This window comes from Hakea prostrata, chromosome 1, assembly GCF_041222555.1.
Source record: "Hakea prostrata isolate BN-2017 chromosome 1, UWA_Hpros_2, whole genome shotgun sequence".
NCBI lineage: Eukaryota > Viridiplantae > Streptophyta > Magnoliopsida > Proteales > Proteaceae > Hakea > Hakea prostrata.
Genome location: NC_142600.1, coordinates 57,099,302 through 57,170,789, shown reverse-complemented (window position 1 = coordinate 57,170,789; position 71,488 = coordinate 57,099,302). Strand labels below are relative to the sequence as shown.

The window sequence follows — 71,488 nt, the reverse complement described above, 5'->3', positions numbered from 1 at the left end:
GCGGGAAGTCAAACGAACCAGGTTTGTTCCTGTCCATGATGTGCCTTAAGTGTTTGGCTTTATATTTCCTTTAACTGTGATGCATACCATTCTCCCTAGAAAATTATTACTTCTTCTCTTGCGTTTGTCTTTATTTTATATTGCATATCGAGATATCTCATAAATAATTTCAAAGATCTCACTCTCTTAATCCTTCATATATGGTCACGTGCATTTGCACGTGTGTAAGTTTGCTAGTATATATATATATATATATATATTTTTTTTTTTTTATATTTTTTTTATTATTTTATTATAAAAAAAAAGGGGGGGGGCGCACCCCCCACCAACCCCCCCCCCCCCCCCAAACAAACAAACATTTAAACCAAAAAAAAAAATATATTATTTTTTTTTTTTTTTAAATACCCCCCCCAACAAAAAAAAAAAACCCCCCCTCCCCAGGGGGGGGGGCCCCATCCCCCCCCCCCAACACCCCCCCCTTTTCAAACAATTAAACCTTTAAGTCATCAAAATAATATCCAAAAGTGTAATTTGCCAAATAACCTTCTGCATTACATGAATTAAGTTAATAAAGTGGCAATTAATACAAACAGTTAACTAAATCGTATGCTAACAAAACCCCAAATCGTGGTTTATCATAAATTAATTAAAAAAATCCAATGATTATGATTAGAAATAATAATATTAATGGCAGAAACTTAAACATATTTAAACATCCAACTAATAAAACTTAAAATTAAATTAAAATTGCTATTAATAGGAATGGAAACTTTATGAGAAAGTTTGGAGATTCAAAAATAAAATAAAATGATTATGATTAGATATAATAAAATTGATGGTTGAAATTCTAAACGAGATTTAAATTTCCATTGATAATTGAAACCGTCTAAGAACAGAACCTTCAGTTTCACACTACTCCTTCCCTTGCTTCACAAATCTATAAGTTTCTCTTGAAAAATAGAAAAATGCAGTGTATACAACCAAACAGTTATCATCTGCCCGTTAGCATGTAGTAATAAAAACCTAAACAATCAAAATAAACTAAATGAAGAAACACAAAACCTGAAAATTAAGGGTCAAATGAATTCCGATTAGCCAGGGAAATAATCTTACAGACTCCAAATTACACAGTTACCACCTAAAAACAGAGAAAGAAAGATCCAAAAAGATAAAGCAGAAAGATGAAATAGAACCACCGAATGCAAAAGTTCCTTCAAGAACTAAAACTCAAAATCTAACTTTGAACGAACACACGAGGAAATATGCTTGATCCTCTTAATGATTTCTCCTTTGCCATTTTTGCTCAATAAACACTGCAGGTATTTCGCCAAAATAAGAGGGAAAGAATACAATCGGTAAATACAGGTGGAACTATGCAAGAACAAAGAGGACTATAGACTCAAAGTCTTCACCCAAGACGCCAAGTCCACAACTCCATTATCCGTTCAAATCTACAGCAATAATGAAATAGAAAAGATTTAGAGATACTATTTAAACCGTAATCTCTTACTTATTATATGTTTCCATTGATAGGAACCACTTGGAACGTCTCAGAATCTGCTGGAAATTGATTGTTTCTACTCAACAAGCTAAAAAAAATCGCCATTTCTGTCCAATACAATGGTACAATAAACTTGATTGAACGAAGCACTCAGAAATTTTACAATACAATGGTACAATAAACTCGATCTCCAGCAAAAAATGTCTTAAAGTGATGAAGACTTGAGAATCTTAAGTGATGAAGACTTGAGAATTCCTGCAAACTCGCTTGTTTGCTGTCACTCTCTTTTTCAATTCAGTTTTTCCACACAAACCGAGATTTTTTCCCTTTTATCCTGTTTTATTAATGTTTATCTGAATTGTTTTTTAGAACTATTTTATTTAAATTGCTATTAATAAGAATAGAAACTTTATGAGAAAGTTTAGGGATTAAAAAATATAATTAAATGATTATGATTAGATATAATAAATTTGATGGCTGAAATTCTAAACAAGAATTAAATTTCCATTAATAGGAATGAAATTGTAGGAAAAAGTTTAAGGATTAAAAAAAAATCAATGACTATGATTAGATCTGATAAAATCAATGGCTGAATTCTAACGAGATTTAAATTGCTATTAGTAGAGTCAAATTTTAGGAGAAAGAAAGAACAACTAAATAAAAAAAAAATTATGCTTTATGAAAATAATACTAAGAAAATCGTGAGTGTGAGAGAGAGGGGAATAATTTGAGAAAGAGAGTTGTTGCGTCTAGAACTTCTTCGAGGGCCGGATGTTGAGATGACCTCCTTAAGAGCTCTCCAGCCAAGTGGAATAACTGGGATGCCTGCACACACAAAGAAAGCAAGAACGGTCCGGCCGAGTTTTGGCCGGGGAACCGTCTCCGACGCCCAAGTCAGCCTAGGCAACAATAAGAGTTCTTGAGAGAGTTCTCAAGAACGTAATGAGTAATTACTCAGATGAAGTTCTCGTACCTTTCTCCATGTAGGAGGTGGGTTTATATAGAGGTTGCCTGGAGGCGGCGCTTCCTTGAGTTTTGGATCGATAGTTTGGTGAGTGAGTGGAGTATCCTTGGAATAACGGCTCCTTCTTTGTCGCACCAGATAGAGCCGTTATATGTTGACTCATCTCCCCAATTCTCAGAACGGATATGCTGAGTAGTTATCCGTAACTAACTCTCGTTGACATAGTCAAGAAGGCCTTCTGGGACTTGCCTCTAGCGTGGCTTGCCAAGGAAGACATACACCAACTTAAGTCGGGTATGTATTTGTCCCGAGTGAGGCACTCAGGACCTTTTTTGAAGGAAGAGATGCACTAGCCTGAGGGGGGTGTATCTCTCCCGAGGTGGGTCACTCAGGACCTTTATGGAGGAAGAGATACACCAGCCTAGGAGGGGTGTGTATCTCTCCCAAGGGGGGGGTGTATCTCTCCCGAGGTGTGTCACTCGGGACCTTTATGGAGGAAGAGATACACCAGCCCAGGAGGGGTGTGTATCTCTCTCGAGTGGGGGTGTACGTTCGTCTCGGGGGGGCCCTCAGGCTATATTTTCTCCACAACAGAGCCCCCCATTCCGTGCGATCGGTCTCCCGAGTGTATGGAACGCTTTTCTCACACCTCTTTGAAGGTTTTTTCTTTTGAAGAAATTCCAATGCGTCATCTTGAATGATAGCCATCATTACTCTAAAGTCCGTCGAGTCGAGAAGCCCCCAGCCGGGTTCTCCGAGAGATGCCATTGCCTCTATTAAGGGTGTCATGCTCTTCAAGCCGTTCCACCCACTTGACCCTTGACTGTACCGAGCCTCTTGAAGAAGAAGAAACTAGAGATAGCTTCGAGAAGAATACTTCAATAGTTCGGGAAACTCCAAAAATTGAGCAAGAAGCAAACATGGTTGAGATGATCCTTCGTCCTCCCGAGAAACAAGATCGATCTCTTTTATTGTCTCTTGAAGAAAAACTTGTTTTGCTTCCTTGCTTTCTATAATATTTTGCAGAAAATTAGCTTGTAATATTTTGCAAAAAATTATGCTTCTTGGGTTCTTCATTGATTTGAAGGGCGCTCCTGGGTTCTTAAACTTGTTAAGAACTCTCCTAGGCTCTTCTTAAGAGCCCAAGAGAGTTCTTGACAAGTTCAAGAACCCGAGAGCGTTCTTAAGAAGAGCCCAGGAGAGTTCTTAACAAATTTAAGAACCCAGGAGCGCCCTTCAAATCAACAAAGAACCCAAGAGAGTTCTTGGCAAGTTCAAGAACCCGAGAGCGTTCTTAAGCAGAGCCCAGGAGAGTTCTTAACAAGTTTAAGAACCCAGGAGCGCTCTTCAAATCAACGAAGAACCCAAGAGAGTTCTTGACAAGTTCAAGAACCCGAGAGCGTTCTTAAGAAGAGCCCAGGAGAGTTCTTAACAAGTTTAGGAACCCAAGAGCTCTTCAAATCAACGAAGAACCCAAGAGAGTTCTTGACAAGTTCAAGAACCCGAGAGCGTTCTTAAGAAGAGCCCAGGAGAGTTCTTAACAAGTTTAAGAACCCAAGAGTGCTCTTCAAATCAACGAAGAACCCAAGAGAGTTCTTGACAAGTTCAAGAACCTGAGAGCGTTCTTAAGAAGAGCCCAGGAGAGCTCTTAACAAGTTTAAGAACCCAGGAGCGCCCTTCAAATCAACGAAGAACCCAAGAGAGTTCTTGGCAAGTTCAAGAACCAGAGAGCGTTCTTAAGCAGAGCCCAGGAGAGTTCTTAACAAGTTTAAGAACCCAGGAGCACCCTTCAAATCAACGAAGAACCCAAGAGAGTTCAAAGGAGTCACACTCGGGACCTCACTCGGGTAGCCACTCGGGAGAATTTCTCCACTTCCCATGAAAGTCTAAGAAAGGCTCTCATAAGATGGAACTTCTCAAAAGCGTCACACTCGGGACCTCACTCGGGAGAATTTCTCCACTTCTCATGAAAGTCTAAGTAAGGCTCTCATGAGATGGAATTTCTCAAAGGCGTCACACTTGGGACCTCACTAGGGTAGCCGCTCGGGAGAATTTCCCCGCCTCTTATGAAAGCCCAAGGAAGGCTCTCATGAGATGGAATTTCTTAAAGGCGTTACACTCGGGACCTCACTCGGGTAGCCGCTCGGGAGAATTTCCCCACCTCTTATGAAAGCCCAAGGAAGGCTCTCATGAGATGGAATTTCTCAAAGGCATTACACTCGAGACCTCACTCGGGTAGCCACTCAGGAGAATTTCTCCACTTCTCATGAAAGTCTAGGAAAGACTCTCATAAGATGGAATTTCTCAAAGGCGTCACACTCGGGACCTCACTCGGGTAGCCACTCGGGATAATTTCCCGACCTCTTATGAAAGCCCAAGGAAGGCTCTCATGAGATGGAATTTCTCAAAGGCGTTACACTCAGGACCTCACTCGGGTAGCCACTCGGGAGAATTTCTCCACTTCTCATGAAAGTCTAAGAAAGGCTCTCATCAGACGGAATTTCTCAAAGGCGTCACACTCGGGTAGCCAAATCGGGAGAATTTCCCCACCTCTTATAAAAGCCCAAGGAAGGCTCTCATGAGATGGAATTTCTCAAAGGCGTTACACTCGGGACCTCACTCGGGTAGCCACTCGGGAGAATTTCTCCACTTCTCATGAAAGTCTAGGAAAGGCTCTCATAAGATGGAATTTCTCAAAGGCGTTACACTCGGGACCTCACTCAAGTAGCCACTCAGGAGAATTTCCTTACCTCTTATGAAAGCCCAAGGAAGGCTCTCATGAGATGGAATTTCTCAAAGGCATTACACTCGGGACCTCACTCGGGTAGCCACTTGGGAGAATTTCTCCACTTCTCATGAAAGCCTAAGAAAGGCTCTCATAAGACGGAATTTCTCAAAGGCATCACACTCGGGTAGCCAAATCGGGAGAATTTCCCCACCTCTTATAAAAACCCAAGGAAGGCTCTCATGAGATGGAATTTCTCAAAGGCGTCACACTCGGGACCTCACTCGGGTAGCCACTCAAGAGAATTTCTCCACTTCTCATGAAAGTCTAAGAAAGGCTCTCATAAGATGGAATTTCTCAAAGGCGTCACACTCGGGACTTCACTTGGGTAGCCACTCGGGAGAATTTCTCCACTTTTCATGAAAGTCTAAGTAAGGCTCTCATAAGATGGAATTCCTCAAAGGCGTCACACTCGAGACCTCACTCGGGTAGCCATTCGGGAGAATTTCCCCACCTCTTATGAAAGCCCAAGGAAGCCTCTCATGAGATGGAATTTCTTAAAGGCGTCACACTCGGGTAGCCACTCGGGAGAATTTCCCCACTTCTTATGAAAGCCCAAGGAAGGCTCTCATGAGATGGAATTTCTCAAAGGCGTCACACTCGGGACCTCACTCGGGTAGCCACTCGGGAGAATTTCCCCACCTCTTATGAAAGCCCAAGGAAGGCTCTCATGAGTTGGAATTTCTCAAAGGCGTCACACTCGGGACCTCACTCGGGTAGCCAATCGGGAGAATTTCCAGGCATTTCCTTCTAAGAGAAGACTCAAAGGACTATTCGAAGGCCTCACATTTGGGACCCTATTCGGGCAGACCATCTGGAATAAAGAGCCAGGAGTACTCAACGCATCATAACCTCTAAGGCATTCCGCTAGGGGAGTGACTCGGGTAGATACTCGAGACAAGTCAAAGAAGGCCTTCTGGGACTTGCCTCGAGCGTGGCTTGCCAAGGAAGACATACACCAACTTAAGTCAGGTATGTATCTGTCCCGAGTGAGGCACTCGGGACCTTTTTTGAAGGAAGAGATGCACTAGCCCGAGGGGGGTGTATCTCTCCCGAGGTGGGTCACTCGGGACCTTTATGGAGGAAGAGATACACCAGCCCAGGAGGGGTGTGTATCTCTCCCGAGGGGGGGTGTATCTCTCCCGAGGTGGGTCACTCGGGACCTTTATGGAGGAAGAGATACACCAGCCCAAGAGGGGTGTGTATGTAACAACCCCCGTTTTTCTAACCTTGAATCCATATTGTAGGTTCGAGAACCTGAAGGTCTAGTCGGATTAATTTTGGGGAGTGTCCAGATAGGAGTCCATGATCCATATCCAGAACCCATGGATTTGGATTCTCTTGTTGAAGAATCTGCCACACTGGGAAGTTGGATCTCCGGTAGAAGGCATGTGGTGTTTGGAGATGTCCGGAATGAAGGTAAGACATCCCCCATGTGTTGTTTAGGGCTAGGTTGTGTTTGGGTTTCAACCCCCTGAGCAAAGCACCCTTGTATAGCAATATACTTGGGGGCGGTTGCTAGTGGCGGTTGATTAAACCAAGCGACCGCCCGATTCTGCTTGCAGGAAAATGCCCTATTTTGCCCCCTGTTCGTTATAAATAGCATCCCTCGCCCTATTAACGCATTATATGTTCGGGATTGCTATTTTGGGCGATTAGGCGGCAGTGGAAACGTGCTAGAAGGTGGGCGAAGTGCTGTTAATGATATGGAACCTTTCCTCTTCTATTCTTGGTGATTCTGATTAAGGTAATGAATCTCCATCTGCTATTCTCTTCTTTTTTAACCTCTGATTGATATGAACCCATCCCCATTTTGTTAATGGTTACCCAATTGATTAGTTGTATCTCCCTTTTCAATGTTCTTGATGAGATCTTGTCCAGAAACGAATCCCCGCATTTGTTTAATGGATGGATCCCATCAAGGGGAATGATTTGGGTAATAAATCTTGGTTAATTTTAGGGTTTCTTGTTACCCCTTTGTTCTAGACCTATTAAGCTTGAAATTCGGACTAAGATCATCCCAAAACGGATTGAAATCGGATGGTCAAAAGTCCAATTTTCGGAGTTGGAAACTGTCTGAAACAGGGGCGGTCGCTTGTGGAGGTTGCTTAACTTAAGCAACCGCCACAAGCAACCGGCTGGTTTCCAGTGACAGTGTAGGTTTGATTTTGGATTTGTTTTGACTCTTGACTCTTATACATTCTTGTAACCCTATGCCTAGGTGTTCTCTGTTTCAAATAAAAGTCTTATAATAGTTTTTGGATTGCAAGTTAGAGGACTTCTACTAAATTACAGGTAAGGACATGCATTCTTATGCAATTACATATACATGATGATTCAGTTGTTCTATTTACTATTCTTTGATCATGTAACTTGCTGTAATTGTATAAAGCATGTGAATCTTATTGTATACTTATTGTTAGTGGTGTTCTTTGATGTACTTTATCTTTTATGATATTGCACAACTGTTCATGGTATGATAAAGAGTGATGTAGTGTAGTTGTGTTGGAAGAGGTATTCCATTGGGATATCTTGGCTGGAGATATCAGAGGGCTGTGGTATGGGACACATGCTCACTGATGTCTCTAGCACTATCATGATTACTTGATGACATACCTAGGAGAGTCTAGAATTGCATGGCTATGTACCCCACATGCTATTACCCTTTCGGCAGGGGAATTGAAGCCGGGTGACCCATGACAATGGTGACGTGACTATGTTTCATCCTACAGCGGTAACCAGTCCGTGCGGAGACTCAGTGGTCCACTGTTGGTCATGCAATGGTAGGGTTGCATATGTTAGGGTTGGGCTCATGGACGTCCAAGGAACGGACCGGGTGTCGTGAGGAGTCATGAGAGCATCCGCCCCAACAATATGTGGATGACCATAGGGTTAAGGAGTGGAGTCCAACAGCGGTAGCCAGTCCGTGAGGGTTCTCACTCCTAGGTTGCGAAGGATACTGAACCGAGTTGGTTGGTGCCATAGGGGAAGTATCTGGACTCCATATAGTATGTTACCATTATGACTTGCATTGGATTAGAAACCCCGACATGCGCCAGTACTCATTGCCAATGGTCGTGGTGAGAGAGTGTTGACTTAATCCCCAGCCATGGTTTGAGAGCCAGGTGTGGACTTACCCCTTTGCCCAAGATCCCTACAGAGGTAACCAGTCATTGCCGGATCAGAGAGACTAGACCTACCCAAAGGAGGGCTGGTGTATATCTTAAAGCATGTCAGCTATTAGAGACTTGCATAGTTAGATCTTAGTAGCATTCATATTTCTGCATATCATCCATATCATTTCATATATGCATTCGTAGATTGTATTGACATATATATGAGAATTGTCTGTTCCTTATTGAGTTGGTTAGAACTCACTCCTTTCATTGTATATATTATATGAGTTGTACAGATGGTGGCTCAACGTCGGAAGTTGGAGATGATTCATATTAAAGAGCCTTCTCGTATGAAGCTGATGTGAGACAGACAGTGGTACATGGACTTGAAGAGCATGGAGCCTCCTGAAGATGCTTGTGTGCACTTTTAGCAACCCATTGACGGCCGAAGGAGGCAGATTGGCAGGATATTTGAGGAGTGTATAGATGAAGATTGGAGGACCCCCTTTCCTTATTATTCATGAGAAATATTATTTAGATCAATGAAAAGAAACTAAAAAGAAAATTATTTAGTTTATTTATTTTGCTTTCTCTGAACTCGATATTACATTTGATTCTTGATTCTTTCCTTTGGCTATTTCTTGGATATTTATTGGTGTATTTGGACTCCTGTAACCTTTTTATTAATTATTGCTCTATTCTTGCTCTTGATTACATGTATTTGTATTTATTATTATTGATAGACTAAAACCGTGGATCCTATGACGGATCGCACCCATAGGTTGTCGGGCAGGTAACCGAGGCCGGCGGGCGGGGTGTGACAGTGTATCTCTCCCGAGGGGGGGTGTATCTCTCCCGAGGTCGGTCACTCAGGACCTTTATGGAGGAAGAGATATACTAGCCCAGGAGGGGTGTGTATCTCTCCCGAGGGGGGTGTATCTCTCCCGAGGTGGGTCACTCGGGACCTTTATGGAGGAAGAGATACACCAGCCCAGGAGGGGTGTGTATCTCTCTCGAGTGGGGGTGTACGTTCGTCTCAGGGGGGCCCTCAGGCTATATTTTCTCCACAACAAGAGTGAATACTGATAAGTGTAGAGAAGATTTCAATTCATGAGAGAATAAATAGGAATGAAAATATGAGAGAGAATATAGGGCGAAATTTATGGATCGTGAGTTAGTTTTAAATTAGAATTTAACCTTTTATTCCTTAAAATTAAAACTAGGGGTTTAATGATAACTGTTAATGACTAAAATAGTCATTCTACCCTGACCGGTCCGACCAATGGGTTCAATACAAGTGTCTCGACCATAGTGTTAATGGACGGTCCGACCATCGTGTCAAGAGTACTCGATCAGGATAAACTTCTATCATCTGCCAACTTCCTAGAAAGGATAAGTCAGGTAAAAGACTCTTTCAAGAGTTACTTTCCTAACACAACTCTTCTTAGAGTTATATTCGGAGTCTAACTCTGATATCTAAAGCTATATAAACACCTCAGGTAGGCTTTATGTAGTAAGTATTCATATTCTGTGTGATCAATTACTTGAATTCTCTATTGAGTAGTTGAGGTCATATCATTGGTACTAACTTGCTCGTCGGAGACGTACCTCGACCACACATGGTCGAGCACGTATTTTGCAGGTTCGTGACAAGGAAGGACGAGCGAGATTCTGTATCAACAATAACCATTAGATTATGATTAAGAATGACATTTGTACCCATAAAGTGAGAAAAATTAGAAAAATTGTAGGAGTTTTTAAAATTTAAAAAATCTGGGGATAAACACTCAATTTATCGTAAATTAATTAATTAATTAAAAAAATCAATGATTATGATTATAAATAATAATATTAATTGCAAAAATTTAAACATCCAACTAATAAAACTTAAAATTAAAATTGCTATTAATAGGAATGGAAACTTGATGAGAAAGTTTAAGGATTCAAAAATAAAATTAAATGATTATGATTAAATTTAATAAAATTGATAGTTGAAATTCTAAACGAGATTTAAACTTCCATCAATATGAATGAAATTGTAAGAAAAAAGTTTAATGATTAAAAAAAAATCAATGATTATGATTAGATCTGATAAAATCAATGGCTGAATTCTAACGAGATTTTTAAATTGCTATTAGTAGAGTCAAAGGAGAAAGAAAGAACAACTAAATAAAATAAAATAAAAATTATGTTGGAATTAAAAAGCAACAGAAAGTGGATCGTGAGTTAGTTTTTAATTAGAATTTAACATTTTATTCCTTAAAATTAAAACTATTGGTTTAATGATAACCATTATTAGATTATGATTAAGAATGACATTTGTACCTATAAAGTGATAAAAATTAGGAAAATATGTAGGAATTTTTAAAATTTCAAAAAATATGGGGATAAACACTCAATTTATCATAAATTAATTAATTAATTAATTAGTTAAAACAATCAATAATTATGATTAGAAATAATAATATTAATTACAAAAATTTAAACATCCAACTAATAAAACTTAAAATTAAAATTGCTATTAATAGAAATGGAAGGGTAAGTAAGAAAGGAAGAAGAGTGGTTGTAGTGATTGGGAAAAGCCGGATCGAGTCTCTCTGATGCTCCGCGAGGGTTTTGTCGCTGAAAGGTTTCAGCGGAACCCGATGATAGAGATGGAAAGATTGGCTGCGGGAGATGCGATTGCTGAAACAAATTTGAATGGAGCATCGAAAGAGGAAATTGACCGGATGCAACGAAGCAATAAGAAAGTTAAGCGAGGTCGTGGAGCAGATGTAAATATTCCACCGGTGGAGTTGCAACGATCTTATGCAGAGATGGTAACTAGAAATTATCCTAGCCCTAGCCAAGAAGAGGGTAGGAGACTGAGGAGATCAACGGTTTCAACGATGATGGATTTTTGAACCAACCCGATTCTGAATGGGACACGGACGATGAGAATGAGGATGATGGTGAGAAGGAAGATGATGCTTTCTGCCCTAGTATTACCTTGTCCAAAAAAGAAAAAGAAAGATTGCGGAAACCATGGCAGCAGAACTTGATTGTTAAACTGGTAGGAAAAACGGTGGGTTTTAAGTTTTTGTCCGGTAGATTATCAGCCCTATGGAAACCTATAGGAGTGTTGGACCTTATTGACATTGGCAATGATTATTATATTGCAAAATTCGCTTTCAAAGAAGATTCTCAGAGAGCCCTAGTTGATGGTCCTTGGGTAATTGCTGATCACTATCTATCAGTGAGGAGATGGCAACCGGGTTTCAACCCTGAGGAAGAAGTGCTGCAGAAATCGGCGGTATGGGTGCGTTTCCCTGGCGTATCCATAGAGTATTTCGATACTCGATTCTTGATTAGACTGGGTAACCGAGTAGGAAAGGTAATTAAAATCGATTCAACAACAGCCCAAGTTGTCCGCGGTAAGTATGCGCGGGTCTGTGTCGAGATTGATTTATCCAAACCCTTGCTGTCCAAGTTTAGACTCAAAGGCCGTGTTCACCAAATTCTCTACGAGTCAATGAATTTGTTGTGCTATGATTGTGGAAGATATGGCCATCATAAAGAACAATGTTCTAGTTTCTATGCCGGAGAGGAAGATGTACCAGCGCCTAAACCCAAAGAGGTTGCACAAAAGACGTTTGAAACCACTAAAAATTCTGAGGCAAAGAGGGCACCAACAGATACATATGGTCCATGGTTACATGTGCAGAAAACAAAATTCAGAAAAGACAATCGTCGGAACCCGTCTGATAATGCCGGAGAGAAAAATGGCGGACGGGAAAGAGGAGGCCAGAGTGGTACGGAATACAGAAATAAAGTTAATGGAGTGGGATCAGGTTCTAGATTTGCAGCACTTGCAATGGTTTCCCAAGAAGATCAGGAAGTAGTACCCAACATGGAAACTAGCACGACTCGTGTTGCGGCCACGTGGCAGCGTATCACACATCAAAGAGAGGGTAGACACGTGATGGCTCCTCGAAATCATAATCAAAGAGGTGTGTTAGAGACTAGACAGGATATTGAAGAGAATTCAAAAAGTACAAGGCTGCCGTCAAGTGGCCAACATGTGATTAACTACTCTTTACCAGTGGAGTTACAGAAGGCAAGTAATATGATAACAAATTTGACTAAAGAAGTTGTAAATGAGAAGGAACTTCAGAGGCAGGACCAAATAGGAGAAAAAGAGGATGTGGAGAATTTTGATCCTAATCTAATGGGTGGGAGAAGTGGAAATTGCTTTGAAAAAAGTAACCACTCATTTTGCTCTCTTGCTCTCTTACCTGAACAAGGTAAACCTCCTGATGAAGTTGACGATATGGATGAAATTGTGGTCGAAACACCGATGCTCAATGAAGGACAAGACCAATCCCTTGGGAATGATGTGGTGATGAATGACGGTAACCAAAACCCATATCAAGTTTCTTTATGAAGGTTTTTGCATGGAATTCAAGGGGAGCGGGCAATAAAGCATTTGCCACCACTCTTAAGCATTATAGACAAAAGCATAATCCTGATTGTTTTATTATTATGGAACCTCGAATAAGTGGAGAGAAGGCGGAGCGTGTCATAACTAAAATTAAGGGTGTGCGTCACTTTAAAAGCGATGCAATTGGGCTATCAGGAGGCATTTGGTTCATTTTATTCAATACAAGTCATCAGGTATCTCTTATTCATACACATACCCAATTTCTTTTTATTGAAATTTTGGATACTGTCAATAATAATAGGTGGGGTCTTGTGGCTATGTATGCCAGCCCCATTGAATCCAATCGAAATGAAGGGTGGGAGGATTTGGCTACTATATTGAATTTATATCATTACCCATATTTAGTAGTGGGAGACCTAAATGATGTACTTGATCAATCTGAAGTAAGAGGTGGAAGTCCGGTGTCGATCAGAAAATGTACAAAGTTAGAGGAAATTTAAATCTATGCAATATTATAGACTTGGGATTTGTGGGTCCAAAATTTACTTGGAGAGGACCCAAGTGGAACGGTTATCAAAGAATCTATCGAAGGCTGGACCGTGCACTCTGTTCAGGTGGGTGGCGTATCTTGTGGCCAGATGCTATAGTTAGAGTGCTGCCCATAATCAAATCCGATCATCACCCTTTACTAGTTGAGACAGACTCAGTTAGAAGTCCCTACAAAAAGAGACCGTTCAGATTAGAAGCCATGTGGTTCACCCATGCAGATTTTGTTGATACTGTGCGACAGAGCTGGAAAACAAACCATCCTTTGCCAAATGTCTTACATCATTTGCAAGAAAAATTGTCTACTTGGAACAAACAAACTTTCGGGAAAATTGAAGCTGCGAAAAGAAGTTTGTATGCTCGTCTAGGGGGAATCCAAAGAAAACTTGCAGTAGGACCCTATAACCCTTATTTAGGGAGATTAGAAGAGGATCTTATAGTTGAACTTGAAAAAGTCTTGCAGAGAGAGGAAATTCTATGGGCCCAAAAATCGAGGAAAAATCGGACTTTACAAGGTGATAGGAATACGAGGTATTTTCACATATCTACCCTAAACAGAAGGAAGAGAAATAAAATTGAAGGCCTCAAGGGAGAAGATAATCAATGGGTTTTTGAGGATGCAGATCTGAAAAATCATGTTGTCAATTATTTCACAAGACTCTTTACTGATGATAATATTGATCCAGATCCTTTCCAAACAGATCATAGTTTCCCAGTTTTAGACCATGATTGGTTATCTATTCTTGGTAATGAGCTTACTGACGAGGAGATTTATCGTGCTACTCATCAAATTGGTCCATGGAAGGCTCTAGGACCAGATGGATTTCAAGCTGCTTTCTATCAGAAAACTTGGAGTATTACAGGTAAAGATGTTTGCAGGAATGCGGCCAGAGCCTTTAATGGAGAGTTAGAGACTAAGATCAATGAGACTTTGTTAGTATTGATTCCCAAAATAGACAAACTTGAGAAGATTACACAATTCCGGCCTATATCTCTCTGTAATGTCAGCCTCAAAATTCTGACTAAGTTGATAACTAACAGATTGAAGAGTTTATGCCTAGCCTTGTTGCACCCAATCAAATCAGTTTTGTTCCTGGAAGGAATATTCAGGATAAAATCATTGTTGCACAAGAACTTTTTCACTGCATGAAGCGAAAAGGAGGAAAAATCCATCAGATGGCTATTAAAATCGACTTGGAAAAGGCATATGATCGAATCCGGTGAGAATTTATTGTTGATTCACTCTTGAAAGCAGGAGTACCATCCAAACTGGTTGATGTGATTATGATGTGTGTTACAAGTCCTACCTTTAGAATTCTTTGGAATGGGGAAGGTACAAAAGAATTTAAGCCTTCCAGAGGAATTCGCCAGGGGGACCCTTTGTCACCCTATTTATTTGTCCTTTGCATGGAGAGATTGACCCACTGTATCCAAGATGCATTGGTTGTAGGGAAGTGGATCCCTGGTCATATTCGTAAAGGGGGGATGGGAATCTCACATCTTATGTTTGCTGATGATGTAGTTCTTTTTGCAGAAGCTTCCCTAGAGCAAATTACCATTGTGAATGAATGCTTAGATAAATTTTGCAATGCATCGGGAAGCAAAGTGAGCACAGAGAAAACCCGTATTTTCTTCTCCAAAAATGTAGAGAGCCAGAGAGCAAAGGAGATTGCACAAAGAAGCGGCTTTACCATGACAGATGATTTGGGCAGATATCTAGGGGTACCTATTCACTATAAAAGAGACAAGAAAGGTAGTTATCAATACATTATTAACAAGGTATCAGATCGGCTCTCCAGTTGGAAAGCTTCTTCGCTTTCCCTAGCGGGACGAATTGTCCTGGCAAAATCAGTTGTAATGATTATACCTTACTACTCGATGCAGACAACTTTGATTCCAAAAGGGGTCCTTGGTGAAGTTGAAAAACTAACTCGAGCCTTTATATGGGGCGAGTCAAATTAGAAAAAAAGGGCACATCTTGTGAGCTGGAATGAGATTTGTAGACCGAAGGTGGAAGGCGGTTTAGGCTTTAGGAAGCTTCAGGTGATGAATTAAGCCTTTATCATGAAACTCGCTTGGGGGGTTAAAAAGCAAAACTCACTTTGGTCAGCAGTTCTTCAAGATAAATATGGATCAAAAAGGCGTAAACATCCCTTTAAAGCAACCTCTCCTGATTCTCCATTGTGGCGAGCTATCTGCAAAGTTGAAAATAGAATGAAAGAGCTTTGCAAAATAAAAATTGGAGATGGAAGGAACACTTATTTCTGGAGGGACAACTGGTTAGATATAGAAGGTAATTTGGAAGACCATGTGATTTCTCCAGTTTCCCGATCGATGGCGGTGGGAAGTCGTTAACCAATACTTGGAAAGTAATGGCATGGAATGGACAACAAAAATTGAGGGATACCTCCCTACAAAAATCTGCACCAAATTGAAGGATTTCCCACTTCCCTCTAGTAACAATGGATCTGATGTGATGTCTTGGATCCCATCCACTGAAGGTATTTTTTCGATACACTCTGCATATGAGACATTGATAAAGAACGAACCAGCTGTAGATATGGGAATATTCGATGAAAATTTTTGGAATACTTCTTGGAAACATCATCTTCCAAACCGATTTTGCAGTTTCTTTTGGCTAGTTGTAAAGAATAGGTTGATGACTAATGCTAGAAAGCGCCACTTGCATCTTCAAGATAATGATAAATGCAATCTTTGCATGACAGAGGTGGAAGATGTATTACATGTATTTAGGGATCGTTGCTTTGCAAGAAGCATTTGGAAACGTATGGTTAAACCACGAAATCAAATATGGTTTTTTAGGTGTGAAAAGCAGGAATGGATCTATGCCAATATCTGTGGGTTTGCTGCCAAATGGAGCAACGATTGGCCTGAGCGATTTGTGTGTACCCTACAATTTCTTTGGGGATGGCGAAATCGAGATATCCATGAGGTAGATTTTTCCAGACCAGGGAATGGTATGCTCATTATCGAAAATTTTTATTGAGCCAATAAGGAAGCTTGGACAACATGCCGAAGCCCTATTCTTGATCCAAGTACAGAATTGGAAGTTTTAGGGTGGAGATGCCCTAGAAGAGGATGGTTTAAGTGCAACACAGATGCTGCTGTGAAAGTGAAGGAATGCTACGCTCAATTAGCTCGGGGTGATTCGGGATCAAGAAGGCTCTGTTCGAGAGGAGGATTTGCTATCAAGATTCCTCTATGCCATGTAATAGAGGCGAAACTGCGCGCAATCAAAGAAGGGGTAAAGGTAGCGTTGGATATGGGAGCATGGCCACTCCAAATAGAATCAGACTCGCTGAAGGCCATAAGGTTACTAGAACCAGAAGTTAACGAGCAAGGATCGATGGGAAGATTAGTTGCTGAAATTCGAAGCCTATATGCTTCTCGAGGCCATGTTAGATTTAGTCATGTGAGGCGTCAAAATAACAAGGTTGCTGATTGGTTGTCTAAGAGGCGGCTAATTGGAAGAGATGATCTGGTCTTTTTCAATGATCCCCCGCAGGAAATGACATACATCCTTAGAGATGATTGTCTCAAGAGTTGTGCTCTAGTTTGATTTGTTTTGTTTTTTGGGTCTTTTGACCCCGTTTTGTAACAAAAAAAAAAAATAGAAATGGAAACTTTATATGAGAAAGTTTAGGAATTCAAATAAACTTCATTGCAGAAAATGGAGGACAAACAACATGAACCCTGTGAATGAACAAAAAAAATATACAATCTTTTGCCAATGCAGGGTTGGTTGAGTGGTAGAAATCCATATTTCTTAGTGGAGAGGTATTGAGTTCGACCCATTAACTATTTAAAATCTCAATAAGAGCATTAGAGCATACAAAATATAATTACAAATTTAAACATTTTTCAATGCATAAAAAATATTTTGGTTAGTTACTGTGATGAATTAACTATTTAAAATCTCAATAAAAAGCATTAACTATTTCATCATAGGATCACACTCTTATTGAAATAAAAAAATTGAAAGAAAAAAAAAAAGATCAATTAACTATTTAAAATCTCAATAAGAGCATTAACTATTTCATCATAGGATCACGCTCTTATTGAAATAAAAAAATTGAAAGAAAAAAAAAAAAAAAGATCGTGAATTTGTGCCCCTGAACCTATTATTGAAGTTGTCTTTATAACTAATCCCCAAAGGCCAACCAACCGTATTTCTTTCACATAGATTTGTCTCTTCACCATTCTCCAACATACATGCATTCATTGGTCAATGAGTATTTGCCATAGTCATATTTACCAAGAAAAAGAAAAGAAGTATTTAATAAAACTCAAGTCAAAGATAAAAATTAAATTACATAAAAATAAAAAATTATATTAAAGAACACACGTTGCATTCATTACTGGTATATATATATTTACTAGGGGTGTCAAAACCTAACCCGAACCGTTAAAACTGGACCGAACCGGCTAGCTATAGCCCGAACTGGCCCGGACCGAATCTTAATGGGCTGTGTCTGGGCTGAACAACCTCAGCCCGCAATGGTTCGGGTTGGGCTGGGCCAGCTCGTGTGTGGCCCGCTAGCCCGAACCATTTGGCCCGAAATAGCCATAACTCGAACCAACCCGTTAAACCCGTTATAAAGAAATATTAAATAAATTAAATTTAAATGTAAAAGAATTAAAACCTCCAAGTATCAATTGTTTTCCTTAATAGTTTTGCTTTGGAATATGCAAACAATAAGCTTGTCAAAGCTTTTGCCATTTGGAAGATGGGTTTAGAAAATATATAACAAGTATATTATCATTTGGAAATCTTTTAATGCTTTATTTTTTTTCCATTTTTACAAGTATCAAGAAGGGGGAGGAAAATCAGCAGAGACAACCCACTAAAATTCATCAAGATGCCAGCTTTCTTTGGTATATTAGTTCTATTAGTTTTATTTCTTTGTAGAAAAAAAGTTTTTGGTTTTGAACACCCAACACAAAAGACTTGAAGATAATTTAATGCTTATATGTATTCACATACTCTTGATAAATTTCATATATCAACAAGATATTCAAAACATACCACTAAGAAACTCAAATCCAAACCGTTAGTAAACCGAATTCTAAACCGTTAGTCCAAACCGTTGGTCAGCCTGAACACAAACCACAACAGCCCGAAACCGGTTCGAAACCGTTATTTCCTTAATGGGCCGTGTTTAGGCTGAGTGTTTTTCAGCCTGAAACCGTTAGGCCCAGCCCGAAACCAGCCCAACCCGAACAGTTGACACCCCTAATATTTACCATGTCTTGTTTGTTCTTCTCCGTAACTCCTAATTCCTCGAGTACGCCCACCTGTCCTGCCGTCCAGCCCTAAGAGATAAACAGATGATGCGACACGCGATTCATGCGTGGGCCATTGGGCTGGCCGTGTATCGTGATCATCTTCCGTAGATAAAAAGGCAAATAGAACTGCTTAAACTGAAATTCGAAGTTTTCAAGAGGAGCCTGGAAGAGCAGCTGATAGGTAGGAGACATGGCAGCGTCGGCAGATTCAGAATCCTATCCAAGTGTTTCTAGACTCTCCGATTCTTCGTGTTACACCCAATATACTGCTTCTCTCAAGTGTATGTCGATTTCAATTTTCCTTCATCTTAATATTTTATTCTTTTCTTTCTGAATTTCTATTCAGAAATATGAACGCTGAATTTCTTAAAGTACTAGACATTTTGATGCTTAGATTTCAGAACCCACCTATCTTTCCATCTGTGGAGTCTTTTTTTTAGTTTTAGCTCAAGAGTTTCTTTCGCCTCTCTTGGTTTTTCGATGATTTGAAATTTAATATTTGATATAAGCTGCCTTGATTGGATCGATCATTTTCAAAGAGTCTAGCATTGGATATAGGGAACTTTGATGATTCTATGTTAGGTGATGAAATTGGGGAAAATATGCTGGCTTTTCAGGACTGGACATTCTAAATTCGGTATTTGATTATTGTTGGACATGTTAGATTTTTATCGGAACTAACTTAGAGGAGTTGTATATAAAGGGGTTAAATTCTTCTGATAGATGTATGCAATTGTAGTGTAGTAAAATTTTAATAATGTGTCATTTTTTAAGGGTTAATATGGTTTATTTTATTTTTTAACTTGTATGTGCATGAAGCCTCAGAAGTGGTTTGATACCTTAAATTCATTGTGCTGATATTGAAAATTTAAGTCACAAAATAACTGAAAACCATGTCTTGTAGATAACAGGCCCAATAGGTAGCAATTATGCTTGATATCAGTTTGCATTTGCATTGCTTGTGAGCCTGGAGAATCTTTTCTCCTTTTTTTTGTCCAACTTTCAGGACAGCTTTAGAATTGAAGAAACAGAAACCTTGAACAAGTCATAGTGCGTTAAAGATCAACATGACCATGCGTGGCCAGACTATAAGTTCAATTAAAAGTCACAGAAGTTCCAAATAACTGAAGCAAAAGGTTTCCTCACAAAAACTGAGATAGTAATGCCATGCTAAAAGTTTATTCATCGACTATAAAAAAGCACATTGCATTAGTTGAAGATAAAACACTAATGATAATGGAATACTGTTTTCAACATTGATGTTGCTCGAGCAGTTTCTGGCTTCGGACCCATATATACATATCTAGGTACAGGTTAGAAGTCAATTAAGTGGGTGGGTCTTCTTAGTAGCATGACTCAAGTGTATGGGACTCATCCAAGCAATCGAAAATTTTAGACAGAATTAACTTCAAGCAATTATCAAAACATTATACTAACATTTTGCAAAACTGAATTGGAATGACTAGATGATAACCTGGAAACATGTTCAGTTAGTTCAAGTAATAATTGACCTACCCACTAGGAGCTCATGTTTGAGCTTCCTATCTCTCATCTCCCCTCACCTACAAAATAGGATATTGTTGGTACCTACCAAAAAGTCAATAGTGGGGTCTTACATGCAAGGATCAGCCATTCATAGCATGATGTAGTGTTGTTATTCTATGTTGTATTTTATGTGGAATGCGTTGCTGAGTTGTCGTTTTATGAGTCTATATGTTCTCATTTTAAGTGACTGGAAGGCGGTTACTGACTAGTGGTGGTTACGTATGAAATGCGAGTAGTGAGAGTAGTAGGAAGTGTTGTAAGTTATGTAAGCAAGTATGTGTAAGTTCTTATTCATGTTCTAATCAATAAAATAGAGGCTATTGTGCATTAACTCAGCTATCTTTTTGTGAGAGTGAGGCCGGGATCCCTATATGGAACCAGACGTATCTCTGTGAGTTCCTATTAATCTTACTAAACTCTCTTCTGTCAAGATAGGAGACCAACTAAGGAGAAGTATTTCCCATGAAGATTGAGATGGACCCATGTAGAGGATGTGGAAACAAGTGTGGCTAGGGAATGAGCTGTAATGCGTATGGTGGTGTAGCTTATAGGTCCCAGCTGCAAGCGGTCTCCTACTAGTTTCTCCAGTTGAAGGTTGATTATTGCATTACCTAGCTTTAGGTAATCCCCTACGTCAGTCTTCTAATAAGCTACCAAGCATGAACCTCATATTCCCTATAACGCACCCTTCTGCAAGAATACCCTTCCTTCTTCCCCACATGATCCCGTTACCCAAGCAATTTTGTCAGCACTGTGAGTCTCTACTCCTTCACACTAACTGTGCTTTCATTACTAGACCTCATCCTCCCGCCCTTGTTGTCTCCACACAACCCACATGAACTTGCAGCGTTTTGTGTCTCCTTGATGTGAATATAGATTGACCCCCTGGCCGAAACCTATAGTGGGCCCCAAGGCACGCCAAAGCAAGCTGGCCGAACCCTAGTACAGGGGTATTTTGGGAATTTTATTCCCCTTTTCACTGCTGGATTCTAATTCCAGAATTCTAGCTGTATTAGTAGAGTCCCAGTCTATTTTAAATTTCTTATTTGAGTTGTGATTGAGTTGGTTTCATTAGTTAAGTTGTAGTTAAGAAGATAAGACACTTTTTACACGAAGAGTTCCAGAGTTTCTATCTTTTAGGAGTTTATTTTTATTGGAATTAGTCTTTATTTGTGGCTGTGATTCACTTAGGTAAGGAGATCCTAATCCAATATGAATTTCCAATTAGTCTAGAATGTTCTTGTAAGGGCTATAAATAAGCCTCATTGTTCATTATAATTCTTAAGTCTGGGTGAAGAAAAAGTATTGATATTGCAGCCAAGAAAGGTGCAGCAGGGTTCTATTTGGGTAGGACCTTGCGGTTATTTAGTTCTCTCAATCCTCTCCCTGTTTCGTGCGATCCAGCAACAGTCTAGCAACACTACAGCAGCCATTCAACAATTCCAGCAAGCATCTTTCATGAATTTTCTGCAAACCAGTGAGTAAATCCCCTCCCCAACCTGCCCCACTTCTTTTCTTCTTCCTTCTTTCTCCAACCCTGCGCAACTCTAGAAGTACTCTTCCCTTGCTGCTGCACTACTGGCAGCATCTCCTAGGTCCCTGCAAGCCCCTAAAACCCTCCCCCTTCCATATGACAACCCTAACCCCTCCCTGCCCCTTCCCTGCCTGTGCAACCCTAAAATCCAACCCCCCTGCTGTCACAACCCTGACAGCAGCTCACTCCCAAACACCCGACAGGCCCTAATTCTCTCCCCCATCCCGTATGACTTTGCCTGGCCGCTTCCCCACCCTTCCCCCCTGGCCAAAACCCTAAGTGGGGCCCCTTGGATGGCTCCAAGAGGCCCCCTGATCTGGCCGAACACGCTAGTAGTGATATTTAGGCATTATAGCCCTCTTTTGAGAGCTGAAATTATTTTCAACTCTATCTCTATAGTTCAAGTTTGTTTTTATTTCTTAAATTGAGTTTATTTTGAAGTGGTCTTAAGAGTTGTGTTTGGATTAAAGTTTGTTTTGTGAGTCCTTAGTTATCTTAAATTAGGGACCTGAGGTTTAATTAAAAAAGATTTCAGCATGGGTTTATTTAACTTAGTCTAATAATTAATAATTAGCATGTGTCTTTTAGTACATTCCAAATCAAGAGTTGAGGTCCTTAAGTAATTAGATTCCAACTCAAGAGTTTTGGTCTAATGGTGGGATCCTTGTCTATTAAGGATTCCCACCGAAGTTAGAGTCTTTGAAAGCTATACATAGCTTAACAGTCTTATGTAATTTTCAGTTTAGATTGAATGACATTTTGAGTTTGTGGAACATAGGGTCGTGGTTCTCTTTGGGAGGGCCACGGCAGATTTCAAGGAGTTTTTCATTCACAATAGCAGCTATTCCAGATTCATAGCAGCCATTAACAATCATCAGAAAGCTTCTCACACATGACACCCCCAACCCCATTACTCTCTCTTCCCTCTCACGTAGACCCTTCCCCACCCTCCCCTGCCTTGCGTGGCACCACAAGGACATCCCCACCCCCGTCGCACCTTCTCTCACTCCCTTCCCCTTCTGCTCCAGCAAGCCCCCACCCTTCCCTCTTGCATTCGAAGGCCCCTCCCCTCACTTCCCCTTTCTTCATTGCGATGGTCGTAGGCCCCTCCTCCCCAGCCCGTTTAGCCTTCTTTTCGCCTTCCCTAGGAATGCACCTAGCCCTTGGATTTAGTTCTATTATTATTTTCCCACTTCAGCCTAGTTTCCTTAGCCCAGCAAAATTCTGCTTATCTTCTTCCTTAGGAAGAAATTCTGCAGATTTTTAAACTTAGAAATTTCTGCAACTTCAAAGCTTCTGAAGTCTAAAACCTAATTCTATTACAATTCAGACCCTTCCATGCTCCAGAACCTTTTGAATAAGGCCTGAACTTTCAGGGGCAGCAAGTGCAGGCCCTTCCATAACCCTAGCCAAAACTTCCCCAACCCTTGTTTCAATTTTAGATCTGAACTACTGTTGCAGCAGGTTTCAGAGTTACAGAATGCCCTAAACACCTTGAATAGACTCTCCTCTTTGCTGGAATTCCTGGGCATAGGAAAATTTCCAAAATACCCTTAGCATTGGCTTGTGTTTACATCACTCCCCTACCATAGTGCCCCTTCTTTCCCTCTCTTCCCTCCATCGCAGCACCCCTGTTGTTTTGGCTTGCTGCAGACCTGAAACAGGAAAAAAGAAAAAAAAAGGCAGAAAAACCAAAAGAAGAAAAAGAAGGAAAGAAGAAAGAAAGATGAAAAGAAAAGAAAGAAAAGAAGAAAGAAAAGAAAAGAAAGGAGAAGAGAAAGACTGCCCAAGACCTTCAAACCCTTTTCCCATCCCATTCCATGTGTTAAGCTATTTTCCCTCCGAAGTTTCCCTAATCTTTCCCTTCAACCCCTATCCATCATAAGATCCCTCCTCAAACCCAATTCTATTTAGAAACTCTAATTTCCCTTCCATTCTATATTTGTCTCATCCCATATTATTCTTGGGTATCTAAAACCTTTCCAAGGGTGATTTGTTAACAATCCTAACTTGTGCCTAATGTTTTCCCTTAGTTTCTTAGAAATCCACAACAACAACAACAACAACAACAACAACAATAAGCCTTGTCCCAACTAAATGGGGTCGGCTACATGGATTCTTGCCCTCCAATCATTTCTGTTCGAGGCCATGCTAGATACAAGGCCTAAGCTATACATATCCTTTCTCACCACTTCTCCTAAGGTTATCTTAGGTCTACCCCTAGCTCTTCTAGTTCCTTCAATATGGATTATATCACTTCTCTGTACAGGAGCATTTATAGGTCTCCGTTGAACGTGGCCGTGCCACCTCAAACGACTTTCTCTAAGCTTATCACTTATGGGAGCAACTCCCAGACCAACTCTAATATGATCGTTATTTACCCTTAGAAATCCACAAACATCCCAAAACCTTCCCATAATATTTTACCCTTATTTGCTGGAAGATTCTTGGCAAATCCTTAATTCGAGGGAAATTATCCTAGAAGGCCTGACCCTAGAAGTGGGTTCACATCACTCCTACCCAAACCCTTTGTAAAGTGTGAAGAAAATTGGAAGTTACAGGCTAGCTGCAGTCACTGCCTGCTTCCCCGAAAGCTGGCTCATAAACCCAGTTGCAGGTATGAAAGATCTATTATTGTCCCAATGATGGACAAAAAGAGAAATGTGGATAGTGAAGGTCTGAGGGATGAGTTCTTTCAGAAGGAAAGAAGTGGAGGGATGCAAGAACATCATAAACTGACGGAGGAAGCAGTGTCCTGTGCCTTTACTACCCAATAGCATTGAGATGAGAGAAACACTTGACCTTTCTGGTACTATCCATTAATTGGCTAGTGCCCCATTCCTTGGGTCCATTGGGATCCAATAGCTGAGTCATGGTTGGTTCTTTGATCTCTTAATTGAAAGCATGATTTGCTGGAAATCTGAAATGGAATTTGGAAGGAAGCTAACTTCAATGCTAAATTTCTGTGGTTTTATGAAAATTATATACACATAAATAGCTACCAAATTCTTTGTAATTCGATACCTTATTGTGGTTAGCAGTTACTAAACTAGGTTTCATCTTTTGATAAAAGACTATTTTCGGTCATGACTTTTTTTTCAGCATAGCCATAGATATGAAGAGAGAGGATACCTTCTTAGCCTTTGTACCAATTTAAATTCTTATGCAAACGAATTGGTTACAGGGGAAGCTTCTTGCTAAGTTTTTGTTGGCAGTAGATTCTTGCGTTTGGATATTATTGATATTCTCCTGCTTATATTTTGTCTTTCGGCCAGTATCAAATAATAAAGCAATATTTGCAGGCCTGGAAGAATTTACAGCAGACAAGAACAAATGTCAGGAACATTTTGATGTTTACAAGGAATGCAAGAAGAAGGAGGTAGCAACTTCATTCTAGTCAACAATTGCTTCCTCTCCTCTCTTCCCTCATTATTGTCTGTTTCTGCTAGTTTTGTTCTGAGATTTGTCTGGCTTGTTCATTATTTCAATCTCATGCTTTTCTTTGATTACATGGATATTAGTTAAACATACACACTATGTTTTGCTCTTTGGAATACAAGAAACAGATGATGGAAGCTTTGTTAGGATTGATTTTCTTTTCTTTTTTTTCCCCGTTGGTTGGGGGTAGGGGTTGTCATGTAAACTGTTTCCAGGAGCAGCATAGGGCCTAGGGTTGCTTTCCCCAAACCCGATGGCCCCTATTCATACCAGGGGCATTTTGGTCATTTTGACAACTTTTGTGGAGTTGAAGGTTAGGGTGCTACTGGGTCCAACTTGTTATTAGGACCCTGGATCTACTTTTGTTTTTTTTATTTGAGTTATTAAAGAGTCCTTTTCTAGGTATGATTCCTAATTTGTGAAGGAATCCCTTGGTTTCTGTCTGTGTCTTGTTAAAATTCCATATCTACTCTTAGAATCCAAATGGGATCCTTCTAGAGTGAGATATGATAGAATCCTTGTTTGAGTTAATGTCTTTAGTCAGGTAAGAGTCCTACATAAGATTTGTTTGCAGGTTAGAATCCAAGTTAGTGTTTTTTGGAAGTTGAGTCCTTTTATGTTTTCCTTCATGTAGGCTAGTCACTCTGGATTGTAACAAATTTGATTTGAATTATTGAGTAAAGCTAAGAATTGAAGGAAGAGCAGTTGAGTCGTGGGCTTGCTTGGCGGGTAGCTTGCAATGGGTTTGTGAGATTGAGTTTGCTAAAGATCTTCTACTTTCCTTCTCCTACAAGTAAGTACTGCGTCCCCATCCCCATCTATAGCCTTCCTTCTTTTTCCACCATCCATTTAACCCTTCTTTTTTATTTTCTTGAATTTTCAGACTTTTCTAGAGACCCAAATTTCAAGGTTATCTATACCAGTCTAACCACTAGATTTGTCCCAAACTTTAAGAACCTCATTCCCTCAACCCTAGTGACCTTAGAACCAATTTGACCCCATTCTAACCATCCGATTTCAAGATACAATTGTTTTTTTGAATTTTCATACTTTTTGAGACCTTAAAAACAAGAACCTTAATATCTTTTAATTTAGCCATCCAAGCCTCACAAACTTGGGGAATCATATTCCTATATTATTACCTACATTCCCTCCAAGTTTCAGCCCATTTTGACACTTATAGACCCAAGGTTCCATCTCAAGGAATTGATCTCATATTTCCCATGGGATGGGTTTCTTTTATTTGAGATCCATAAAAACATATCTAACTACAAAACATTAACCTAAACTTTTCCCTAGGAAATTATCTCTTCACAACCCATATCAAAAAGGAACCCGGTATCCCTTAAATTCCCAAAACCCTAGAAACCCTGATTCCTCTCAAACCCTAAAATTTCAGCACAGTAAGTGATAAAATTTACCCATAACGAATCCATTCCCTTCAACTGTAGGGTATTCAAAACCCTAATTGACTGCTGATTCTGTTGAAGAGGATCCTGGAGTGAGCCTAAATCTAGGGCATTACTTCAATCAGTCAAACCTTAGAATCTGGTTCACATCAGGATGTGGTGGGGGGAACCTAACCACCTTACTGGAAAAATCTCTCTCATCAAGAAACCCAACTGAACCTATACGAATAAACCCAAAAACAAAAGTGAACAAACTTCTGTTTAAACAATGATAAACCAGCACTGTCTGCCTGTACGAAACGAAGAAGCTATGCCTGCTCAAAATGGAACTTAAGAGTTGATAGCAGCTTACAGGGCAGGTGGCTTAGCAATCCCTTGCTCTTTTAATTTACCCATTAGAGAGAAGATGATACCCATGGAGGAAGTTGCAGAGACTGACAGCCTCCTGACGCAATTACTAGTAGTTCTTGAGATAGCAAGCCTTTGGGTAACAAAACTCACCACCATAGCTAAATTGGAATTTATGTGTTATATATCTGCAATTTATATGTATCACCTATTCTTATGCTGCATTGTTCAGTGAATTTAATAACGAATTCCTGTCAACTCATGCCAAGTAGATTTAATGATGAATTGAATCATTGGGTGAATCAGTACTTCTCTTTTCATGTGGAAGTGCTAGAACAAGGAATTAGAATTAAGTGCTAGAGTTACACAAAAACAGCAGTTGTTGGAATACTAGTACATATTAATCACTGGCCAAAAAAAAATTACTTGTTTAATATCTTATATCACACACTTAAGTGGAGTTCTTGTGAATACTCTTGAAACTTTATTTTCCCCAAAAGGGTTTTATAAAGCAGCCTAAAAAACTGGAACCTCTCCCTCTCACACAGAATAAATTAGTTTTTCATAATATTCTGTTTAGGAAAAGTTTCCTAAATAGGTTATATTCAATCTAGATCCCCTCCCTAGTAATCAAGAAACAAATAAAATCAAATCTTTCACATAAGACCAAGTCTAATCTGCGACTTCTTGACTAATTCAGTTGAAAGGTAAAAAGTAAAAGTAAAAACATTAACTTTACACCATGTTTTGATACTTCCCTCAAGCTGAAGCATACAAGTCACCCAGGCTCAGCTTGGAACAACTATTCTCGAGGATGGGCCCAAAAAGAGGTTTGGTGAAGATATCACCAGACTGGTCCAAAGAGGAAACAGAAGGTGCTACAACCTTTCTTGTAAGGCCAGCCTCGCATACAAAATGACTGTCAACTTTTATGTGTTTTATATGCTCATGGAACACCTGATTGTTGGACCCACAAGGATCTATATTATTCCTATAATAATTAAAGTAGGTGTTATGAATATAATCAACGAAAGCGTAGATGAATAAAAACCTCTAGTGTGTTGTTGTTGTAGATCCGCTTTCTTTACTCTCCTTGAATCTTTCAAAGCCTTTCACTCTTAGGAATCCTTCGCTTGAGAGCGTGTGGAAACAACCTCAAACCTAAAATATTATACGTGACGGCTACGGGGATTCAAGAAGCTATTTATAATGTAAAACCCTAAGTTTTAACTATTCCCACAATAGTAAATGTCAGTAATACCCCTAACTAAATATCCTGAATGAATATGGGCCTAGATAAAAGACCAGTGTTAGTTAAGCCTACAACCCAACAATCTCCCACTTGGGCTACACTAACATTGGTACCTTTACGTAAGTATTTGGCCATTACTCCCATAATCTTTCATCACTCAGAAAACCGGATTCAACCAACAAACAATTAATGTGAACGACAGCAGGAGATCCTCCTCAATATACGGAATACAATTATCTGCCATTACAGTCATTAACAACTTGTTGATATGAATCGTTGGGGTGTATACAAGAGGTAAAGAATGCCAAATATTATGGATCACAAAAGCATTCCCTCTTGTGGGTCCTTTCCTGATCAATGATCAGCCTACCTCGAATTTCCTCATTGGTAGAATACTCAGATAATCATTATAATTTAGCAAACCGCCATGATCGATCTAACATTAATATCTAAATACAACAAAACCGCCCATTGGCAAAACTGCATGTGGCAAAACCGCCTATGGAAAAACCGCCTATTGGCATAACCGCTTGTGGCAAAATTGCTAATCAGGATTTAGGCTAAATACCACCATAAATCAGAACTTTGGCTAAATATCGCCATTGTCATTAGAACCTTGCCTAAATACCGGCATTGTCATCAAACAACAAATGTAGCAAATATAAATCTACATTATTTACCTTAATCATTAACACAAGATAAAAATGAAAGAACCATCTTATTAATGAATAAATTTCATAATGAAGTTGAAGAATGTTGAAAAAAAAAACAACTCTCACTAAATGAAAGTATCAAAGATTCTAAGACACCTATATTGAAAACATGATTCTTAAAAACTCCCACTGAACGAAAGTATCAAAAGATTCTAAGACACCTATCTTGAAACATAATTCATAAAAACCCCCTCTGAATGAAAGTATCAAAAGATTCTTAGACACCCATACTGGAAACATGATTCTTTAAAACTCCCACTAAATGAAAGTATCAAAAGATTCTAAGACACCCATACTGGAAACATGATTATTAAAAACTCTTATTGAAAGTGCATTAGAAAACGAAAGACATCTTGATGGTACTGTAAATGACATATAAATTATCCAACCATCAATTTTAGGCATGCATTTAATAATAATGACAAAAATATACATTGCCAAAGAAGGAAAATTACCATTATGCTAGTAAGAGTTGCCGATTTTTACTACATTTCAACCTTTGGGTTGAGAATGCACTAGTCCCCTTACAATTTGCAATTGTCGTGGGATTTTCGACTTAGAAGGTGCCATCACTTTTGGGTTAGTGGTATTTCTAAGTCATCATATTCCTTTAAAACATGTGCATTATCATACTTTGATGATGATACCTCTGGGTGAACACCATCAATCTTTTGCAATAATTATATACCTTTGATCACAAAATATCAGGATGAAAATTATATTTTACCAATTTGGTGGGTTCCATATAATTCTATCATGATATTATGTAATCCTATTTGCAGATATATATAGTGGGATCATTTCAATTAGAAAAAGATATGCACATACAATGTAAACAATGTACGAAAGTTTTTTTATTTTAAACAATTTCAAATAAACCCCAGAAAGGCGGTAAGATGGCTCTCCACTACTATTGAAATGATCAACAGCAAACAAGGCCTTTACTATATTATTCAATTCTTCCACAAAAAGTTTGACCACGTACATGTCAAATCCTTTTTATAAGGCGTTTACTAAAATCTGTTTCCAATGATTTCAATGGACATATTATTAATACTTTAAAAATTAGAGAAAGAAAACTGGAAAAACAAGAATATAAAAGCACTTCAGTCAAAAATAGATTATAATCCCTTTAGACATTCTGCCTCAACAGCACCACTAGTGCAAGCTACGTGTCCTGTTCGAAACATGAACAAATATCTCATCTTTTCCACTGTTTCCAGAGCCACTCAATGATAAAGGACTCTTCATATCTAGTACAAAATCTCTGTACCTTCATCAAGAAAATACAATACGGGCTACAGGTTATCAAGATTGAAACAGGAGTAAAAGAACATATGGCATTTAACCAAGAAACATGTAGAGAAATAAATAAAAAATAAAACCATAGATAGAAAAATAAAAAATGCAGATAATTAAAACCGTCGGCTGCACTCCCAAGTGTTAGTTCTTAGATTAAAATATAACCAAATCAGTGAGAGCGATCAATTAACAAGAACCTAAAAACACCCACAAGGACAGGATTCAAGATCTCATCTTTCCAAAACATAAAATTTCACGAAAGATCCAAGAAACATAATAAAAAGAAAAACTTTTATGGATTAACATGGATTAACAAATCATGTGTATTATTATATTCCTCCCATTTGGATCCCAATAATAAATCAAATCAACAAATGATCTAGGGTTTCAATTAAATCCTAGATCCTCCCATTGGATATAATCCAAAATAAAATCAACAGAACACCTAGAAAATCAAACGATAAAATCAAGAATTCATAACCTTAATTATTATAGAGTGAAAGGCTTCGGAAGATTCAAGGAGAGTAATTAAGGTTATGAATTCTTGATTTTATCATTTGATTATTTAGGTGTTCTGTTGATTTTATTTTGGATTAGATCCAATGGGAGGATCCAAGGTTTAATTGAAACCCTAGATCATTTGTTGATTTGATTTATTATTGGGATCCAAATGGGAGGAATATAATAATATGCATGATTTGTTAATCCATAAAAGTTTTTCTTTTTATTATGTTTCTTGGATCTTTCGTGAAATTTTATGTTTTGGAAAGATGAGATCTTGAATCTTGTCCTTGTGGGTGTTTTTAGGTTCTTGTTATTTGATCGCTCTCTCTGATTTGGTTTTATTTTAATCTGAGAACTAATACTTGGGAGTGCAGCCGACGGTTTTCCTTATCTGCATTTTTTATTTTTCTATCTATGGTTTTATTTTTTATTTATTTCTCTATACGTTTCTTGGTTAAATGCCAGATGTTCTTTTACTCCTGTTTCAATCTTGATAATCTGTAGCCCGTATTGTATCTTCTTGATGAAGGTACAGAGCTTTTGTACTAGATATAAAGGGTCCTTTATCATTGAGTGGCTCTGGAAACAATGGAAAAGATGAGATATTTGTTCATATATTGAACCGTACACGTAGCTTGCACTAGTGGTGCTATTGAGGCAGAATGTCTAATGGGATTATAATCTATTTTTGACTGAAGTGCTTTTATATTCTTGTTTTTCCAATTTTCTTTATCTGATTTTTAAAGAATTAATAATATGGCCATTGAAATCGTTGGAAACAGATTTTAGTAAACGCCTTATAAGAAGGATTTGACATGTACATGGTCAAACTTTTTGTGGAGGAATTGAATAATATAGTAAAGGCCTCGGTTGCTGTTGATCATTTCAACAGTAGTGGAGAGCCATCTTACCGCCTTTATGCATGCCACTCAGATGCAAATTCTGATGGACATGTGGATGCATGATATGTAGACTGTTGATTAATCAAGAGGTTCTTAAGTTATTCGGAGACCATATATGAGTGAGAAAGTTCTTCCCCACGTCCAGTAGAGTGCATGTAACAGAAGAGGTGATGTCATAGACAAAATCCAACCCAAATTGTGTGGGTTTTTTCTCTTCTCTATTTAATTTTCTGGGGTTTATTTGAAATTGTTAAAAAAAAAAAAACTTTCGTATAGTGTTTACGTTGTATGTGCATATCTTTTTCTAATTGAAATGATATATATATATATATATATATGATTACATAATATCATGATAGAATTATATGGAACCCACCAAAGTGGTAAAATATAATTTTTATCCTAATATTTTGTGATCAAAGGTATATAATTATTGCAGAAGATTGATGGTGTTCATCAAAAGGTTTCATCATTAAAGTATGATAATGCACATGTTTTAAGGGAATATGATGATATAGAAGTACCATTAATTCAAAAGTGATGGCACCTTCTAAGTCGAATATCCCACGACAATTGCAAATTGTAAGGGGACTAGTGCATTCTCAACCCAAAGGTTGAAATGTAGTAACAATCGACACTTCTTACTAACATTATGGTAATTTTCCTTTTTTGGCAGTTTATATTTTTATCATTAATATTAAATGTATACCTAAGATTGATGTTTGGATAATTTATATGTCATTTATAGTACCATTAAGATGTCTTCCATTTTCTAATGCATTTTCAGTGGGAAGTTTTAAGAATCATGTTTCCAGTATGGGTGTCTTAGAATCTTTTGATATTTTCATTTAGTGGGGGTTTTTAAGAATCATGTTTTTAGTATGGGTGTCTTAGAAACTTTTGATACTTTCATTCAGTGGGAGTTTTTAAGAATCATGTTTCTAGTATGGGTGTCTTAGAATCTTTTAATACTTACATTTAGTGGGAGTTGCTTGTTTTTATTCAACATTCTTTGACTTCCTTATGAAATTTATTCATTAATAAGATGGTTCTTTCGTTTTCATCTTGTGTTAATGATTAAGGTAAATAATGTAGATTTATATTTGCTACATTTGTTGTTTGATGATAATGCCGGTATTTAGGCAAGGTTCTAATGACAATGGCGGTATTTAGCCTAAATCCTGGTTAGCAATTTTGCACAAGCGGTTTTGCCACAGGTAGTTTAGCCAATGGGCGGTTTTGGTGAAATTAGATATTAATGTTAGATCGATCATGGTGGTTTGCCAAATTATAATCAATATCTGAGTATTCTACCTATGAGGTAATTCGAGGTAGGCTGAACATTGATCATGAAAGGACCCACAAGAGGGAATGCTTTTGTGATCACATAAGGTTTGGCATTCTTTATCTCTTGTATACACCCTAAGGATTCATATCAACAAGTTGTTAATGACTGTAATGGCAGATAGTTGTGTTCCGTATATTGAGGAGCATCTCCTGCTGTCGTTCACATTAATTGTTTATTGGTTGAATCAGGTTTTCTGAGTGATGAAGGATTATAAAAGTTATGTACCCGTGTTAGTGTAGCCCAAGTGGGAAATTGTTGGGTTGTGGGCTTAACTAACATTGGTCCTTTATCTGGGCCCATATTCATTCAGGATATTTAGTTAGGGGTATTACTGACTTTTACTATTGTGGGAATAATTAAAGGTTAGGGTTTTATATTATAAATAGCTTCTTGGGTCCTCGTAGCCGTCACGTGTAATATTTTGGGTTTGAGGTTGTTTCCACACACTCTCAAGCGAAGGATTCCAAAGAGTGAAAGGTTTCGGAAGATTCAAGGAGAGTAAAGAAGGCATATCTACAACAACAATACACTAGAGGTATTTATTCATCTACGCTTCCGTTGATTATATTCATAGCACATGCTTTAATTATTACAGGAATAATATAGATCTTTGTGGATCCAACACTGATTACTTGCAATGTAGATGGCATCTTAATTGGCGCAAAACATTTTCATCCGTCAATTGATGGGAAGTCCCGGCTCGAAAAGGAAGGATTCCATCCACGTTAACTTTGTAGTGGTTTGGGCTTTTGCTTTATACTCAGCTTTTGCACTTGATCGAACAATAGTGGGCTGCTTCTTGCTTCCCAAAGTAACAAGGTTGCCACCCACAAATTTACGATATCTAATTGTTGACCGCCTATCATCAATCTGCTTCTGCCCCATCTGCATCAGAAAATTTTATAACATCAATGACTATGAGAATGACAGATCGGTCCCTTTCAGGGTGCTCCTTAAGAAACCACAATATACGACAAATTGCTTCCCAATGTATTTGAAGAGTGCATGAATTGCCTAACCATTCTAACAGCAAAGGGTACGTCCGGCCTCGTAACTGTTAGGTAATTATCTTCCCTACTAACTTCCTGTATTGATGAGGATTTTAGAGTCTTCACTATCAGTGGTGCTGAACTTTTTATGAGGACCCCTATGGGTATGAATTGGTTTGGCAGCAAGAAATCCTGTACCAATCAGTAAGTCAAGCACATACTTTCTTACGACAAATTAATTCCCTTCTTGCTGCAAAGTACTTCAATACCTAAGAAGTATCAAAGTGGACCTAGGTACATCATTTGGAGATGGCAATGAAGGTAAGTTTTTACATCCGCTATACTGGTAGCATCATTGCCGGTGATTATGATATCATCAACATACACCAAAAGGGTAATAATGGAGTTGAGTTTCGGCAGTGAGCAAACATAGAGTGTTGGAGTAAGCATTATATAAAACCATATTGGATAACAGCAGAGCTGAATTTTCCGAACCACACTTGAGAAGATTGCTTCCGTCCATAATAGCCTTATGAAGTCTACACACTTTTCCTGACATCTCCTATTGAGCAACAAATCCAGGAGGTTCTGCCATGTAGACTTCCTCTGCAAGATCACTATACAGGAAAGTGTTCTTAACATCCAATTGGTAGAGAGGCCAATCAAGATTGCTAGCCAAGGATATGAGAACTCTCATGGAATTAGGTCGAGCCATTGGAGAAAAGGTTTCAAAATAATTGATCCTAAATGCCTAAGTTTAGCCTTTAGCAACTAGTTGGGCTTTAAGATGTTCACTGGACCCGTCGGGAAGATAATGGTGTAGAACTAAGGACAGAGGACATCACCTTTTCTAGTAGGCAAATCCACAAGAGACCATATTTTTTGTGATAATAATGCATCCATCTCAATGCCCATAGTAGCTTTCCACCCAGGATCAGAGATGGCTTCAATATGAGATTTTTGGAATTGTATTAGTAGATAATGAGGGCGATTGGTAAGTCTGAAGGCTCAAGGATGACTTGATCAAGGGCTGCACTGTCTTCTGGCACTGAAGGAGAATGCTGTTGCTGCCTGCATTGATACACCAACATTGGTCAGGACTTCATGGTAGGTGGAAGTGGGACAGGAATATCAAGGGATTTATCAGGAAAAACAGCAGTTAAATCATCTGGAGAAGAATAAAATGGGGTGTCTTCAAAGAAGGTGACATCAGCGTTCACAAAATGATGGTTTGAAATCGGGTCAAGACAATGGTACCTTTTGAGTATGAGAATATCTAGGAAAAAAGCGTCTTATTGCAAGTGGAGATAATTTGTTGACTCTTGGCTTAAATTGATGGAAAAAAACACATACATCCTAAAACACGAGGTGGAATTGGGAACAAGGATGCATTAGGGTGCAAAATATGAAAAGAAAATTTTATTACCTAGCGTACAGGAAGGAATCCTATTTATAAGAAAACAAACAGTAAGAATGGGGTTACACCAAAAATGTTTAGAGATCTTCATCTTAACATAGTAGAATGAACAATATCCCACAAGTGTTGATTCCTATGTTTAGCCACCCCTTTTTTTTTTTTTGGGGGGGGGGGGTGTTAAGGGCAACCTGTTGATGTATCATCTCTTTTGGCAGACAAATTTCAGAATTATCCTTTTGAACATACTCAAAAGCATTATTAGAGCAAAATTTTTTAACACAACCATCAAACTCAATTCTTATATCATTTTAAAAATACTGAAAAAAAGAACTATGACAAATCTTTTAGCAAGTACACCTAATTCAAACAAGAATGATCTTCAGCAAAAGCTGAGAAAGTAGCTAAACCGTAATCTACTGTGGACACCGAAAGGACCCCGGATGTCATAATGGACTAAAGAAAATAATCAGGAACTACATGTATTACTGGTTACCTCTAGCAGGAAAAGAAGACCATTGATGTTTTCCCAATTCACACGCTTCATGCTGGAGGTGAGAAGTAGACTGAGAGTTGGGAACGGTAAGTTGAAGTTTTACCAAAGATGGATGACCAAGTCGATAATGCCATTGGAGAGGAAAGCTAGTAGTGGATTGATCGTGTTACTAACCAATAAAAAATAAAATCCTATATCTAGCTAGCAGAAAGTACGAGGTCGAACTATGGGGAACTAAAAGGCTAAATTACTAAGATTGAATTCAATAAACTAAATTTAAATTAAATCTATTAATTAATGCAAAAACTTTAACTATGAATACATGAAGATCTTTGGGATTTCAAATCCCCAATGCTTTTCCCTAACTGATATAACTCTACACTTCAAAGCAAAGTATGAATGATCTTCCTAGATATGCCCTATCTTCACAAGACGATATTCTTTTGCTGAAGCTTGGCATGCTTAGTTTGTTGAGCTATAGAACATCTTTGGTCAAACTCAAACACAATCAACTAGAAGATATAGAACAATCAAATTAATGAAATAAGCATGGTTCATCTACATCCCAAAGAAAAGGAACTAGTTACTCATTATCAAAGTATGTGGTCTTCTTCTTCAGCAATAAGAGAGATGAGAGCCAAGATCCGCGTTCGCTGTCTTCTCCTTCTTAGTGGTTGGCTTCTCTTTTATGTCTCCCGCACATAATGAATCCCCTCTCTTTACCAGTCAATTCAACCTTTTATTCATCCGGATTTTGGAAAAACTTAAAACTAGAAAGTTGTAGATATTTTTGATATCGTTCTATAGCATCTTGAATCACCACAATCCGAGCTCATACGAGAGAGATATGCCCAAAATACTGAAGGTAGGTCTGTTTATTCGATTTTCGGATTTATTACCAATTTTGTTCCTTAGACCTCCACCTATTTCCAATTTGGCTAAGATCTCACTTTTCATGATTTCTTGGGCAGCAAGATTGGATGCCATGATTTAAAATCTACCAATATCTAATATATTTGCCAACTTTACTCCATATTATCTCTAATAACCAAAATCACATTTTTCCTGAAAAATACACAAAAATAATCAATTAGCTCTCTTTTAATTAACTAAGTATGGGAAATTAAATCAAATAAATAATGATAAATGCATGCTTATCATGGATGCAACAATATTGGTAGAAGGTCAAGTGCTATTTAAGTAGTACAAGCCCAATTGCTCAAGCACTCCACCAATCGTCCTTCTTGTTTGTAGAACCTTAAAGACACAATAAGAAGAAAATAAAGTAATAGATAGTTCAGATTCTTGGTTAGCTGACTAACAAATAGCAAACTTAAATAAGGGAAAGGTCCATAAAGGTTGTGGGAGAGACCACTCCATGTCCGGCTACCTTGGTAGTAGAACCTTCGGTGAGAATAACAGCTGAAGAGTTAGCACGACTATTTAAGGATGAAAACAAATCAAGCTTACTACTTATATGTGAAGAAGCACTAGAATGGAAGATCCAAGGTGTGGAAGTAGATGTGAGATACCTAGAGTTACCTGTATCAGCCAAGGTAGCAGAATATGTGGAGGAAGTGGTGGCTTCTAGCTGTTGTAGATATTTTAGAAGCATACTGTAGTCATCAGTGGAGATATTAGGTCCAGTTGAAGGACCTCCAGAAGAGGATTGCGTGTTGCCATCTGGGTTAGGATCACTAGAAATATCAACAAATTCAGTGTTTGCCAACTCATGAGCCCAATCAAGCTTACTGTGCTTTGCTAACATGTGTCAATAGTATGATTAGGCTTTCCTCAAAAGGTGCATTGACAGGAGGATTTGTTGAATTGCTGTCGAGCAGACCCTCTTCCACTGGATCCATGACCACGGCCACTGAAGGATCCTCTTCCTTGATCAGCAACAAAAGCAGAATTTTCCTCAGTGAGGGCAGCAACAGTAGCCTTGTATGGAATAGTGGCCAGTTGATTAAGTCGAGAGAAAACCTCATTGAGGTAGTACTTTGACTACTTTCTCTCTAGTAAGTAATTGACACTTCACACTTTGATAATCAGGATGCAAAACAGTTAGAAATTTTGCCACATGAAATTTTGCCCTCTGTTGTTTCAATTGGTCGAGATCAGCTGTCAAGGGCTGATACATTTGTAATTCCTAAAGGTACACCTTATGAAAACTGAAATGTCACTAAGTGACTTGTTTCCTTGAGAAAATTGAAATATATATCTTTTTCATAAAGCTCATAGGTGTGGGAAATATTCTTAGTCAGTGAATAGCTCTCATAGAGGCTGTCCTACACTCTTTAGGTGATGTGTGAAACATTGCATTAGTCGCAATATTAGGTTCAACATAGTTCCATAACGAGATCTTAATGATCGAATTTTCACAAGCCCAATCATCATGGGCAGCAAAAGATTTAGGGAAGGTCATTTTTATGTACTCAATTTTCTCCTTTCCATGAGTGTAGGTTTTAACACTGGGCCCATACCAAATGATTAGATACACCATTGAGTTTAATAGATGCAATTTGCACATTCAACATATCAGGAGATGCCTTAGAATTGGCTATGGCAATATGAATAAACCAAGTTATAGGGGTAGATAACTGAACAAAATAAAGACTGAATAGCCAAGCAACACATTAGCAGCAACAGCAGAGTAATGAACTCTAAATTATAAAGTAGTTCAGAATAATGACACCTGATCAGCAGAATTTAGAGGGGAAAAAAAACTTAAAATTGTGGTATCCTCAGCCATAGCAGAGAGCACCTGTCGACATAAATCAGAGACAGCATCACAGGTATAAGTAGCCTTCAAGGCCTTCCATCGTGTAGCAGATTTCAGTACAAACTGCAGGCTCAAAAAGCAGTATTCCATATATGAAAACCCAGACCTTGAAGCCGTAAATAGATTATAATCAGACCTCTTGAAGATGACTTCTTTTCACATTATTGTCTGTCTGATTCTGAAGCAAACACGGATGGTAGGTAAGAAGGGCTTAAAGAGGACTCTCAAACTCAAGCTGCTGTAAGTGCATCTCTTCTCCTCACGCATAGAATAGATATGCTTACCACAATATTCTTTTTCTGGAAGAGTTTTCTAAACAGGTTACGATCAATCTAGATCCCCCCTCCCTAGTAATCTAGAAACAAATAAAATCAAATGTATCCCACGAATGTCTTTCCTACATAAAACACAAGACCGTTGGCCAATGTAAGACCAAGTTTGACGTGGGACTTACTTGACAGACCCAGTAAAAAGGTATAAAATAGAAGTAAAAAAAGAAACATATCTTTACACCATCGTTTGGCAAGTGGTAAAGAAATTGTCTTATTGCCCGTCCTTCCTCCGGATGGGGTGCCAAGTCCAAAGAGCAAGGTAGGCAGGACAGATGGCTATATTCCTAGGTCCAATCCATGGTCTGGTTAAAGGGGTGGACGCACAACCAGTGCACTAGTATTTGGCTGATTTGGAATATTAGAATTGGTGGTTACAGGGTAACTTGTTTGATATGTGACAAATTTACTTGAAGCTATTGGAAACTGCTGAGGATTGAAAATAAAATTGTGTATTAGACTCGTTTTGGTTGTTTTGTGACGACAGTATACGATTTTGTTTTTGCATTATAATATTGGTGCAGACCATGTCATTATACATATTTACTTCCATTGTTTTTTTTTTGTTTGGTGTCTGTGTGTTGGTTTTTCCTTTGTTTTTTGAGGGAGTTGTTTTTGCATTATAATATGGTGCAGACCATGTCATTATACATATTTACTTCCATTGTTTTTTTTTCTCTTTTTTGGTGTCTGTTGGTTTTTCCTTTGTTTTTTGAGGGGGGGGGGGTTGCGATGTAAGAATATTGATTGAGAATCCTTATAATTCCTTGTCTTGTGGCATTCTCATTGATTTTATGACAGAGGGAAGCGCGCCTGGAGCGTAATAAGAAAAGATCTTTCTTCTCATGAAACTTGATGGGAGGATCAGAGAACCAAATAACATAAGAGAGGGTAAGGATATTCTGATCCCAAGTTCCCCAGGACTAGATTGTATGTTGATCATGTAGCATGAGAACTCTTAAGATCCAAATCACATCAGTTTTTGGTTCAACAGAGAGAAGTTAATATCGTGATGGCTGTACTTGTGAGATTTTGATTACTCTTGATCAACTATATAAACCTGGTAACATCTTTTCATGCGAGACAAAGTGTTAAGATATCTGTTGCAATTGCTGCCTGGAACCCTTATCTGCAGACCATTGGGTTTAGTGAAGCCTCTAGCTCAGATTTTTATTTGCAGCAGCAGCTGCTGCCAGCTGCCGACGGTGGAGATTTCGCCACATGTAAAAAAAGAATCAAAGGTGAGGTTTTAATTGTAAATATAACTTTTTATTTCTACGCTCAAGGGTTTAAAAGTTTGCAGATTTACAAAATGAAGCCCATCACTCTACCCGATTGTAATCCCTTTTCTTCTTTCGCCCTAGCTGAACCCATATTTTACAAGCCCTAGAGAGCGAAAGAGATGTTTCTCTCCACCGACTCCGTCAAATGGAGCTCTCGCGTTGCCCTTTCTCCGTCTCTATTTGGAACTGCTGCTACTCACACAAGTAGCCTGTCTTCAGAATACCCTAGTTAAACCAATCTCTCGCCCTTCTCTCCACTTTTTGTTTTCTTAGTCCCAAAACATAAAACCCATCTCTGGATCCCATGAAAACTATGTAAATGTAATTTAGATCTAGACAATTTGATCCCTTTGTTCCATTTCTTGAATTTTTTTTTTTTTATTATGTGCTTTTGCGATCTTGTGTCTGCTCTCAAAATCTGAAATCCCAGAAGAACTATTTCCCTGTGATCCTTGAGATGTCGACCCTAGATGCCCTCTAATAGCAGCAGCAGTAGCAGCTATGATGTTGCCTTTAACGTCGCTATTGCATCAAACCCATGAGGCGGAGCGGCACCTCATGGAGGTGAAGCTCAACTAGGTACCCCAAACTACTGAGGCAATCTATTTCCAACCCCTAAATTGCTATTGTGGTTGCTGCTAGTCTTTGACCAAAGCAGCAGCACAACCCTCGACCTTCTCTTTTAAGTTATGGGCTTAAAGAACAATTTCATCTTCAACCCTCTTCTGATCCTCAACACTTCCGTCCAAAATGGCCCGATCTCTACCGGCCCTAACATTCCTCTTCTTTTCTCCACCCGTTTGATTTATAGACAGGAACAATGAGCCCAAAGGGTAAATAAGCTTTTGTATCATTTCATTAGGAAAAGATACTGCAGAACTAAAGCCTCACATCATTCATCAAATAGTTTACCAACAATAGATGATTTGAAACTACAACCCGCACGATAAACTAAAACGAGCAATGAAGTTTCACCAATAACTATTACAAGTTGTATTAGCATCTATATGGTTATGGACTAAAAGGAAGTCACATTGAGAAGCAGAACTAATAGCCTAAGACAACCAGAGGCTTTGCTTGTTCTCTGTTTTTATGATAGCCAAAGACAAGATCGATTGATTTTAGAAGGGCGGGCGAAAGTAGAAAAGGGATGCAGAGTCGTATAGAGTGAGGGACTTTATTTTGTGAATTTGCATACTTTTAAAACCCTTGAATGTAAAAACAAAAAATCATATTTATGATTAAGCCCTCACTTTAGATCTCATTCCGTTGGATTGCCATTTGCACATATGGCAAAATCTCCACCGTCGGCAGATGGCTGCAGGGCTGCTACAAATAAAAATCCTTCTAGCTCTTAAAAGGATCGAGAACCATAATATGGGTATTTTGGACATATTATTTTCCATATTAATAAGGTTAAATATGATTTCGACCGAAAACAACAAAAAGGGTTCAAAGATGGCGATATATAACAGATACATTGCAGCATTCAATTGATCACCGCTGATCAATGGATAGATTTTGGTGGTTTATTGTCTTTATGTCCCTCAACATCATTCCATTCGATCACTTTTTGGGTCATGTCTATGTGGTTGTCTATATACACCTTTCACTTCCTGTACTTCAAGTCTTCAACTGGGAGATTCAGTGAACTACTAGTCGTTTCCAAACTTGGAGTTTTCCTCTTGATGTTACTGGTTCTGAAGCAAAGTCAAGGAGAGGATGTGATTGTGAAGTCTAAAAGTAATTGCAAATGCACAAGTCGAATTGAGGGAGATGTAGTAATATATTTTAATTACTTAAGCAATACGAGAGAGAGGTTACGATTAATTAGATTAAATCATGGTCCTTCGAAAACTATTAATAACAGTCCTAAACATATCACAGTAAATAAAAAGAAGGTTCCTTAAAATCATGAAATCTTAATCTTGAATGAAAAATACTTGGACTGATTTTAAATTCTACTAGTCCTAACAACCAAATCTAGAATTGCTAAGGCTCTTTTTGGTATCATTTTTTCATTCTCTATTATGTCTATTTAAAACCCTGTTTTGATATAATGTTACAAAGATCTTTGAGGATCTTTCACTCAATGGAAATTCCAAAACTAGGAACCTAGGGGATTTCTAATTAAGTTAGGTCGAACCCAGTTGGAATTTGAAGAAAATTTGACAACATCGTATAAGAAAATCACGAATTGATTGGAGAATTTACCTTTAATTTTCTGGATACGTTTTCTGATTTCCTCGGTGCAAGCTTCGTAGTGCATGCGGACCTTTAACACCACAATGATCACTTGCAAGCACAAGAACCAAAGGAAAATCTAGAATGATTCTAAAACTAAGGAGAAGCAGAATCAATTCACCGTTCTTTTTCTTCCTTCATCGCAACACTACCAGTCCTCAATTTCTCGATAGCGTCAATTTTTTCATCGCTCTTCCCCTTTTCATGTTTCAATTCAGAGACCTCTTGTTCCAACAATTGGATCTTTTGACTCAACTCTATAATGTTGGTATCTTTTCTAATATATCCCCTACTTAATAATCGATGTCCGATGCGCGTCATTGCCGATGGCCGCGTCTGCCATTAATGAACCTACTTGCAGAGAAATAGAAAGAAGAGGAATTTAGAAAATGAAATCTACAACCAAGATTTGACATAACGATGAACAAGGAGAAATGAAAGAGTAAAAACGATCGAATCTTGCAAACTAGAGATAATGAGGAAAACTTACCTTTTAGGGTTTCTAAAACCTATCGCTTTGCAAGTTGGTGATGTCACGCAGCCTTTTAGAAGAGAAGAGAAGAAGGGTAATTGGTGCAGAGCTCCTGCAATGTCATTGATCAATCTCCTTCCTTTTATAAGATAAGAGAAGAAACCATTCCATGTTTTTATTTGGAATATTAGAGTTATTATGTAAAACATAGTTATTGGTTATATAATCAAATTTGTTATGATAAATATCTCTATGGAAGACATATCATCAGACATCAGATATGGAATGATATAAAGATAACAATAACATCATCGAAGCATATCAATTTCCATATTCCTTGTTTGGAATAATAAGGCAATCAAACTTAATACAAAGGTTGTTACATCACCAATGTCGAATGATTTCACAAACATCTATATGCCACAATCCTGTCAAATTATCTGAAATATGTAAATTGTGATGGATACTAACTATGGTTACTTGAAATTTGAACAATTCAAAATAACATAGAATTGGATTAAGATCTATCTATATGGTCTTTAACCTCATTTCTCCCATAATTTTGAATGTTCGATGTGTCTTTCAATCCCTTTGTAAGGACATCTGTCATATTCTATCTTGATCACACATCAACTAAAGTGTTCACTGCTTGTTCTATTAGATAATTCAGCACAACCTGCATTACCATAATTTATATTTTCTTACTATTAAAGAGTGAGGTATTAATTATCATTGTTGTTGCTTGATTATTACAAATCAACCTTAAAGTGATTATCTTTAAGTTAAACAAAGGAATATCCAAGATCAGATCTTTTATACACTTTCTACTTTATCTTTTCATGAGGTTAGAGAATATAATTATAATTCCATAAAAGATATAACTCAAAGTAATTCAAGTCTATCTCTTGATTTCCTTTCAACAGCCACTTCACTTATTGTAAAAATAATCACTAGTAGATTTATTGTTCCTATTTATGAGCATCAAGATACATCAAAATTATCCCTTTAGAATTGAAGGATGTATGTTTTAGAAAATAACATAGTTTGAAGTACCCTTAAAGTATCTTAGCCTTGTAAAGGTAGACCGATGTTCTTTACTAGGATTACTAGTGAATCAACTCAATATGTCAACTGTATAGGCTATGTCTGGCTTAATGCAACTTATTGCATAAAAGAGACTACAAATCAATCTAAAATAATTAGACCGATTCACAATTTTTACTCTCATGAGTATAAACTTTTTTGTATAATCATATGGTGTCTCTACTGATTTGCATCCACTCTATTCTCATGTAGAAAATAGTTTTATAATATAGTTAAATTAGCTAAGTGTAATTCTTTTCCCAATAAAACTTACTTTCATGCTAAGAATGGTGTCTATAACACCAAAATCCATCATGTTGAATTCTTCATCTAAGGTTTTTTTTTTAATGTTTACTCACTAAATAGTGATTAGAACTAAGAATCAACATGTTCTTTATGAATAAGCAGATAATTACCACATTATTTGACCTATATTTATACTAAATGCATTTATCGAAGTTAATAGTTTGAAACCCAAAGCTCTTTACTACTTTGTCAAATTTTTGATGACATAATTTAAGTGTCTATTTAAGAGTATAAAAAGACTAGTTTATTTTATAATATTTATGTTCAAAACCTTTCATGACATACTCTTCAGATTTCTTCATGTAGATTTTATAATTAGTATATTCATTGTCCATATCATCCACTTTATCGGAATCTAAAAACTTAAAACCGATATGAATCACTTGATATGAAACCAAAATTGAGAAACATGTCATTTTTTATTTGCACGACTAGAAATCAATGACACAAAATTAATAAGACTGAATCAAAATCACATCAGTCTTTTAAAGAACAAATTCAAGCTCTTTCATAAAACTTTTCTTTTCTCTTTCTTGTATTGATTTTAGATCCAATTTGGTCAAGTTAATTTGAACGCATATCTCCATCCAGGTAATCTGTCTCCCCCACCCCTTTTCTTCACAAAAAATGCTAAAAAAAATGTGATTGACAAAAGAGAGTAAGTGACAATTCCTTTATGGATTTCGATAGTGACAAAGCCATCACTTTGTTCACTATATCCGAATCATTTCTTTCATATTTTACAGTTATAAAATTGGAAGAAAATAACCACAAATCCATTAGGAATTGGGTTGTTTTATTTCTTAGTTTTAATTTCAATGAATTTTTTACCCAAAAAAAAAAATCAATGAATTAAAGTAACAAATGACAACCATGCCTCATCCATTCGGTGGTTAGACATATCTTTCTTATTTCAAATTTCATGGCTTCTATTACCCATTTAATATGTCATGCATATAAAACACAATAATGGGCTTTGGTCAACTACAAGAGAAAACTATATTATAGATTTCATAACAAAAAAAATTTAATCTAAAAGAAACCAAAGACAAATAGAGAGACGACTGCACCTAAAAGAAGAGAGACCATAGCCAAATTGTATCGTGCACTTGGTGCATGCACAATCAACATCAAAAAAAAATAAGAAGACTTGCTTTCTACGCAGCTGTGGTTGGAAATATAACATGCCACGTTTGAGGTTATCACAAAGGCCACTAATCCAATGACCTATATTAGAACATATATTGAGTATAACTTAAATACCTCAACCATATTTAAATATGACTCAGGTGTCTCAACATCCTCTTATATCACATGCATTTATATTTAAACACTATATCGAAGCTCAATGAAAATGAGTTGATCTTGTTTCTTCACTTGGTATCGGGCTAATAAAGATCCAAATACTTGGGAATAAATCAACTGTTAAAAACTACCTTAACCACAACTTTCTCCCTCCCTCTCGGTCAGCCTGCAATATTATTTCTTTCCAAAACTTACACTAGTTCTTCAATCCAAGTATTTACTCAATCTTGTTCACTGTTGAACCGGGTCATTATATGTTGAATTTTTCTGAGAACTAACAAATCATAATTAATTCAACCGATTTATCTGGTTTTGACTTATTGCAACAGATTTGTGGAAATTCACATGAAACAACTCCCATTCCATATCATCACCCTTTTTTTCCATCTAAAAGAAAATTAAAATTTGAAAAGCTTTTTTCAGTTTTCCAAGTCAATCCGAATTCGTAATCATCCATTAATGACGGGATGTAAGAAATTGTTGGCTTTTTCTCCCGTAAACAGAGATCAACTTGATAGTTTGGTTTTCATTAATCCATTCATATTATTTGAAAAGAAATATACCCTTCTCTGCATTTTCTTTGGCCATCTGAAAGAGAGAGAAAGAAATACGCAATCATTCCAACTTCTCGCGGAATCACCTTTCCTCCCTTGCCACTTCTGACAGCTCAGAAAAAGGTTGTCAACAACTCACACAACCTTCATTCCTTCCTAAATTGGAACTTTCTCCTCTCTACTATATACTCTTTTTCTGCTCTTTGCCACTGCCTTGTATGAGAAGCTATTAAGTGAAGAGTCCAACTGAGGGTTCTTGGGTTTGTCTTGTTTTACTCAAGCTCTATAAAAATAACGAAGCAGGGCCGTAGTGAACATCAGCTTCAATCTACAGAAATTGGGTCGATTTGATTTAGACTTCAGGAGCTTGCTGGGATGATGAGATGAGCACGTCAAGGTTCATCAAGTGTGTTACAGTTGGAGATGGAGCTGTAGGGAAGACCTGTCTTTTAATCTCCTATACTAGCAACACCTTCCCAACTGTATACTTCCTCTCCTTCTTGCTCTGCTCCTTTCTCCAGGTGTTTGTGCTCTTTTGTTTGTTTTGCTTTTTATTTTCAGGGCTTTTGATTTCTTTTTGGTTTTGTTTGATTTTTGTTCTCTGGGCAGGATTATGTGCCAACTGTTTTTGATAATTTCAGTGCAAATGTTACGGTTGGCGGTCAGTCTGTGAATTTGGGTCTCTGGGATACTGCTGGTAATGTCTTTCAAGATTTTTGTGCTTCTTTCAAAAGAATTGAACTTTCCTTCAATTGGTGCTTATTTCCCTGTTTTCCTAATCTTGGATGTCTTGCTGACCTGTCTGTGAAATAATTGACCTGAAATTATTCACTGGCCTTCGGTTAGTTCCTCTCTCCATTACCAAGGGAGTTGGAATTCTTTGCTGGTTTTTTTTTAAATTCTTGAATGACATCTGCAGGGGCATCTGCTATCATTCCTTTATGAAGCTTCATTCCAGCCAAAGGGTTTGAGTTTTTACTTTGTGAGGAAGGAGCTACCAGTGGGGATTCTCCTGTATATATTGGGATGTAGATCCTTTTCATCAGAATCCCCTTACTTCCCTCTCCCTAACTCAACTCAGAAAAATGAAAAAGAGAGAATTCTTCCAAAGGAGTGAAAGCCAGCTTTTTTCTCTTGGGGAAAGAATGTGGTTGGTGCTATGTTCTGCTCTTGCATGATTTTGAGGCTGCCTTTCCTGATTTAAAGTGACTTCATTTGGAGTTTTTTGGTTAGCTTTTAGGACTTTTTCCCTGAAATTTCTGCTCTTGGAATTATTTTCTCCTATTTTAGAAGGTAGGACGTGTAGAAAGTTTTTCTTTGGGTTCAGATGGTTGAAACCCAGAATCACTTGAAATTTTTTTTATCGGGGTATGAGATTATTTACATTATTGTATGACATATGTTACAATTTCTTGTTATTAGAAATGTAATTTCTACCATATGTTTATTATGTTCGTGATTATTGAGAAGTAGAGCACCAGAATCCCACATTTTCTTGTTCTCGTCAAGTTTTAAGCCTTGTAGTGTACTTGCAGGGCAAGAAGACTACAACAGATTGAGGCCACTCAGCTATAGAGGAGCTGATGTTTTTATCCTTGCTTTTTCCCTCATCAGCAGGCCTAGCTTTGAGAACATCACTAAAAAGGTAAAATACCTACCCCTCCCCCCACCCTTATGGAAAGCATTTCGACTTCACTGCTTAAAGTTGTTTTGATGAGTGGAAGCTTATTTGTTCTAATAATTTCCCTTCACTTTTGGCTGCTTGTCTTCTGGTTTGTGTGAGAAGTGGGTCCCAGAGCTGAGACATTATGCTCCATCAGTGCCCATTGTGCTTGTTGGCACCAAATTAGGTGATGTTCACTTTGAGCTTTCTAGATTTCAGCATTCTTATCTATACAGACATTGCTCCATGTTTCCCTTATCTTCTGATTGAAATTATCCTTCTCTTCAAGGTTATTATTTTAATATATTACTGATGCGCTACAGGGAATTGAAATGCATTGCCCATTTAAACCGTAGATTCTCTGTAATTCTTGTTTGGCTTCAAATAAATAGAAGAAGATCTGTGTTCAGTCCTCCTTCTTTATATGCGAATGAATAACTTCTCTCTTCTGTTGAAGGGTGTTCATTTCCCCCTTTTGGGAATGGTAAAAAGATGATTGTTTGGTGTTCAATGAAATTTTAATGATAGGTTGCTTGTGGAAGTTAGCTTTTACCTTGCTTTTCATTGTCGTTGTTTGTGCTTTGTGGTCTAACAGATTTGAGAGAAGATAGGCAGTTCTATATCGATCATCCTGGAGCATCTACAATTTCAACTGCACAGGTATGTCTTTATTCTTCCAGTTCCAGTGTCATGTTTCTACTTGGATGCAAAAATTTGTTTAGATTGACTTAGGTTCCTACTTCTGGATTTTTTTTTAAAACATATAAGGTGACAGAGATCAAAGATTGAGCCATGTAAAGCTGGTTGTGAGGACTGCTTGTAACCCTGCCCAAATTTAGTCTCAAGAAGTCAGAATCCAGTGGAAACATTGAGGCCACCTTAGTCCTGAGAACAGCATAGCATTTCCATAAATGTTTATGGTTTGCTTCACATTTGTCTTGAAAGAGAGTTAAGAAAGTGAATTCATTTTATTTTGCCTCCTAGGTCTACTCTGGTTAAACTCTTTAGCCTAGCCTTTTTCGATGTCCCAATCCAAAGGTGTCCAAATGGTCGAACATTGACTGATGTTCATGTTTAGTTAGGTTTCTCAGTGATTACTGGAATGCAGGTATCTATTTCTAGGGTATTGTTTTAATGGATTGTGCTGCACCTTGCAATTGAATTTTCTTTTGGTGCATGCTACAATTCCTCCACTGCAGTTTGGCCATCAAGCTCCAAAACACATTCAAATTAAACAAAATCATCTACACAATTTTGAATGATATGCAAAAACATCATGGAAATTTTGTACAACTTATTTATCTGTAAAATGTCTTTACATTTACTCTTTGCAATGTGGTTTTCAGAGGCTGACTTGCCTAAGAATCAATTGAAAGACTTGGATTCTTCAAACCCATCAAACTGCAATTTGTGCTTGATGCATTGAGACATATTTGAATGCAGCATCAGTATTCCACCTTACGAGATATGTGCAATGCTTCATTCTCTGATTTTCCAGGGTGAAGAGTTGAAGAAGCAAATAGGAGCGTTGGCATATGTGGAGTGCAGCTCCAAGACACAGCAGGTTACATTTTTTTCTTCCTTTTTTTTCTCTTCTTTCTCTCAGGGAAAATCAAGATACCCATTAAGTTGACCTTAGGATAATTGTATACACTAGCATATTAATCTCTAGTCGGTGGCAAGGGATTTGTGCCCCTTATTTGATACAGTGATTCTTACAGTTGCAATTTTTTGGGAGTTAAAAACAATTTGGACTGTTGAAGGATTATGGTTTCCAATTGAAACGAATCAATGCCATCATCACTTAGGAAGAACCAAATTGAGCTTTCCCATAAATTGTATTATGCTGAAAGTGTTATCCTTTTCAGTGTCTACCTGATGGGTATCGTTGGCTGCTAAATTCACTGCTTTAGTATGGAATTACTCAGTTCTGAAGCTTATAAATAAGGAAATTAGATCATGAAACTTGTGGTTTGAATTGCAGAATGTGAAGGCTGTCTTTGATGTGGCAATCAAGGTTGTTCTACAGCCGCCAAAGGCCAAGAAACACAGGAGAAAGCAGAGGATCTGCAGCATTCTTTAGAGAAATGTGTCCATCTGATGCAAAAATTCTCAATTTCAATGATTTCAGCAACTCACATATTTTTTTAATTGTCAGTTTCTTAGTGTGTGGTCCGGACCCTTATATGCTGATGCCTTTGCTTTCTATACATGTCTCTGTCTCAATGACACTGCTGAGGCCAGTTTCTGTTAATTGATAACATGGAAAAGCAATGTATTCTTCCCTCATTCCCTCTTTTGTAAGCTGTAAAGAAGTAATGTTTTTTTCACCTGGAAAAAATAAATAAATTCAGGTTTTACAATTGTATCAGGGTTGATTTGGGGGCATTCCATCGATTGAAACTCATTTTTTAGGTAAAGGTCATAATTCCGTGTGATTCTTGATTCTGGTATTAATCATATAACAAAAGTAACCAAACAATCCTTAGATATCAGATTCATGTTCTTGTTTCTTGTCGCCCTGTTCGCTGCATTCTTGGTTTTTCTTGGTTTGTTCTCTGAAGATTCCGTGAGTTTCTCTTCGGTTATCTTCAGATATTTCTCTTTTGAAATTCAAGGCGTTTATTATTTCCGCTCCTCTGTTTCCATACCCGTCTACTCTCAACTTCTCGAACTTCGTTATTCTTCGATTAACCTCTTTGAACTTCCTTTTGTGGGAAACACAAGTCCTCTCTCTAATTGAGAGTGAAGACTTGCTTGGCTTTGTTAATTCCAAGGGCCCTGTTCCTGAAGAGTTTATCAAATCTGCTACAGTGGAGGAGTCTCTAAACCCTAATTATTCTGCTTGGGTTCGACCTGATCGACTTGTTAAAGCTGGGATTACTAAGACAATATACGATAGCGTTCTTGGTCTCGCTGTCGTTGAAAAGACATCAGCAGATCTTTAGAATACCCTAAATAAAGCAATACAGGAAGCTTGAAGCTCGTAACTAAAGCTCATTTTCTAAAGAAGGATGGAACCTCTCTTTTTGAATTATTTGTCCAATATAAATCACTTTTTTGTGATCAATTGGCTAGTATTGAGAACATGCATGTTCCCAATCAACGAAAAGTCTTTCTCTTGTTGACCAACCTTGGTCCAGATTTTGAATATTTTGCTACGGTGAAGTTAAGACCTCTTGTTCCAAGTTCCAACCTATGCCGAGCTAGTTCTGTTGCTTCAAAGCCATGATTTGCGTAGCAAACACAATGCGTCTCCAGTGCCGAATTCAAACATGGCATTTGATCGATGGTGCTCAATCTAAACGTGGAGGTCACAGTGCCCGTGCTTCAGGCTCCCATGGTGGTGGTAATGGTCAGAGTTTCACCTCGCAGGGTCGTGGTTTTACCTAATAATCTAAGACCTGCTACTACTAATAAAGAGATGGTTCCAAGAACATCAATCGTTGTCAAATTTGTCCCATATTGGGATGTTAGCAGCAATTCAACCATGAGTCCTCCTAGTTAGATTTTTTTTTATTTAAATAAATAAAATTAAGATTTTAACTTATCATAATTATGATGTAGTCCAAGTATTATTAGTAATTATAACTTCATTCAATGTAAACTGCCTTGATAAATGTCAGGGGCGGACCTATGAAGGGGCCGGGGGCCATGACCCCAGATTTTTTAAATTTTTATATAAATTTCCTTAATTCCTTTAATTTTGTTAGTTTTTTTCTCTTTCAAGACGTGAAATGTCGTTGTTTGGTCCCCCAATATCAAGAACAATTTTTAAAGGTAAAATGATGGATATAAATGTCATTCCTGATTAAAAACTAATTCTCCAATCTCTATTTATTCTCCCCTCTCTTTTCTCTCATCTTTTCTTCTTATTTATTCTCTTCTGTTTATACGTGGGTTAAAGAAAATTTTTGAAAATTTTTTTATTAGGTTTTCAAAAATCAAAATGTCATTCCTAATTAGAAACTAACTCTTCAATCCCTATTTATTCTCCTCTTTTCTTCCTATTTATTCTCTTCCCTTTCTATAAGCGTGGGTTAAGAAAATTTGAAAAAAAAACTATTCTACAATTAAATACTCTTTCTATTTTTCAATTTATTTATCGTTTCTCCTTTTCTTTTTCCTTTTTTTTTTTTTTTTATTTTTTATTTGATTTTATATTATATGTTTCTTTATTTTTTCTACAGTTTTTATTATTTGATTTTGTATTGTGAATAAAATGTTTATTAACTAACTATCATTGGTTTGCATCTCTTACCTAAAAAAAATAAAAATTTGGTTTACATCTCTTACCAAAGAAAATTTTGGCTTGCTTCTAGCTTTTTAGGATTGAAGTCATGTGTATATATTTTTTTCATATTGTTGCTTTAATTTTATCTATATTTCGTCAAAAAAAAAATATCATTATTAATAATTTACCATTTTTTCAAATATATGTAGGTCTCACAAAATATATGTGGAAAAAACGTTAGTGCTTCTTCAACTGGAAGGTTATCTGGCTTTCATTCTTCGCCCCCCCCCAATATTCCATCCTGGGTCCGCCCCTGATAACTGTTAGGCAAATGGTAGTTACTCAGAGGTGTCTGATGGGAACGCCGTTTCTATAGGGCTCATCTGAACCTGTATTCTGAGAAGAAAACATTACGGCAGTTTTTTGTGAACTCTGGTCCCCAGTTCTTGTTTTTCAATCATTTGGTTGGTGAGGAAAAACTGGAAGAATTGAATTTCTTCGACATCGAAAACAATAACCTTCTCAGAAAGGAACTAGCAAACGGCTTCCGAAACAAGTTTCCATTGCTTGGAGGTAAGTATCTTATCCTGTTTTTTGCATGATTGAATAAAAAACATGATTAATTTGGTTCGGGAGTTCAATATTAAGTAGATTGTATGCTCTGTTGTAATTCTTACATTTTGCATCAGATCCAAGTTTTTCCTCTGCCTAGAATTATTTTTGAAATTTCTGTGGATGATATGACGATCCATGATACTATTGATATTGAGATTTTGATGTTGGATCTATTAACCATAATAGAAGTTGTTTCAAAAAATTTTGGAAAATTTTCTTGTCCATTGGAAGAGTTGAATGTTGAAAATTTTAAATCAAAGAACTTTTGGATCCTGTCTCTGATGATGGAAGACAATTTTTCATTGAAACGGCGCGCCGTCTAGTAGCAAGTGATGCACCTTCTAAACAAGACGGGACGCCCTGTAATTGTGAGTACATCACACAGGGCAGACGGACAAAAAGTCCGCCTTCTAGGTCAAACGGTGAGCAATCTGGTGGCTGTTTTTGCCGATTTTTAAGCTCAAAGACATGCACTTTTTTGCCCTTTTTGGGATTGAAATGTCATAAAAAAGAACATATTTTAATAATTTGGATTAGCCACAACATCTTCATTATGAAAAATATGTTTATATATAGTGATTATTCTTTAGATCACATGAATGAAAATGACATTGAATTCTAGTTGTATATGGGAACATGATATCTTGCCCATAGGAAATATTGTTTCTTCATATATGATTAGGATGAAATAGGAAGTAGTTTTAATTTCTTAAGTAGCCCACAGGTATTAAGAAATTTCAATAATTTTCTAGTTTCATTAGTTTCTTAAATAAAATCATTATATGTAAGATCTTTGCCCACATGGAAGTTTATTATGATATGCGATTTTATGTATTTGTATTAGTGTACATTGGTAGACTAATAATTATGTTTGATGGGTTGTGCCTCTAAATTTTGTTATAGTAAGCATGCTTGTTGATTATTTTGCAGTAGAACAAAATGTTCTATTCTCTAATCATAATGTTCCTCTACTTATTGGGGACAACTATACTAGTTGGAAAGAGTTTGTTCTACTGAACTTGGGCTACTGTGACCTGGACTATGTTATTTGCTAGGCAATGCCTATGGTATCTACTGAATTTAATACTAATGCAGTGATTGAACTATATGAATGATGTGAGCGATCCAATTGTTTAAGTATGATGTTCATTAAGTCTCGCATTATGCCTAGTATTCGTAGGTCCATTCATGAATGTGAGAAGGTTAAGGACTTCCTGAGTGCCATTGAGGCTCGATTCCCGACGTCTAACAAGGGATTGGGTGGTATGCTTATTAGTAGATTGGCTTTAGCCAAACTCATGACTGTGAGGGGTGTGTGAGCACATTATGCGGATCAGAGATATCTTTGCCAACTCAAGGCATTGAAGATGGTGATTACTGATGACTTTATTGTGCATTTCATCTTGCACCCATTTAAGATCTCTTATAACACACTTAAGGAGAAATGGTTAGTCAATGTGTGTCTAACCATATGTGTTCAGGAGGAGGGTGTTTATTGTAAGAAATGGAATAGTCTGTAAATCTAACTAGTGGTCCTAGTTCGAACCAACCGACTTCCAGTAAGAAATGGAAGAAAAAAGGAAAGTTGCATAGTGTCAAGCCTACCTTGACGAAAGACAATCTTAAGTGTTTATTCCGTAAGAAAAAGAGCACATGAGGAAGGATTGTCCTAAGAGGCAGGCATGGATGGAGAAGTATGGTAATCACCTTTCTCTTGTGTGTTTCGAATCTAATGTTTGTATTTCACATAATAACTGGTGGATTGATTCTAGTTCTACAATCCATGTGTCTAATACCTTGCAGGGTTTTCTCAATTGAAGAAAACCGATGGGAAGTGAATGCTGCATTTATTCTGGAAACCATATGCCTTATAGAGTTGAATTTATTAGAACAATTAGATTAAAGTTAAATTCAGGACATATTTTGTTGTTAGACCAAACCTTTTATATTCCTCAGTTTTCAATAATCTAATTTTTGTATCTAAACTAGTACCTTTGGGATACAATTTCAACTTTTCTATAAATTCATTTAAGCTATTTAAGAATTCTAATGTTGCTGGTTGTGGTACTATGGTTGATGGTCTTTTTAAAATTATGTTGAATGATGTTCCATATAGTTTAACTACTTCCTAGGATATGGCAGGTATTAAACGTAGTATTGTTAGTGAAACGTCTTCACTCTTCTCCATTAATAAAGTTATAGGATAACTAAACTCTGGAGTTCTTGAAACTCTTGATTACTAATTTTGGGACTTGCTTAGACTGCATCAAGAGAAAGCAGACTAACAAGTCTAAAAATGGTTTCAATAGGAGTTCACAAATATTAGAAATTATATACACTAATATTTGTTGCCCTGACATGAGCTTAAGTAGTCAAAAATATTTTATTAGCTTTAATGATGTTTACACTAAATTTATGTATCTTTATTTGCTTCATAATAAGAATGGAGGATTGGACGCTTTTAAGATATACAAAGCGAAAGTAGAGAAACAATGTGGTAAACAAATCAAAATAGTGAAATCAGATAGGGGTGATGATATTATGGTAGATACACATGTGATGGACAGACACTTGGTCATTTTGCTGAATTTCTCAAAGAGTAGGCTATAGTTGCACAATACACTTTGCCTAGCATACCATTACAGAACGGTGTTGCAGAAATGAGAAATAAGACATTGTTGGATATGGTGAGGCGAATGATTTGTAACTCCAAACTATCTCCTTCTCTATGGACAGAAGCTCTTAAAACAGTCGAGTATATTTTAAACAAAGTTCCAACCAAGGCGGTTCCTAAGATGCCAATTGAGTTAGGAAGGGTTGGAAGCCAAGTTTAAAACATTTACGCATTTGGGGTTGTCCAGCTGAAGTAAGAGAATATAATCCACATGAGAAGAAGTTAGATTCAATAACCATAAGTGTAATTTTCGTTGGATATGCTGAAAACTCCAAGGGTTATAGGTTTTACTGACCAAATCATTCAAGTAGGTTTGTTGAATCAAGAAATGCGAAGTTTCTTGAGAATGACGTGATTAGTGGGAGTGATCGCCTTAAAGACTTGGTGTGAAATCAAGCCCTATCCTAACCCTGACCCAAACCCGAATCCTTTGATGTTTGTAGGTTCGAAGACCCGGAGTGGTGGAAGAAGAGACTTGTGGGCCCTCGTAGTTGAAGATTTGGTGTATGACTCAGAGCCTATGGATATTGACAGTGATGCCCCTTACTTGGATACATTGTCAGTGTTTAGTGAGAAACTGCACCTAGAAGAGAGGAAGCTTTGTTGAAGTACTTGGTGCATTTACGGTCTTGTTTCGAAGGTATTTCTCTAATCTAGACTTGTTGATTGACTTGTAGGAGAAAACCCAACTCAATTTGGATCAATCTGGCCTTCCAATTCCCTATATGAAGTTGCTGTCATGGCTTGGTCGACTGGCCCAGTCAACTAGTCAGTCGACCAGCAGATTATTAAATACGAAAATTTTAATTTTCTTGATTATTTTAAGCCTACTTATTGGGACCTCGTGAATAGAACCCTACCCTAATCATTTGGAATCCAAAGAACGAGAAGTGAGCTTCCCAAAGCCATTTCTTGAAGTTGGTGAAGGATATTTGTCTCAATCATTGCATTCCATCTCCATTTGCTTCCTCAAGGTATGATTTCTCTCTCTCATCCTCTATTATACTCATTCTTCTCCTTTTTCTTGCTATTAAGACCATGTCTAAAGTACTGCAACCTTGCAAACACTTAGTCATGTGTTTCCCCTTTCATTTTCATTAGTTTCCTTCCATTCTTGCTATGTTATACTACCATTTTGATTATTAGCATTGCATGTCCATGATTCCTTTCATTCCAACTTGTTTCTTGATCTAAACTGATGTGTAGATGTATGCTAGGTCTGATTTATTACTGGTTTATGATTCTAATCTAGTTCTTATCACTTCCTTAGCTAATTCCCCATCATTCATTGCCATTGCAACAAATTCCATTTCAATTCTTGATGTTTAGCATATAGAACATAGGGTTTCAATTTGGGTATTCCTAATTGGACCATTAGATTATGATAATACTTGTTGTATAGTGTTATTATACTGCTACAATCAATCCCCCCAAGTTTCGGATCGATCCGAGCCTCGAAAGATTGATTTCGGGCCAATTTTACTATTCTGCCCGTCACTGTTCATCTTGGTCGATTGAGTCAGTCAACCAACCAGTCGACCAGCTAAGAACAACAACTCTATCTTTGCTCGATTTGTTCCGTTTGATCTCCGATTTGATTGTTTCCTTCTCTAATGTTGCACATATGTTGTCTAGGGTACAAGCACTGATTTGGGGACTATTCTAAGTGATACTTGGTTTTATTTTCGATTCGATTAAAGTAAGGATGGTTATTGTCATAATTACATGAATTATGTGAATCTTGCCGCTATGTTTGAAATGTGGTAGATTTACTTTCCTTGTAATATTTTAGACATATTGTGACTGCTGTATATACTTCATAACAGTAGTACCATGTTATATATCATTTTGAATTACCATGCTTACTTATTTTGATAATGACATATATGATCAATCATGTTACATTGTATCTCTTTTTATATGATGAATTGTCAATCATGTATGATCAGGGGCGGACCTATGAAGGCGCCGGGGGGCCATGGCCCCCCCGGATTTTTTAAATTTTTATAAAAATTCCCTTAATTTTGTCAGTTTTTTCTCTTTCGACATGTGAAATGTCATTGTTTGCCCCCCCCCCCCAATATCGAGAACAATTTTTAAAGGTAAAATGATGGATATAAATGTCATTCCTAATTAAAAACTAATTCCTCAATCCCTATTTATTCTCCCCTCTCTTTTCTCCCATCTTTTCTTCCTATTTATTCTCTTCTGTTTATATGTGGGTTAAAGAAAATTTTTGAAAAAAAATCTTATTAGGTTTTCAAAAATCAAAATGTCATTCCTAATTAGAAACTAACTCTTCAATCCCTATTTATTCTCCTCTCTCCTCTCTCCTCTTTTCTTCCTATTTATTCTCGTCCCTTTCTATAAGCGTGGGTTTAGAAAATTTGAAAAAAGATCTATTCTACAATTAAATACTCTTTCTCTTTCTCAATTTATTTATCGTTTCTCCTTTTCTTTTTCCTTTTTTTTTTTTGTTATTTTTTTATTTGATTTTATATTATATGTTTCTTTATTTTTTCAGCAGTTTTTGTTATTTGATTTTGTATTGTGAATAAAATGTTTATTAACTAACTATCATTGGTTTGCATCTCTTACCTAAAAAAAATAAAAATTTGGTTTACATCTCTTACCAAAGAAAATTTTGGCTTGCATCTAGCTTTTTAGGATTGAAGTCATGTGTATATATTTTTTTATATTGTTGCTTTAATTTTACCTATATTTTGTCAAAAAAAAATCATTATCAATAATTTACCATTTTTTCAAATATATGTGGGTCCCACAAAATATATGTGGAAAAAACGTTAGTGCTTCTTCAACCAGAAGGTTATCTGGCTTTAATTCTTCGGCCCCCCCCCCCAATATTCCATCCTGGGTCCGCCCCTGTGTATGATATGATGGAATTGAGCATGTGATTGATTAAGTATGATTTGGGATTGGGGAATGTCCTTCCGACATTTATGTCCTTGAACATCAGAGGGAATAGTATGGGATGTTCTCCGAAGGTGCCCATCAACACCTTCCCGAATTATTGGATGACATACATAGGACTTGTCTAGATGTGTTGGCTAGGACATCCCCGTTGTATCAGACCCGAATTGGAAAGGCATTGAGATGGAACAACCCGTGGTAGTAGTGTGGTTTGATGGGCGCTCAAGACCGGTAACCAACCCGTGAGAGGACATAAATCATACTACGGATACCTGAAAGGGGTCATTTATTAGTAGGGTTGCAAATAGCTAGACTTGGGCTCACGGGCACTCGAGACCGGTAACCAACCCGTGAGAGGACGTGAGAGCTTCCTGTCTACTATTTGTGGATGACCAATAGGGTTGATGAGTACATAGTCCAAGACTATGCTGACTCTAGTGTGAAGGATACCGGAAAGGATCGCCAGGGGCGAGGAATGGACGTATCTGGATCTGACATGATATGACTGAGTAGATGACTTACATTGGGCTAGGCTTTAACGTGACATGCGCTAATACTTAGACCAAATGGTGGTGTGAGAGAGTGGTGACTTAAACCCCAACCATGGATTTGTCTCGAGGGATGCAGGACCCAATTCCCACCAGCTTGAGTGATTGAGGCCTACCCAAAGAAGTATGGTGCTATGACTTAAAGCATATCTACCATAGAGACTAGCATATGTAGAGTTAGAATCATATTTGCATAATCTGTCTCATGTCATTTCGCATCATGTCACGTTTTGTATCATATGACTTATATATTATGGAATGACTGCCTTGCTGAATTCTTTTGAACTAATTCCTTTCTGTGCAATTGTTTTGTTAGATTTCTCTGCAGGTACCAAAGAAGCTGATGGCTCATACCTCTAGTCGAACTAGGATCCCGCATACTACACTGAAGGTTTTGGCCATTATGAAAGTTACAGTGAAGGTACCGAGGGTGATTACCCTCCGTACCAAGATTAGCCCGACTTTGGTGTGGGAGAGGCCCTGCTTAGTTTCCTTCGTGTACACCTATGAGGACACATTGTATAAGACCGAGGAGACCTCATCTACGTTCCGCTGCCATTGAGGGAGTGACTTCCGCTCACTCTCTCTCTCTCTCTCTCTCTCTCTCTCTCTCTCTCTCTTTTTGGATTATATATATTTTGGTAGCATTTTATTCCGCACTCTGATTATCTGTTTATCTTATTCATGATTCTTTATTGTATGTTTTTACCTTGATTATTATTGTTCATGATTGTGTTATCGTGTATGTGGGAGGCATGGTTGCTCGATACTTGATCCTTGGGACTGTGGATCACATACCCGGGTATGCCTGATGGGGTATCGGCTGGGTGGATGTGTCACTTGGGCATTGATAAAAGAGATAATGCGGTTGGTGCTCCTTCATCGAGTAGAATGTTGGTTGGTTGCCCTAGTTGGATGGACATTGAAAGACCAATGACTTGAGACCCATGTCCTGCTCAGATTGCTACGGAGAATCAGCAGATTTTGTGACAACCTTCGCAAAAGGTTGGTGATAGGGAAATTGAAGTAGCCTTAGAAGATTATGGTGGAAATCCTCCACATCGAGAGCATCTTATTGAGGAGCAACCTGTTGTACAACAACCCCAACAAGTGGATGTTGAAACAACATTAAGGAGATTTACTAGGGTCAGAAAATCAACAATACCTACTAATTATCTTGTGTATTTGCAAGAGTCTGACTATGATATCACTATTGAAACAGATCCTGAAACGTTTTCACAAGCAATGAATAGTGATAAATCTAGTTTGTGGTATGAAGCTATGAAGGATGAGATGGACTCTATGGCACATAATGATGTTTGGCACCTTGTTGAGTTGTCTGAAGGAAAGAAACCAATAGGTTGTAAGAGGGTCTTTAAAACTAAGAAAGATTCATTAGGCAACATTGAGCGATACAAGGGCTGATTAGTTATCAAGGGATTCACACAAAGGAAAGGCATTGACTATAAGGAGACATTCTCTCCCGTGTCAAAGAATGATTCCTTTCACATCATCATGGTGTTAGTTTCCCATTTTGATCTAGATTTACATCAGATGGATGTGAAAATGGCATTTCTCAATGAAGATTTGCATGAGGAGGTATATATGAAACAACCTGAGGGTTTGCTTTGAGTAGTGGTGAACAGTTGGTTTGTAAACTTAAGAAATCCATTTATGGACTTAAGTAGGCGTCTCGATAGTGGTATTTGAGATTTCATGACGTGATCTCTTCATTTGGTTTCGAAGAGAATGTTATGGATCAGTGTATATACCACAAGGTCAGTGGGGGCAAAATCATCTTTCTTGTGTTATATGTAGATGATATTCTATTTGCAACCAATGACTTAAGGTTGCTACATGAGGTGAAAAGGTTTTTGTCTCAAAACTTTGATATGAAGGATATAGGTCAAGCATCTTATGTCATTGGATTAAGATCCATAGGGATAAATCCTGGAGTGTTTTGGGATTATCTCAAGAACCCTATATAAACAAAGTTCTTGAGAAATTTAGGATGAAAGATTGTTCACCAAGTGTTGCACCCATAGTTAAGGGTGTCAAGTTCCATTTGAACCAGTGTCCAAAGTTGGAAATTGAAAAAGATCAATTGGCATACATTTCATATGCTTCTGCAATGGGAAGCTTGATGTATACACAGGTTTGTACAAGACCTGACATTGCTTTCATCGTTGGGATGTTAGGGAGATATCAAAGTAATCCTGACCTAGATCAATGGAGAGCTGCAAAGAAGGTTATGAGGTACCTCCAAGGAACAAAATAATTGATGCTTACATATAGGTATTACGATACTTTAGAAGTTATCAGATATTCAAACTCAGATTTTGCCGATTGTGTTGATTCTTGTAAATCAACATCTAGTTATGTCTTTATGCCAGCTGGTGGGCCATATCTTGGAGAAGTGCTAAGCAAACCTTGTTTGCTACTTCTACCATGGAATCTGAGTTTGTATCCTATTTTGAGGCTACCGTGCAGGGAATATGGTTAAAAAACTTCATTTATGGGCTTAGAGTTGTTGAGTCTATCTCTAGGCCAATGGAGTTATACTGTGATAATACTGCTGAAGTATACTTTGCTAAGAATAATAAGAGTGGAAGTCAAAGTAAACATATTGACATTAAGTACTTAGCAATAAGAGAGCACATTAAAGCAAAGGAATTGCTCATAGAACACATAAGGACTGAGCAGATGATTGCTGATCCGTTGACAAAGGGCATGCCACCTAGAGCTTATGCGGATCATGTTGTCCGTGTGGGACATCGGGAAGATTTATCTTCATGAAAGGTAATTATTATACATTTTGATGTAATGACTGTTATGTAGTTTGTTTCTCATTTCCGTTGTATACATTTATGTTGAGATAACAAATATGTTGTTGGACCAGGAATAAACATTTGAGGTTTATTCATAAAGTTGGGTTTATGCAGGAAAAGAAAGATTGTACTGTGATACATGGAAGGTATTCCCTGAGTTAAAGGTGTCTACTGCCATGATTCGTACAGTTTTTTCTGTTTGAACATTAAGAATTAAGATGTAATGTTGTTTGGGCCAAGTGGGAGAATATTAGATTTTATTTATTTAAATAAATAAAATTAAGATTTTAACTTCTCATAATTATGATGTGGCCCAAACATTATTGGTAATTACAACTTAATTCAAACCGCCTTGATAACTGTTTGGTGATTACCTGGAGGTGTTTGATGGGAACACTATTTCTACAGGGCTCATCTGGACCTATATTCTGAGAAGAAAACATTACGGCAATTTTCTGTAAACTCTGGTCCCCAATTTTATTAATTAGAAAATTCTTTGTCTCTCCATCATTCGGTTGCTAAGGAAAAACTGGAAGACTTGGATTTCTTCGACATCGAAGACGATGACCTTCTCAGGGAGGAACTCGCAAACGACTTCTAGAAACAAGTTTCCATCACTGAAGGTAAGTACCTTATCCTGTCTTCCGCATGATTGAATAAAGAACATGACTAGTTTGGTATGAACTTCAATACTAAGTAGATTGTATACTATGTTGTAGTTCTTACACTCCTCTACTTCTTCGTGGTTCTTAGACTCTGGTGCCACCTCTCATGTTACGAATGGGTCAAGCATTCTCTCTAATGTTACTCATACTTCGGGTTCTACTTTGTTAAGAAAACCTAGAGGGGGGGGGGTGAATAGGTTGCAACTAGTGAAATTGCCCAATTTTTCGGTTTGATTGCAAGTTCAAGATAAATTGAAAATTCAAATGAAATTAAACAATAACAAACAACTACAACACAATAATTTATAGTGGTTCGACTTTACAAGTCTACGTCCACTCCTCTTTTGGCCTCAAGAGAGATTTCCACTAGTGATTCTCTTTCAATACGATAGGTAGAGAATCAAACCCTTACAATATTTATTCAATATAAGGCAAGAGCACCATTTATTATCTTTGTTTATCCTAGGGCAAGAGCACCCTCTTCAATCTTTGTTCACGGGCAAGAGCACCCAAACAATCTTCATTCACGGGAAAGAGTACCCAAACAATCTTTGTTCATGGGCAAAAGTACCCAAAATCAATTCTAATCTACCTAGACTAGAATCAAACAAATATAAGAGAAGGATGTTACCTAACAAGAGGTGTGACACTTTACCTCTTGTGTGAGTGTGATGGAATAAGATTGTATGCTCAAATGAAAATGAATGCACCACCAACGCTTTTAATCACCTCAAGTTTGCTTAACACCTTGGTATGTTCTTCAAGGTTGAGTCCAGATGAGCGACGAAATACAATTAACTTCTTGTAATTTGAGAGTTTGAGAATTGTATAGTGGTAATCACTCAATAGGCAAAGTTCAGACTCTCAAACGGGGTTGGTTGGGCTTATATAGATAGCATTCAATTGCTTGGCCTAACCTCCCAACTGATAGAAACTTCTATGAAATTTCAGTCTAGACAAACATCCGTCTGAATTAGACGGAGCTACGGATGTTCGTCTAAAAAATAGGCGTTTAAAAAATAGGTGTCGGGCTTAAGTTAGAACCAGACAGACGTCTGGCTAGACAGAAATTCCGTTTGGCACTCTGTGACCAGACGAACGTCCGTCTACAGCACAGAGTACATCCTAAGACTTGATTGGGTTTTTGGTATTTCTAACCAACTCTATGCCTCATACACTCTCCTAATATGTCCTAGGTCAATCTAGTGACATGATATGTGTATAATTTAGTGCGATTACATATGAGTGCATGTGGAGGTGTCCTAAGTCCCAAATTTATCTATGTCTTAATCTTGACTTGATTTTCACATCTTCTTGTGCTTTGATCTTGATGCTCATGAGTCTTCTTCCACTCCATTCTTTATGCTCATATTTGACTTAGGTTTCATGTCCATCTTGGCTTGGTCTTGGCCTTGACTTGGGCTAGGTATTTGGCATTGAGTTGAATTAGGTCCACTTGTTCTCATATTGAACTAAACAAACACAACTCAATATAGCCATTAGTAATTCACGTTTGTTATCATCAAAATAAATGAGGCTGATGTGGCAATGCTGACTTGACATTTCCAACATACTCTTATGGTTGGAAATGGTGTGTGCTTGCCTATAACTCATACTGCTTCTTGCACCTTACATGCTGGTCATACTGCTCTGTCACTTACCAATTTTTTGGTAGTTCCAAATATATATGTATATATATATATATATGCGTGGGTGACATAGCGTGTATGCGAGAGCCACACATGGGCGGGAGCGAACAAATCGTTTAGTATATATATATATATATATATATGCGTGGGTGACATAGCGTGTATGCGAGAGCCACACATGGGCGGGAGCGAACAAATCGTTTATCTCCTCACCTTAGACCTTGTGAGTTTTTATTTTTTTTATTTTTTTACCACAGTGTGTGTATGAAGATTTCTTCGGTGATTAACAGAACTGGGTTCTGCCTGAAGGATGTGAGGGTCAAAGTGACCAGATGGACTATTTGGTGACACTTTAAATTATCAAGTCATAAAAGCTTCAAATCCTCATATTTGATTTAACTTCTATTACTTAAAATCCTTCGGTGGCACCATCACATGCCTTTTCGATTCTAATTTAAGAACTTTACAGAACTAAGATGCCCAGCCACTACCTACGCTGCCCTTACGCACACAACTAGCGGGACTTACTTGCAGGACTTTAAGACTAGCACATCAAATCTCTGTATTGTTCAAAATCAGCCAGTACTCAGGCCTTATAGGAGGAATTTTATGCCCAATTTATCCTTATAACAGAAATTAGAACTTCATCTTTAGCTTTTAAAGGTTAGAACTTGATAAAAACAGAGATCAGAAGAAATAAATACAAGAAACAGAATTTACAGATGCAATTATTTCTATTGATGCATGGGGTGCAAAAATTTGTAGAGGGGCCTAGGAGAGATGATAGAAGCACGACTGTAGGCTTTAATCCTCAAATCCTTCTACTAAATTAAAGAACAAAATAAAAATAAGCAGAAACAGGCCCAGAAACTATATCTCAATTACTTAGGGTTCCCTTTCGGGTTCCCGAAAACTAAAGAAAATACTAAGAAGGTAGTGAAGGAATACTAACCATTATGCTGAAATTGTACTATATATTACAAACGGCCATTACATATGCAGAGGTATTAGCTCCTTGAAGATCATTACAAAAGAAAAGAAAACTTTCAAGTTTCTCTCTCAGAGCTCTCAAACTTCAGAAACCAGAGTACAAGATGCGAGGTCTCCAAGATGCGTCTCTTCTTTTCTCTCTTCTCTCCTAGATGTGTGTGTATACGTGTGTTACAAGCTTATTTATAAGCAAAAGAGAAAACCTTATGCCAAAAAACAAAAGAGTAACTTTTTACTATTCAGAAAGGGACATTTACTATTCATCCAGCACCAATTATGTAGTTTTTGTTCAAGTGGCGGAGATTTTTTCTTGATTCACTATTCATGGACAATGATATTTCACGGTTCATGTTTGGATTTTTGCTGTTTTACTATTCATGGACAATTTTGTCCTTCTTATTTTTGAGAAAATCCCAATATGTCCTGCGACTGTTCATCTTATCAATAATTGTGCTGACGCAATGTCTTGTGCTGGCGCATGGGAGAATTATGCTGGAATATTCCGTTGTTGTAGTGTTCTTCTAGAGTCTCCTCGAAGCATTCCATGTGAATAGTAAATTCACTGTTTTCCTCATTGATTTGACTCATTGTGTTAACCCGATTTTATCCAGCAGGGTTTTTACTGAGTTGGTTTTTACTATCCAACAAAGTTTACCAAATATTTTTCATGGTTGGTACTACCATGGAGTCTATTTTATCCCAACTCACGGGTTATAGAAAGAAATGTAATTTTACATGGTCGTCTGATGAACCATGTGGTTCTTTATTGATTGGGCCAAAATCTTAGTGGTTTTGCTAAGGTCCACTAAAACCATGCCTTAGTTTTACGTCATATGGTTGTGAGACGGATGGTGAGGGAATCACCTCTTTATTCAATCTACATCTCCAGTAGATTTTGTGATGTTGACGGAGATTTTTCTTTGTTGAGTCTTCGTCGTACAATTTCGTATCAGAATCTTCTTGTGGGGACAATGTTCTTTCTTGTTCATCCTGTGGGTTTATGGGCCCACGATAGTTTCCGCTAAATTGGGCAAATTATTGTTGAAGAAGATTTTTGACATCTCCTAATATTTCATCCTTAAATGCAGCCATGGTTGTAATTGTATTGTTTGATGGCTCTGCTTCTGTTCCGGATGTGGGAGATGAAATTATTCTTGTATCTCCAGATGATGGAGCAGCTTGTGCTTTGAACATTTGCAAATATGCTAAAAGACTTTTATTCTGAGCTTTCAGCCTCTGTATGGTTCTGTTTTTTGTAGCATTCTCATGGTTGAGGGTATTTATACGCAAAGTGCTACTTGCAATTTGATCCAGTAGAGCTTTGTTCTTCTTCTGCATTTGTTCACATTGTGTACATGATATCTTCCTCTGTGCCATATTTGCAAAAGAGGGTTGTTGTGAAGGAACGGATTGTAATTTGAGATCCATATAATAGTGAGCTCCGAGCATTTGTTTTGCAAATATTTGTGCCTGTTCAAGAGTTTCATATCCCTTGAACAATGGTTGTTCATGTCCTTTTGTGGCATCTATGACATCTTTCCAATTCATGAATATTCCCGTTGTAATTCCTTGGAAGACTACATAAAACTTTGATTTTCCCTTTTTTTTCGCAATTGATCATACAAGAGGGCTGCTGCGTGTATAGAATTGGAGAATCCAGGTGCTATTTTTTGCTGAGAGACACTCTTGTTCGCCATTTGCCAGATGTTATCCAAACAAATTTGTTCTTCATCACTTATCATGTATTCATTGTAATTTTCAAATTTCATGTTCGTATTTTTGAACAAAATATGTCGATCAATTTGGATGGTCTCAGGGGTAGGTATTCTTTGTGAGGAAGAAGGAAAAGTATTTGGAACAGATGGAGATTTTGTTAGGGTATTAAAACTGTTGGGTGTTCTCTGGAAACTAGAAGGCAATTTTCTGGTTTGAAGAGAAAAATTATTCATAAGGTGAGCAGGGGTTATTAAAAGTGGAGATGTGGGGTTTGAACATGTAGAGGGTTGTTCAGGAGATGTGTTACTCTGTTGTATCAACTCACGAAGCATATCGTCTTCCTACAAAATTATCCAGGGTTTGATGTATGCGAGATAATAAATTTGTTGTTTTATTGTCCGTTCCTTTGATGTGCTCTATTTTTATTTTTTCTAAATTTCTAATTTTCTATTGTATTTCATTATTTGATTCTATACTATAGTATAAGGATTCTCCTGTAACTAAGTGTTCAAAATGTTCTGGTTCTATTATACAGAAGTCTTCTATTGTTCCTTTGCATATAGTTTCTACATGGTGTTCATTATGCTGAAGTTGTAGTGGGGGTAATCCACATTGATTTCTAGAGCATGCACAAGTTTGTGTTTGGGGTTATTGTGTTGGTGTGGATTGTAGTTTGTTGACTTTAACTATTTAACCACGAAGAACTGCGGACTAAGATGCAAAGAATTCTTTGTCAGAAATTGTGGGAGTAAGGGTAGAACCGTCAAAGACAAGAAGAGCTTCTTTGGTGAGAAGTATACCATAACTCATAAAGAGGAGAAATTGTAGTCCAAGAAGCATATCAATATGAGAGGGCATGTCATATTTGATAAAGATCATGTAGATAGAGCATTATATGTTATATTGTTTGCAATGATCCCGAAAAGAGATGGTAGAAGGTTTTAGTTGATGAGTATAATAATGTGGAATGTTATCAATCCCACATTAATGATAAATTTTGAAGAAAGATTCTTAGTACAACCAGTGTCAACGGTTGCCATAAGAAAGATTTCTTTATTATTATGTGGCAAAGTGAGTTTAACCTTAACATGAATTGTACGAATTGTCGGATTAGAAGAGCACTGAAAAATAGATTGTTCAATGCGAGAATCAAATTCAGTAATTAATTCATCATTATAGTCAGAAGGTTCATTGTTTTGGCGTAATTGAAGCATGTTTGATATATATCGAAGTTGACGTTGCATTTTAGTCATTTGTGTTTCAAAGTTGCTGAGTTGAGTTTTTATATCAGATATATTGATTTTGATGCTAACAATGTCAGATTTAATATGTGTAACATCTGTAGTTAAATGTTGAATTTGACATGTATGTAAATGTGTAGTGTGTTCTAATTGTGTGAATTGAAGATCAGAAGGAGCAAAAGACAGAGCAATAGAGGTAATAGTTGTTGGAATTTGTGGAATAATTATATTAGGAGAATTTGCTGGGGTTTTGGGGAAAGGAGAAGGTTTTCCTGTTAAACAGGATTTGCATGCTTCTCTATAACATATACTACATTGGTATCTATTTTGTAAGGAGGGCCAAAAGCCACAATATATACATCCTATTTGCAATTTTCCTTTATTATTTTCCCAATTATGCTGACAATTTGTTATTTTAATAGATATGTGTTAATGATAGGTTATGGAATTGTTCTTCTATTTGGGGTATGTCTAGTTCTTATTCTAAGTTTTCTATATCAGGCTGTATATACTTTCTGTATTCGAAATATCTTTATCTATTTCTAATAAGGCATAATTTGTATTTTAACTAAGTAAGCATTTCTAGTATATGTATTTTATAAATTTGAGCAACTATTACTAAAATGTCCAGTATTTCCACATGTGTAACATTTTAATTGTTTAGTATATGATCTTGGATCATAACATCGAACATGTTTATTTTTATCTAAAAATGGTTTTCTAGATGTTGATTTTCGTATAGAATAATTGGATTTTCTAGAATTATTACCATTATTATAACTTCTTTGTGATCTCTGTTCATTTTGTTGATTTTTAATTTGGCTATATCTTTTTGCTTGTTTTCTATAAAATGATATATTTCTATTATATTGTTGTGGTACATACATTATATCACAATAATTATTCTCACCCTTTAATTGTTTTTGTGCTAATTGATCAGCGCATTTGGCTTTTTATGTTTCCATTATACATGTTATTTTAATTCCTAATCCTCGAAAATCAGATCTATTTTTTCTTTGGTCATCTATTGGATTGTAAAATTTATTCCATTCCTCTAATATTTGTTGTCCTAATACTCCTTGTAATTTAAGAAATAATTTTGTACTAATATCCTTATCAAAATATAATCCAGCTTCTATTCCATGATACATATAGTCATTACAGAATTGTTTAATGTATCTATAATTTGTTAAAGACATTTGTTCTAATGTTTTTAAAGCATTTGTTTGTTCAAATATTTTCCCCATACTTGGATCTTTTCCTGTAACAATTTGTCCTACATAATTTAAGAAGTTAAATGGATTATTTTCCATTGTTAATAAATGTTGAAATTCTTGTTTATATTTTTCCCATATTACTTTGGCTAAATCACTTAAATAGGTTTCTAGTCTTACAAATAATTCTTCAGGTGTTAGCCTTTCAATGTCAAAACCTCCTCTATACAAATCATTTACTACAAGTTGTTTCCATACTGATATTACGGAACTCCATTTTTGTAGATCATGTTTTGTAAGATTTAGAATTGAAAGATTATAACGAATCTGTTATGGTTTGAATTTGATTTTTGAATTCAAGTTTTTAATTTTGAATTCAAATTTGAATATTGTAAACGAATATTGTACAACAACCATGTTTATTTATAAATACATAAGACTTACTCGACTTACCCATCAAGGCAAGCAACCTACTTATCAAAAACAGAGTTTTCTTTGCATTCTTTCATGGTATCAGAGCTAAGGTTTATGGTTTGAATTTGATTTTTGAATTCAAGTTTTTAATTTTGAATTCAAATTTGAATATTGTAAACGAATCTTGTACACATGACCATATTTATTTATAAATACATAAGACTTCCCCCCCCGGGGAGCACCCCATTTTTTAAAAACCGAGTTTTCTTTGCATTTTCATGGTATCGAGCTAAGGTTTATGGTTTGATTTTAATTTTTTTTTTTTTTTTTTTTTTTTTTATTTTTTTTTTTTTATAAATGATTCTTGTCCACGCCATATTTATTTATAAATACATAAGACTTACCCATCAAGGTAAGCAACCTACTTATCAAAAACAGAGTTTTCTTTGCATTTTTTCATGGTATCAGAGCTAAGGTTTATGGTTTGAATTTGATTTTTGAATTCAAGTTTTTAATTTTGAATTCAAATTTGAATATTGTAAACGAATCTTGTACAACAGCCATATTTATTTATAAATACATAAGACTTACCCATCAAGGTAAGCAACCTACTTATCAAAAACAGAGTTTTCTTTGCATTTTTTCATGGTATCAGAGCTAAGGTTTATGGTTTGAATTTGATTTTTGAATTCAAGTTTTTAATTTTGAATTCAAATTTGAATATTGTAAACGAATCTTGTACAACAGCCATGTTTATTTATAAATACATAAGACTTACCCATCAAGGTAAGCAACCTACTTATCTAAAACAGAGTTTTCTTTGCATTCTTTCATGGTATCAGAGCTAAGGTTTATGGTTTGAATTTGATTTTTGAATTCAAGTTTTTAATTTTGAACTCAAATTTGAATATTGTAAACGAATCTTGTACAACAGCCATTTTATTTATAAATACATAAGACTTACCCATCAAGGTAAGCAACCAACTTATCAAAAACAGAGTTTTCTTTGCATTCTTTCATGGTATCAGAGCTAAGGTTTATGGTTTGAATTTGATTTTTGAATTCAAGTTTTTAATTTTGAACTCAAATTTGAATATTGTAAACGAATCTTATACAACAGCCATGTTTATTTATAAATACATAAGACTTACCCATCAAGGTAAGCAACCTACTTATCAAAAACAGAGTTTTCTTTGCATTCTTTCATGGTATCAGAGCTAAGGTTTTGAGATTTTTTTTTTATTGTAAAAGCTATGTATTACATTGATATCGATTGTAGTAAAGTTGATATACTACATGAATTGAATCTAATACTGAGAATGCCATGTATGATATAATGCCGCTAATGGATCTGGATTGTGACGAAGGAAGACTAAGGTCTGCTGGATGTGACGGGAGGAAGACTGATTGTGGTAAAGTTGATATACTATATGAATTGAATCTAATAATACCGGGAATGCGATGCATGATATAATGCTGCTGCTGGATCTGGATCTGGATTGGATTGGTGAGGGGAGGAAGACTGAGATCTGCTAGATGGATGTGACGGGAGGAAGACTGGATTGGTGACGGGAGGGATCATCAAACTCCCTGGCGACACCGGCGACGCCGCCGCTGCTCCAGGCGTGTACGCACCATAGTCTCAATCTCAAGCTTATGAAACTTGTTGATATGTTTGCGTAGGTTCTTTTTCACTGTAAACACCCGACGGCATAGTGAGATTGAACATTAGTGGTATGCATTCCCGTGCTTGAAATTCCCATATCCCTTATTCACTTTCTTCTCTAGTAGCTTTTGGTAGGCGACCGCCAATGATCGAGACTGCGCCAGTGCTCGAGAGTGGTAACTGAGCTTCATTTTCATTTTCTCGAGTGAGCTTCATTTTCATTATCAAGAATTGTTCCTCGTTCTTGAT

General features: G+C 37.2%; 3 protein-coding genes across 3 annotated transcripts; all 3 read left to right on the top strand.

The window, feature by feature from the left end:
* The first annotated feature begins 11,020 nt into the window (after positions 1–11,020).
* On the top strand, positions 11,021–14,482 carry LOC149029173 (uncharacterized). The gene is made up of 3 exons (XM_089142446.1): positions 11,021–11,185; positions 11,227–12,757; positions 13,305–14,482. The coding sequence occupies exons 1-3, from the start codon at positions 11,021–11,023 to the stop codon at positions 14,480–14,482; spliced, it is 2,874 nt and encodes a 957-aa protein (XP_088998572.1).
* A 4,175-nt stretch (positions 14,483–18,657) lies between these two features.
* Positions 18,658–41,510, top strand: LOC149029172 (Cox19 family protein (CHCH motif)). Its single transcript, XM_089140879.1, has 3 exons — positions 18,658–18,920; positions 25,021–25,097; positions 39,746–41,510. Exons 1-3 carry the CDS (start codon positions 18,830–18,832, stop codon positions 39,791–39,793), a joined length of 216 nt encoding a protein of 71 aa, XP_088997005.1. The 5' UTR covers positions 18,658–18,829; the 3' UTR covers positions 39,794–41,510.
* A 4,735-nt stretch (positions 41,511–46,245) lies between these two features.
* On the top strand, positions 46,246–50,141 carry LOC149029171 (rac-like GTP-binding protein RAC2). Its single transcript, XM_089150080.1, has 7 exons — positions 46,246–46,673; positions 46,801–46,888; positions 47,727–47,836; positions 47,978–48,041; positions 48,450–48,514; positions 49,353–49,418; positions 49,839–50,141. The coding sequence occupies exons 1-7, from the start codon at positions 46,575–46,577 to the stop codon at positions 49,935–49,937; spliced, it is 591 nt and encodes a 196-aa protein (XP_089006206.1). The 5' UTR covers positions 46,246–46,574; the 3' UTR covers positions 49,938–50,141.
* Positions 50,142–71,488: the final 21,347 nt, after the last annotated feature.

Coding starts and splice junctions, on each gene's coding strand:
- LOC149029173 (XM_089142446.1), top strand. CDS start 11,021: ATGGAAAGATTGGCTGCGGGAGATGCGATTGCTGAAACAAATTTGAAT. Junction 11,186..11,226: donor AACGATCTTATGCAGAGATG/GTAACTAGAAAT, acceptor AGAAGAGGGTAG/GAGACTGAGGAGATCAACGG. Junction 12,758..13,304: donor TGATGTGGTGATGAATGACG/GTAACCAAAACC, acceptor GCAATATTATAG/ACTTGGGATTTGTGGGTCCA.
- LOC149029172 (XM_089140879.1), top strand. CDS start 18,830: ATGGCAGCGTCGGCAGATTCAGAATCCTATCCAAGTGTTTCTAGACTC. Junction 18,921..25,020: donor ATATACTGCTTCTCTCAAGT/GTATGTCGATTT, acceptor CAATATTTGCAG/GCCTGGAAGAATTTACAGCA. Junction 25,098..39,745: donor AGGAATGCAAGAAGAAGGAG/GTAGCAACTTCA, acceptor ATTTTATGACAG/AGGGAAGCGCGCCTGGAGCG.
- LOC149029171 (XM_089150080.1), top strand. CDS start 46,575: ATGAGCACGTCAAGGTTCATCAAGTGTGTTACAGTTGGAGATGGAGCT. Junction 46,889..47,726: donor GGGTCTCTGGGATACTGCTG/GTAATGTCTTTC, acceptor GTGTACTTGCAG/GGCAAGAAGACTACAACAGA. Junction 48,515..49,352: donor CTACAATTTCAACTGCACAG/GTATGTCTTTAT, acceptor CTGATTTTCCAG/GGTGAAGAGTTGAAGAAGCA.